This window comes from Lepus europaeus, chromosome 20 (assembly GCF_033115175.1).
Source record: "Lepus europaeus isolate LE1 chromosome 20, mLepTim1.pri, whole genome shotgun sequence".
NCBI lineage: Eukaryota > Metazoa > Chordata > Mammalia > Lagomorpha > Leporidae > Lepus > Lepus europaeus.
This window is the reverse complement of record NC_084846.1, coordinates 38,159,285-38,230,869: the sequence shown is the minus strand read 5'-3', so window position 1 is coordinate 38,230,869 and position 71,585 is coordinate 38,159,285. Positions and strand designations below refer to the sequence as shown.

At 43.4% G+C, this 71,585-nt stretch overlaps 1 protein-coding gene across 3 annotated transcripts; it reads left to right on the top strand.

The window, feature by feature from the left end:
* Positions 1-15,805: 15,805 nt before the first annotated feature.
* HERPUD2 (HERPUD family member 2) lies at positions 15,806-59,775 on the top strand. Of its 3 annotated transcripts, XM_062178463.1 has the most exons (8): positions 15,811-16,471; positions 31,736-31,813; positions 35,013-35,126; positions 39,700-39,854; positions 52,530-52,652; positions 57,285-57,608; positions 58,608-58,725; positions 59,417-59,775. In XM_062178463.1, the coding sequence occupies exons 1-8, from the start codon at positions 16,325-16,327 to the stop codon at positions 59,576-59,578; spliced, it is 1,221 nt and encodes a 406-aa protein (XP_062034447.1). In that variant the 5' UTR covers positions 15,811-16,324; the 3' UTR covers positions 59,579-59,775. The 3 variants fall into 3 exon arrangements, with proteins under 3 accessions (XP_062034448.1, XP_062034447.1, XP_062034449.1); XM_062178464.1 differs by lacking the exon at positions 31,736-31,813 and having other exon boundaries at positions 15,806-16,471; XM_062178465.1 differs by lacking the exon at positions 52,530-52,652 and having other exon boundaries at positions 15,812-16,471.
* Positions 59,776-71,585: the final 11,810 nt, after the last annotated feature.

The following is a 71,585-nucleotide window of genomic DNA, read 5'->3' as shown; positions in this document are numbered from 1 at the left end:
CTCCTGCAACCACTAAATAGGTGTTTATTTTAGAGAATGATCGTAAATGTAATCCATTGTAATCAATAGAAAAAACTGAATCAAGTTATGTTCAATGTTACATTGGAAGTGCTAAACTAGTACCTTTATTTCTAAACAGTATTTGAAAATGTAATTTAGTTTGGATTTCAGTTCACTGTGCCTGTGTTATTTAGTACACTAGTAGGTGTTTTTGGTCTACAATGACCATTAAGGGAAGCTCCACCCACCCAAGTATGAGTATAAAAATATTTTATCCCTGAACTATTATGCTATGAGCTGCAATTTGGGGTGACAGTGAGTAAAGAATGGTTATATTAAGTAAAGAATGACTTTCATAGACACAAAAGGAAAGCTATAGCGCAGCTGGTTAAAGCCCTGGCCTGAAGCGCCTGCATCCCATATGGGTGCCAGTTCTAGTCCTGACTGCTCCTCTTCTGATCCAACTCTCTGCTATGGCCTAGGAAAGCAGTAGAAGATGGCCCAAGTGTTTGGGCCCCTGCACCCACATGGGAGACTTGGAAGAAGCTCCTGGCTCCTGGCTTTGGATCTGCGCAGCTCTGGCCTTTGCAGCCAATTGGGGAGTGAACTAGCAGATGGAAGACCTCTCTCTCTATCTCTACCTTTCTCTGTAACTCTGTCTTTCAAATAAATAAAATAAATCTTAAAAAAAAAAAAAGAAAAGCTATAAGCATATAACAATTGTAGGAGATTCCAGTCATATGGGCAATAAAAATTAATATGATGGTAATTCAAGAAAGGTAGAATTAAAGGGTGTTCATTTTGGTGCAAAAATATTTGAAGTTCATGCATAGAGGAGTTTTCAAGAGGTTGATGGAAAAATGTATATTATGAAAAATCTATGTGTAGGTATCAAAACTTTTTTACACAAAATAGACATCTTTTAATTCCATTTTCCATGAACTTTTGGAAGCACCTTTGTAGGTTAAAATATGGAGTTTAGAAGAGAAGGAGTTAGCAAGAAAATGGCCTGAGACATGGCCAATCATAAAAAGAGAGAAGAGAGTATACCAGTGATAAGAATCTGGTCAGTGCTGACCTTCCTGTGGCTGTTTTTCTGTTTTTCTGCATAGATAACAAGCAAGTTTAGAATTAACCAGAGACACTGCTTCTAGCTGCTTGAGATTCCTAGCAGATGCCTGAAGAGAGATATCCCTGCCCTCACTGCTTCTGAACTTTGTTCCTGTGACAGTTCTGTGGTCTTTTTATTAAATCTTCACAATATGGCCCAGATTATCTCACTTTACTGTCTGTTTCCCACACAAGATAGACAGCATCAAATGTCTACATAAAAACTCTATAGACTATAGTTAGAAGTGGTGTTACTAGTAGAAATAACATTCAAGGGCTTTTTATTTTATTTTTTATCAGCAACTCTATTAGTAACTGAGTGACCTTGGACGAATTATGTAAGGTCACTATAGCTCCTTCCTTCTCTGTAAAACGAGTATTATTATTTAGTTAACAATTTGTTGTGAATATGCAAATGGAGGTTCAACAATGATATAAAAATTATTAAGGCATAATATCTAGCCCCAAAGAGCTCACGGTCCAGAGCAGAGGCAGACTTATCAAGAAGTAATTGTTGTATGGTAAATGCAAAGCAGATTTCACACAGAAGCACAGATAATCCATTCAATGATGGGGCAGGTTTGAAAGTGGTTTGAGAGATTCAAAGAGATCATCATATGAAAACACTAAGCACCCTGCACATTTGCAATAGGCATCCATTAAGGGTAAGTTGCTTTGTCTTTATTCTAGAAATATCTTAGTTACATATTCTGGCCAAACAACTGAGTATTTTTGCATTAGGCAATATCAAAGTTGTGAAACATATATCCCTTCAGGGAGATAAAATCCTGCATTCTTTAAGAATACTCAAGGGCTGCCTATTAGTCAGTGAAATGGAGAACTTTAAGTTTTCTAGTCAAGGCAAGTTTGCTTTTTCAGACTCAACCTAGTTTACAAACCCTAGGGAGTCATGAAGAGCCATACACAGGGAAAGAAACCAGAAAGGGAAAACATTGTGAACTTAACCAAGATTTTTCTCAAGAACTTTGACCTTTTCTCTTGACCAGTTATGTAATTATTTAAACACTGTCATGCATGTTTTTGGAAATTTTTTCAAGATAAGATAAAAAGTATAAAAATCTGTATTTTTGGAGTGCTAAATGCTTATAAAACAAATGAGTGAAATGGGTTGCTGGTGTTTAGTATTCAAAGAATTTGACCTAGATGTCATTCCCCCTTTCTTTATCCTTACCGGTCAAACTAATCAATCATTCTACCAATCTTGGATTTAGCCTCAAAATTTTAACACAATTAATTAGGAAGGCACTATCAACATAAAGAAATTGGGATAGAAACAAAAGTGAAATGAGGAGGGATGATGGAGAATGTGATGAAAAATGGTGAGATTGTCCTGAAGAATGGCACAGGCTAGAAGCAGGCATTAGTAGAAATGAGGTAGACTCTATGCCTGGAAGTATACAGTCCACCTTATTTCCTGTTGCATAGCTGGGTCTTTCCTTACTCAAAGTCTCAGGTGGGCCCAGGAAAAGCAGTGGGTGGAGTTCTTTTTCTTTTTTAAAGATTTATTTTTTTATTTGAAAGACACAGTTAGAGAGAGAGAGAGAGAGAGAGAAGAGAGGGAGAGAGAGAGAAGTCTTTTATCTGGTTTACTCCCCAAATGGCTGCAATGGCTGGAGCTGAGCCAGTCTGAAGCCAGGAGCCAGGAGCTTTTTCTGGGTCTCCCAAGTGGGTGCAGAGGCCCAAGCACTTGGGTCATTTTCCACTGCTTTCCCAGGCCATTAGTAGGGAGCTGGATAGGAAGTGGAACAGCTGGGACTTGAACCAGTGCCCATATGGGATGCTGGCACTGCAGGGGAGGCTTAACTTACTATGGCACAGCATCAGCCCTGGGGCAAGCTACTTTCACTAATGGAGCACTTAGAGTCAGTTGGGAGTTTCAAGATAGTCAGTCCCATCTTGGTCCAAGCAGATGTCATTCCAATGCCCATGATCCCATTGTTTCCTAATCAATGCCCTACCATTCACATGAACAATCTGATGGGACTGTGAATTCAACTATTACTATAATTCAGCAACCCTTAAAATAAAATTATGGCTGATTTTCGACAAATATCACCTCTATGTCTGCAAAAGCTAAAAGATTCTTTTGCCATTGGCATGGAAGCATTTTGGTCTTACACTGTGACTTGAGCTGAGAGTTGAAAGAATAAGTTTGTCATTTTCTGTAAGTATTCAAGTGCACTCATGAGAATCTTTCCCATACTTCTGATGTTATAATCATCTTAATTGACATAAGGGTCCAGTGTGGTAACCACTTGTGCAATCATTTGCTTCAGTAGGCATATCATCACAACTGAGTGTAGATAATGGTTTGATTGTAACACCCTGTGTGCCATGGACTTCTAGCATCTCATTTCTTACAGGGGAGGAGCATAGCCAAGGGGCATGACAGAACCAATTCTCAAATTCCATCTTTGCATGCTCATTTCCTGGGACCACTCCTGATATCAATTCTATATTAGTCTGGGTCCATTTAAGACACAAACCACAAAGTATTTAGAATCTAAAAAAATTAAATATAGAGAATTATTTTTAACAGGGTATTAGCGTAGTAAGGGGATGGCCAGTAAGGAACAGAGCGAATTCTAAATATGGGTATAACAGAGGGATCAGCAGTGCCCTTTGGGGGACTGTCACTGAAGTCCAATGACTGTGGCTCCTTAGATATCAGAGTTCTGGGGCCAGCATTGTGGTATAGTGGATTAAGCACCGCCCGCAATGCCAGCATCTCAAATGGGCACAGTTAGAGTCCCTCCTGTGCCACTTTTGATCCAGCTCCTTGCTAATGTGCCTGGGAAAGCAGAGGAGGATGGCCCAAGTGCTTGGGTCCGTGCATCCATGTGGGAGACCCAGAAGAAGCTCCTGGCTCCTGTTTTTATCCTGGCCATGCCCCAGCAGTTGTGGCCATTTGGGGAGTGAACCAGTAGATGGAAGATCTCCCCCTCCCCCCTCTTCCCCTCCTCTGCCCCTACCCCTGCCCCTCTCCCCCCCCCCCCCAACTCTGCCTTTCAAATAAATAAAACAGGTCTTTAAAAAACCCCATGGGAGGCCGGAGCCGCGGCTCACTAGGCTAATCCTCCGCCTTGCGGCGCCGGCACACCGGGTTCTAGTCCCAGTCGGGGCACCGATCCTGTCCCGGTTGCCCCTCTTCCAGGCCAGCTCTCTGCTGTGGCCAGGGAGTGCAGTGGAGGATGGCCCAAATGCTTGGGTCCTGCACCCCATGGGAGACCAGGAGAAGCACCTGGCTCCTGCCATCGGATCAGCGCGGTGCGCCGGCCGCAGCGCGCCAACCGCGGCGGCCATTGGAGGGTGAACCAACGGCAAAGGAAGACCTTTCTCTCTGTCTCTCTCTCTCACTGTCCACTCTGCCTGTCAAAATAAATAAATAAAAAAAAAAAAAAAAAAAAAACCCATGGGAGACCAGGAGAAGCACCTGGCTCCTGCCTTTGGATCAGCGTGGTGCGCCGGCTACAGCGTGCCGGCCACGGCGGCCATTGGAGAGTGAACCAACGGCAAAGGAAGACCTTTCTCTCTCTCTCTCTCTCACTGTCCACTCTGCCTGTCAAAAAAAAAAAAAAAAAAAAAAAAAAAAAAGAAAGTAGATATCAGAGTTCCCGGAGGGTACAAAGCCACTTAACTAGTATGAGGGAAAGCTGTTTTTATGGAGGTTCTTATACCCTTGGTATTCTACTGTAAAGTTACTTGAGTGAATCCCAGAGCAAGCTGTTCATAGGGGTTGCCTGCAAAGTTGCCTAAGGATTCCTGGATAAGCTGATCATGAGAGGTGCTTCACACTGTAGGCTATTGGTGGAACTGGGTGTTGTAGAGGCCACGTTGCTGCACCACTTTCCTTGAAAGAGCCTGCCTCTTTTTTACTGTATGATAGAGGCAGCTAGTCCCCACGTCCTCCAGTGTCCCTCTAGTGCCCTCTTCTGACAAAGCTTAATTTCACACCAGCTTGAAAAGGACAAATATTTACAGGATGTAATTCTTACTATCGCAAAGTAGGCAATGAGGATGAATTTGGAACCTCGAAGCAGTATCTTGATAATTGGATCAGTAGCCCATTTCCTTCTTTAAAAAAAAAAAAGAATTAGTTTATTTTGGACACAGGGGGAAAACACAAGTTCCCACCTGCTGGTTCACTCCCCAGATGTCATGATGGCCAATAGCTAGGCATGTACTCTGTATTTCCCACATGAGTAGCAAGAATCCAATTGCTTGAGCTCTCTGTTGCCTCCTAGGGTCTGCATCGGCAGGAAGTTAGAGTCAGGAACTGAAGCAGTTATCTAATGTAGGCACTCCCATGTACATGTGGGTGTGCTTTAACTCTAGGCCAAATGCTCACCCCAACTCATTTCCCTTAACTGGGAAAGCCTCACGATGAGGATAGGATTTCCCTGGGCTCTTTAAGAAGCTGATGAAAGTCATGAACTCTCTCTGCAAATAATTGCCCACATGTACACATGCATGCAGTCCTTACAGATAATTCTGGGGTACAGACCTCTAGGTGACTATCTCTGAATCCAAGTTAAGAACTCCCAAGTTAGGGCCTGGCATTGTGGCACAGTGGGTAAAGGCACCACCTATGATGCTGGCATCCCATATGGGTGCTGGTTCATGTCCTGGCTGCACCACTTCTGACCGAGCTCTCTGCTAATTCCTGGGAAAGTAGTAGAGGATGGCCCAAGTGTTTGGGCCCCTGCCACCAATATGGGAGGCCAGGATGAATCTTGTGGCTCTTGGTTTCGGCCTGACCTAGCTCTGGCCTCTACAGCCATCTGGGGAGTGAACCAGCAGATGGAAGATGTGACTTTCAAATAAATAAATAAATCTTAAAACAAAACGCAACCCTGGGGGCTGACACTGTGGTGTAGTGGGCTAAGCCTCTACCTGCAGCACCGGCATCCCATCTGGGTGCTGGTTTGTATCCCAGCTGCTCCTGTTCCAATCCAGTTCTCTGCTATGGCCTGAGAAAGCAGTGGAAGAAGGCCTAAGTGCTTGGGCCCCTGCACCCATATGGGAGACCTGGAGGAAGCTCCTGGTTCCTGGCTTCAGATTGGTCCAACTCTGGCCAATGCAGCCATTAGGGAAATGAACCGTAGATGGAAGATTTTCTGTCTGTCTCTACTTCTCTCTGCCTGTAGCTCTACCTCTCAAATAAATAAATAAATAATCTTAGGAAAAAAATAAAAAGAACCCCAGGTTAGATCAATGACTCTATCAGATTTGTTTCAACTTAGTGGCATATTCTTGACTTTCTTTAAATATAGGGTAGCAAAAATAATATCCCAGCTCTACTATATTTGCCTCTAAGCAGATTTTTATTTTATTTTATTTTTTTATTTTTTCGACAGGCAGAGTGGACAGTGAGAGAGAGAGACAGAGAAATAGGTTTTCCTTTTGCCATTGGTTCACCCTCCAATGGCCGCCATGGCCGGCATGCTGCTGCCGGTGCACCGCGCTGATCCAAAGCCAGGAGCCAGGTGCTTCTCCTGGTCTCCCATGCGGTGCAGGGCCCAAGCACTTGGGCCATCCTCCACTGCCTTCCCGGGCCACAGCAGAGAGCTGGCCTGGAAGAGGGGCAACTGGGACAGAATCCGGTGCCCCGACCGGGACTAGAACCCGCTGTGCTGGCGCCGCAGGCAGAGAATTAGCCTAGTGAGCCGCGGCGCTGGCCTCTAAGCAGCATTTTACAACTTACATTTATTTATGTTTATAAATATTTATTCTTAGAAGTACATTTACAAAAATTTGAGACATACAATCAATAGTGTTGTAAGTGGAAGGAAATTGATAAAAAATCTTTGGGAAGAAAGTGATGAAACGCCAACGGAAGGGCAAGCAATTGTGAAGCAACTGCAATACTGGTATTGTGAGTTGGAGTTGGAATATTGCATATTGATAGAAAGGGGTATCTATTATTTTTTTAAGTGCAGACTGTTCTGTTCCCTTGCATCTTTTTTTTAATACTTGTTTTTATTTATTTGAAAGACAGGGTTGCAGAGAGAGGTAGAGACACACACACACACACAGAGAGAGGGGTCTTCCATTCGGGGGGGGGAGAGAGAGAGAGAGAGATAGAGAGGTCTTCCATTCACTGGTTCACACCCAAATGGCCACAATGGCTGCAGCTGAGCCAATCCGAAGTCAGGAGCCAGGAGCTTCTTCCAGGTCTCCCACATGGGGGCAGGGACCCAAAGACTTGGCCCATCTTCTACTGCTTTCCCAGGCCATAGCAGAGAGCTGGATTGGAAGAGGGACAGCTGGGACTAGAACTGGTGTCCATATGGGATGCCAGTGTTTCAGGCCAGGGCATTTTTTTTTAAGGCAAAGGGTTTATTGGTGGGGAAACCTGACAGACCAGATGGAAGGGGCGAAGAAAGAAAAGAGAGTGTAAGAGAGAGAGATCAAGAAAGAGAGAGGGAGAGATCAAGAGACAGAGAGCGAGCGAGTGAGCGAGCCACGTGTTCAGGAACTTGTAAAACTTTGCCAGAGGGCAGGCAGAGAAGTAGGAGTAGCGAATCCCATTAGAATGGATGTGGAGCTGACACCTGTGGTTAGGCCATGGCGTCACCTAGCTTCCAGCCATGGCAGCCGGAGCTAGAGCCTAGGATGGTGTCTGGAGTATAGATTGTACCATAGATAAGACTGTGTCATTTTACTAACATTCCCCCTTTTTGTTTTTCATAAAGAGTTGTATGGGATTACATTAGCCCCAAAAGTCCAGGGTGGGTAGAAGAACAATGATCTGTCTTTAGAGGTACTTCCTGCTGACATGGGCTGATGAGGTACTCTCTGCTGTCATGGGGCGATTTCTCAAGCCGCTGTCTCCTGGTTGGGGAACCAAGTATATCCCTGTAGCAGCATTTGGTTGACTTCCTGGTTGGTGAAGACCTTGGTTCATTCCATTATCAACTCCTGTAAACACTTAGACACGGTAGAATAAAAGGGTGAGAATAGCAACCAATGATTCTAAGAGTGGCATTAACCAAGTAATTAGAAGATTTCATAGAGGAGAGGAAATGGTGGGGGGGGGGTGTCTCTGAACCCTTGTTAAGACTGATGGATGTAGTTTAAAGTTGATCCCAACCAAGACTGGGAGAAAGGACCACTTGTCTCTTGTAGGTAGAGGGGTTTGTCTGTAGAGAAAATTCTGAACACTCATACAACATTAAGTTGGGGAGAGGACCATCAGTACACACAGGTCGGGAGTAGAGCCATTGATATATGAGTAGAGGCTATAATTATAAAGGAATGAGGCCCAAGTGGGCTAGACAGGGTCTAGAACAAAGGACAGAGTCATTATTGGAGAACTTAAGAAAGCTACTGTCTAAACAGGAATAATTTTTCCAGTTGAGAGGTAAATAGAAACTGACAGAAAGGGCCTGATAATAATCAGGTGGGCTTTAAGGCCTTGCCAATTATGAGGCCCAGAATTATCTATCTCTTCACATGGGATGCATCATAAGGGGGGTGTGAACTTCCTTGAGGAAGGCACCCTGTTGCATTACCTAGCTGGCCTGGAAGGAGAGCTGGCCAGGCGAAGACAGGTGGCAACTCTAACAGGAACTTTCCAGTTCTTCCTGCAATGTTGTTGATTCTACTTGGCTGCCCCCTCAACAGCAGTGGTTATTTTGGAAGCTGAGCCGAGTGAAGGCAGGACAAGGCTTTAACCCACTGCTCCACAGCACCGGCCCCATCCTTTTTTTTTTTTTTTTAAAGATTTATTTATTTATTTGAAAGGCAGAGAGAGACAGAGAGAGAGACAGAGGGAGAGAGGTCTTCCATCCACTAGTTCACTCCCCCACACGGCCGCAACGGCCAGAGCTGAGCTGATCTGAAGCCAGGAGCTTCTTTTGGGTCTCCCACATGGGTGCAGCGTTCCAAGATTTGGGCAATCTTCTGCTGCTTTCCCAGGCCAGAGCTGGATCAGAAGTGGAGCAGCCGGGACTTGAACTGGCTCGCATATGGGATGCCGGCACTGTAGGCGGTGTCTTTACCTGCTACACCACAGCACCGGCCCTAAGGGGTGTCTGTTATGACCTGCTGTGCTTTGGTAAGATAGAGTATGATAACTGGCCTCCAATATGAGACCAGCAGTCCTTCCTTTATGGTATCAGTGCCCATATTTACTGTCCTCCCACATTGACTCAGGGTTGGTCTATGTGACCTACAGAGCACAATATAGGTGAATTATTTGCTTTCCAATAAAAGGCATTGTATTCTGTCCTAATCTCTTGGATCTCTGATTCTGGGAGAATCTGGATACCATGTTGTGAAGACTCAAAACACTCCAGCAGAAAGTCCCACATGGGGAAGAACTGAGACTTCCCAGCAATAATCAACTTGCCAGCCTTATGAGTCAGCCACTTGGAAGGCACAGGTCCTCCAGTCTCAATCACGTCTTCAGATGACTGAACACCAGTTGGAAACTTGACTGAATGTCATGAGAGACTCAAACCAGAAGCACCAACTAAAGTGTTCCTACTGATCACAGTTTTGGATACACATGTGTCCCTATGAAGAGCATTCTAGGGCAATCATAATATATCTGAATTACTGTGCTCCTTGTGATCAGCATAATTTATGAGGGACATTACAAATTAGTGTTGTCTAAAGGTGAGACCCTATTCTGAGAGATCTGGAAACTATTCCTAAGAATGGTTGAAGGATCTAGGGCTATCTGGTCTAGAAAAGTCATGGAGAATATTTCATAGTTGTCTATTTAAGGGCTGGTGTGTGGAATAAGGGAAATCATGTTTTGGATTTATCAAGAGGGGAAAAGTGGGCCTAATGACAAATTATGAGAAAGCAGATTTCAATTCACTTCTTTTTTTTTTTTTTGACAGGCAGAGTGGACAGTGAGAGAGAGAGAGAGAGACAGAGAGAAAGGTCTTCCTTTTTGCCGCTGGTTCACCCTCCAATGTCCGCTGCGGCTGGCGCGCTGCGGCCGGCGCACCGCACTGATCTGAAGCCAAGAGCCAGGTGCTTCTCCTGGTCTCCCATGCGGGTGCAGGGCCCAAGCACTTGGGGCATCTTCCAATGCACTTCCGGGCCACAGCAGAGAGCTGGCTTGGAAGAGGGGCAACCGGGACAGAATCCGGAGCCCAGACCTGGACTAGAACCCAGTGTGCCGGCGCCGCAGGCGCAGGCGGAGGATTAGTCTAGTGAGCCGCCTCGCCGGCTTCAATTCACTTCTAACAGCCATGGCTGCATAACAATAGATCATGCCACAGTGCAAACTATGGCACTCCCTTGTCCTGGAATGGTTTGAGGCTGGCTATTGCTCTTCAGAGGTGTGAATGATTCTAACAGTACTTGGAAGATTGACCTAAATGACCCACAAGTTGAAAGGCTTTTCCTCCTGAATGTGTCTTGTTACTTATAATTATGCTTAACAAAGTTCAGTGTAGTGGAAAGAGTGTGTATTATATTAGAATAAGAACTCAGTTTTTTTAACTTAATTTTTTTTTAAATAAGATACTTTTGATTTTACAAAGTCTTAATGGCCCTACTAAGTTGAGTTCAACAAATAAGAAGGACCATAGTCTAGCAGAAGAACAGTTAAGGGCTGCAGAAAATGAATCTGAGACTGCCATAAGTGAGAACAATCAGACAATGTTGGACACAAATTTCAAAGCTGTAAGTTGACAGGTGCCAGTTACACACACTAAGATTGATTTGAACAAGATCTTTAGCTACAAGATTAGCAAAGAGATGCAGAATAGATAGATGCACATTGCATGACCAGATCATTTTTAATGTCTTTAAGAAATTATTACAGAACTCTGGAACTTAATAGCTGCCTGACCTTGGGCAAGACACTTACTCTGCTGCGCTCCAGTGTGCTTACTACTTCTTAGGGCTGTTGAGAATTCATTAGATGACACATCACTCAAAATAACCACTTGGCATTTAATGCATGTGTGGTTTTTCTCCCATTTTCTATAAGATGACTTATAATCAAACATCTGGGACCAATTAAGATTTTTAAAGTGTAGTGTTGAAATGAACCAACATTTGTTGGTTTCCAGTGTAGGCTGTCTTTTTTTTTTTTTTTTTTTAAATACACTTGATTAGGACTTGATTGGATGCTTTGTGGCATGGCATCTTAAAAAACATAAGAAGGATGGTGAGGGTAGAAATGGAAGGAACTGGAAGCCAGATGGTCAAGATCATTTTTGAAATCTGAAACTGCAAGATCATCAGTTGACTGAAATCTTGCTTCTAAGAAAGCAATCAAAAACAAACAACAAGCTTCAAACTACACTACCCAGCATCACAAACATATTTTAGCTTCTGGGAAGGGGCTCCAAATTTCTAAGAAAAGTTCAGTCACAAGCGCTTTATTCAAATTTGTAAAAGAAACTGGAAACTCAAGAATAAATACGTGTTTTTATAGTTATCCTTTCTCTTACCTCGAAAAATTAAACATTCCTCAAATATTGGAAATCATTTTTTATTATTTACATATAATTTTCTCTTTTTTTGAAGATTTTATTTGAAAGGCAGAGTTAGAGGGAGAGGTGGCGACTCAGAGATCTCTCCACTGGTTCATTCCCTAAATGGATGCAACGGCCTGGGCTGGGCCAGGCTGAAGCCAGGCGCATAACCTGGGTGTCTCACATGGGTGTAAGGGCCCAAGAACTTGGGCCAGCTTCTGCTACTTTGCCAGGTGCATTAGCAAGGAACTGGATCAGAAGTAGAGCATCAGGGAATCGAACCGGCATCCATACTGGATTTCAGGCATTGTAGGCAAGGCGTTAACCCACTGTGTCATGATGCCGGCCCCACAAAAAATTTTCTTTAGATTTCTCTTTTACGTTCTTTTTACAAAAAGAGTTACCCCAGGGACAGCAATTTTCCTGAATCATTAAACTGGCTTATTCATATTGAGCTGATATTTATAAAGTAAGCTTATTATTAACAATCACAAGCCTTTTATTATCTATACCACTGTAAACTCTTAAAAATTCGCATCGGGGCTGGTGTTGCAGAATAGTGGATATGGGTGCTGGTTTGCATCCCAGTTGCCCCACTTCCAATTCAGCTCCCTGCTAATGGCCTGGGAAAAGCAGTGGAAGATGGCCCAAGTATTTGGTCCCCTGCCACCTACATGGGAGATCTGGATGAAGCTCCTGGCTCCTTGCTTCAGCCTGGCCCAACCCTGGTCATTGAAGCTATCATCTGGGGAGTGAACCAGAGGATGGAAGATCTCTCCCTCTCTCTGTACCTCTTTAAATATTAAAAGAAAAGAAAAAGAATTCTCATCAGTGGCTGTTTTTAGTAACAAATGGTGAGATGTGTAATTGTTCTTTCAGATTTACATAGGAGAATGCTCAGTAACTGATATCTTGTATCCCATAAATCATAACTAGTCTTCCTTCCCTAAATTCCAAGTCAAACCCTGTCAATATACAGAGGACTACTCTTGCAAAAATTGTTCTATATACATGGATACTTACATACTGCATTTATTATGATCAAGTTCAACAGCATCAAAAACATTTTTAGGTATCTACTTAATTCTAGTAAAGTTACAATTACTTTTGTTTGACACTATATCATATTTTTACCCATATATTTCAATTTATTGAATGTACATTACAACTTTTAGTGAACTTTTGATGGACGCTGCTTTAAATATTGACCCTACTTAATGTGTGAAATGCATAATCTTCATGTTAATAATTATTTGCTTACATTTCATTAATAATATACATTTTATAGTGCCAATTGAGATGGCCACATCAACTCTGAAGGATTACTGGGAGTCTGAATCACAAATGTTCAGGGACAAGAGTTATAGGACTGGGTAGCTGTTTGCTGAAACTGGTTCAAACAGGTACTTGACAAAAGCCAAGAATAAGGTAGAGGACCCAGGGCTTGTGTTGTGGCACCATGATGCCATCAAAGACTCAACCTCTCTAAGCTTTTCTGACTTGTCATCCTTGGCACGTAGGCTTTTGTCCTCTTTTGCTGCTTCATGAATGAACAATGGCTGTTGTACCTCCAGCATCTTATTTCTCCAAGCAGGAAGACAGGTATAGGGCAAGGATGAGCTCTGGTCTACAGAACTCATCCATTTAAAACCTTTTCTGGAAGGAAGACCCAGTAGTAACCTTCAAACACCACTTCATTGGTTAGAACTGTGCCAAATGGCTGCCCCTAGCTGCAAGGGAGTCTTATGGTCAGAATTAATGTAGGTCCCATTAGAATTGTCAGGCAGAGGGTTAGATATGAGTGATTGGTGGAATGGCTATTAGACCCTCCACCTTGGGTGGAACAAAGGACCCTGTTCTCTGTGTGAGGTCACACAAGACTGCCCACTTTGCAGTTTAAGTACCCTGATAAAACGGGAGCTCAACCAGAGTTTAGTTTATAGCCACATGTGCAGAGAACCCAAAGCTATCCAACTCCCAGATGTCAATCAAAAATGCCAATCATGATCATCATGGCCACACTGCCAGTCAACTTCCCTCATACTTGTGGGATAAAAGCCCCAAACCAGAAAGAAAGTGTGCCATGTTTCTTTGCAACTGGCCTGTTCCTCTCTTGGCATGTATTTTAATAAACTTTGTTTCATTATTCCTATTTTCATCTCTCCAGAAAGAATCAAGGCAGACAGACCACTGTTGGTGACAGGATGATTGGTAGACAAAGAGCAAAGGCTGCCACAGAAAACCTGCGTAACAGTGAACTGCGGTCATTTCACAACTAGAAATAAAAGGGACTTCACTTTTATTTCAAGCGAAGCAGCTGGGTGGCCCGGCGTTGTGGTGTAATGGGTTAAGCAACCGCCTGCAGCACCAGCATCCTATATGGGCACTGGTTTGAGACCTGCCTGCTCCACTTCCAATCCAGATCTCTGCCATGGCCTAGGAAAGCAGCAACAGATGGCCCAAGTCCTTGGATGCCTGCACCCATGTGTGAGACCTGGAGGAAGCTCTTGGCTTCGGCCTGGCCCAGTCCTGGCCTTTGTGGTCATCTGAGGAGTGAACCAGCAAACGGGATACCTCTTTCCCTGTAACTCTTTCAAATAAATAAAATATTAAAAAAAAAAAAGCAGTTGGGAGGGTACAGCTATGTTAGGTGTCCAATAATAAAGACAAGGTGGGCGGGAGGAGGGCATACAAGCTCCTGCTGCATTCTTTCTTGAAAGGAACAATTTTCTTTGGCCACCAATCTAGTGGCCACACTTAAGTCCTTATGAAGCTGAGAAACAAAGAGGCTGGCTCCTCAAAGTCCCTTGAATGATCTGCTGGTCCTGTAAGTGGAAGCCCAGGGTTATGAAAAAAACACATCTAAGAAACTTCAGCTTACTGTATTTTTTTTTTTTTTTTTGGACAGGCAGAGTGGACAGTGCGAGAGAGAGACAGAGAGAAAGGTCTTCCTTTACCGTTGGTTCACCCTCCAACGGCCGCCGCGGCCGCGATCTGAAGCCAGGAGCCAGGTGCTTCTCCTGGTATCCCATGCAGTGCAGGACCCAAGCACTTGGGCCATCCTCCATTGCACTCCTGGGCCATAGCAGAGAGCTGGCCTGGAAGAGGGGCAACCGGGACAGAACCCGGCGCCCCGACCGGGACTAGAACCCGGGGTGCCGGCGCCGCAGGTAGCCTAGTGAGCCGCGGCGCCGGCCAGCTTACTGTATTGACTCCCAAATCTCCTAAGAAAAATGGAGAGTACGTCAGCTTTGATTGGACAGTGGACTCAACCTTGCGGCCTGGTGTCTAAGCTACACAACGGAAAAATAATACTGCCATCGGTCTTCATTTCCCACACACACAGCAGGTGCTCAGGGAGGTGTCAACTTTCCTGAAGATTCCGAGGAAGAAGACGGAAATTGACACCCAAGAGGCTGACAAACGCCAAGACTGTACCACGTCTCCTATGCAGAGCCATGTGCTCCTCGGCATGCAGCCAGCTGGGCAGGATCGAGACCAGTCAGAGAAGCAGACGGGGCTCAGAAACGTTAGCCAGGGTCCCAACATCAGCTGACTTTGAACTGAAAGCCCTGCGCTCCTTACGTGGCCTCTCCCCCGCCAAGCTCCCGGCACCGTGCTTCGCAGATTCCAGTCTACACTCAAAAACATTTTGCGCCCAAGTTTGATTCCGCATCAAAAAGATCACGACCACTCGCAGGCACCTCTCTTGGGATGGAGAAACACGTCCCCAGGTTTTCAGGGTTGGCCAGCACCGGATATACTGGCGCCAGCTAAGCAGGTGCGTCGGCCTAGCCACCCGCCAGGCTGGGCAGGCTCCCCCAGTGTTGGACGAGGCTCGGGGTAACTCCGAGTTGAGCCCGGGACGGCCGGAGCTCGGCGGGCGGCGGCGCCCACGAGCCCGGGCGGACCGCGTGTGACGCACTTCCGCCTGCGCCTTCCTGCTTAAAGGGGACCCAGCCCCTTCCCACAACAACAACAAAACCAGCGCCCCCGCCGCCGGCGCCGCTGCTTCGCTCCCCGCCCTTGTGTCACCTGTCGCCACCTTGGCTGCGTCTGGTCCTGCCCTGCGCTGCGCAACACGGCCGGTGAGGTGGCCGCGCCCTTCGGCCAACTTCTCTGACTGCCGGCCGCGGCGCCTCGCGAGACCCGGGGCCGGTCCGTGGCCGCCTCCGGGGAGCAGCAGGAAGGGAGCGGCCGCCGCGGAGAAGGCCGGCCGGACTGTGCGGCCCGCGGCTGTGCCCGGGCCCGGAGGGCGGCGGTGGCGGGCCCCGCGGCCTCGTCTCAGGTACCCCTCCTCCGGCTGGCGGCCCTAAGCCTCTTACTCTATTTCCCGGCCCGTGCGGCGGTGCGGTCGCGTAGCGGCCTTGTTGCGTTTCAGTTTGGGGGTCGCGGCGAGGGCGGGGCAGTGACCCCGGCCTCGTGCCCTCACCCCTCGGGCACACCCTTGTCATCGCTTTCTCTGTCTCCGCCCCGCCCCCCTCCGCAGTCCGGAGCCAGGCGGAGCCCGGACTTGGCCGGGAGAGCTGCACGGACGGCCCGGCACCCAGACCTCGCCGCCGCGAGCGCCGCTGTCCATCCTGGGTACCGGCAATGGCCTTCGTATCGCCCGATGCACTTGTGACTGACCTGAACACGGAATATTAAGAACTCACTTCCGTCCCCATCCCAGCCGCGCCGGCGGTGACCACCTCGGCTCAGTTTGGGCTTACTGCAGCCCCACTTGTGTCGCCGTCCTTGGGGACGCCATGGACCCAAGTGGGATGGAGATTCCTGTGACCCTCATCATTAAAGCACCGAATCAGAAATACAGTGACCAGACTATTAGCTGCTTCTTGAACTGGACCGTGGGGAAACTAAAAACGCATCTATCTAACGTGTACCCTAGCAAACCAGTAAGTGCACAGCTGGGCGCAGCTGCTCTGACCAGCAGCTTTCGTGCCGTTTTTTTCCCCTTCTCCCTGCTCAGCTCCTCAGCTTTTGAGTAAGATGAGTCTCTTTTAATAGATTGCATTCTTGAATTCTGAGGTTGTGTGTGTCTCCTGACTGAAGCGTTATTAGTGTCTACCTAATGAGGCTCGGTTAATTAGTAAAGAATGCAGAACTATCAAGAGACATGAGAATTAGCAGACATGGGACAGGGATCATTTGGATGTAAAGTCGTTAACCAACCTGAGACTATGAATGTGAGGTACATTAAAAAATAAAGAAGGATTACAACCCTTTTTAGTGCCTTTATTGCTTACTAGACTAAAATTTTATTTTACTAACACTTGGGCCAGAAATTTGCACATTGTTGAAGAGAAATATTTTCTTGAAAATAGTGTGTGACCCCTATACAACTTATACTTTCAAGACTACTGTATTTGTTTCAAGGAGCAGAGTTTTGAGTGATAGATTCATTTCTTCTTTCACCTCGCCTCTCTTATTTCTTCCTCTGTATAGGACACTGGGAAATTAATTTGGAAGAGAACAATCCTTCCACCCTCCATCCCTCACCCCCACAGCTTGGTGCACCTTTTTATTCTGTTCATAGGGCCAAATGTAAATCACTGGGATAGTGTTTTCCATCCTGTGTTACATCGGAATATTGCAAAGATAATAAAATACAGACAGCTGTACAGCTCCATCTGTGCTTAGAGCCACATTTGAAAGGACATGGTTGGTAATTAAGAAATCTTGGAGTAGTATAGAAAATAAGGGAAATGTCATGTAGAGTATATGAAAGTGAAGTCTTTATGGTTTTAATTGTATAAATGTATTGAATAAATATAGTTCAATTGTTAAACTTTTTGTTTATATAACGAAGAGGCTTGGATTTTAGGTTGGGAAATGTTTGTTGTGTCAGGCAATTTTAAACATGGATCCCATGGAAGGCAACTTTGCTTTCTCAGCTTAACACTATGTGTTTAAGTTAAGGAAAAGACTTTATATTAAGATATGAGTTAGAACTATTTCAGTGCTGTAGTACTCTTTAGATTTTTATTAAACTTCTAGAATAACCACAGCAATAAGGTGGTTATTGGAAAAACAGTATACTTAGAAAAACAGCTCCTAGTTGGCATAAGCTGTGTTTGTCAGTACCTTGTGGTACAGATATTTTAGTAGGGAGGAAGAGCCCTGAGGTATGGAACAGACTAGTTGGAGCTCTTGTTTATTCAGACATTTTGTTTGAAATTTAAGATTTACAAAGGGAATAGCAACCTGTTGAAAATTTCCTGCTCAGCTCAGCAAAAATTTCCTATTGCATATATGAATAGTTTTACATATTTTTTGTAGTGGAAAATAGTTTTTCAGAATTGAAAGTCATGTACTTTTTTTTTTTAAAGGTTTATTTATTTGAACATGGATTTTTTAAAAATTTTTTTAAATTTTATTTTTATTTATTTCTTTTTTATTTTTGACAGAGCGGACAGAGAGAGAGACAGAGAGAAAGGTCTTCCTTTTGCCGTTGGTTCACCCTCCAATGGTCGCCATGGCCGGCGTGCTGCGGCCGGCGCACTGCGCTGATCCGAAGCCAGGAGCCAGGTGCTTCTCCTGGTCTCCCATGGGGTGCAGGGCCCAAGCACTTGGGCCATCCTCCACTGCCTTCCTGGGCCATAGCAGAGAGCTGGCCTGGAAGAGGGGCAACTGGGACAGAATCCGGTGCCCCAACCGGGACTAGAACCCGGTGTGCCGGCGCCGCAAGGCGGAGGATTAGCCTGTTAAGCCTCGGTGCCGGCCTTATTTATTTATTTGAAAGGCAAAGTTACAGAGAGGCAGAGGGAGGGAGGAGGGGAGAGAGAGAGACAGAGAGAGAGAGAGAGAGAGTGTGAGAGTCTTCCATCCTCTGGTTCACTCCCCAGATGGTCACAACGTCTGGAGCTGCACCAATCCAAAGCCAGGAGCCAGGAGCTTCTTCCAGGTCTCCTACGTGGGTTCAGGGGCCCAAGGACTTGGGCCATCTTCTACTGCTTTCCCAGGCCATAGCAGAGAGCTGGATTGGAAGTGGAGCAGCTGGAACTCGAACCGGCACCCATATGGGATGCCAGCACTGCAGGTGGCAGCTTTACCCACTATGCCACAGCTCCGGCCCCGAAAGTCATATACTTCTATAGTACTGTATAATACAGACAAAATACCATTTATAAATACATTCTTGGGCACATACATGCTCAAATGTCTACTTAGGTGGGATCTTTATATTCTGTAATCTGCAGTGTTAATGACCACTAGTTATCAGTTCCAAAAGTTTTTTTTTTCCCCAAAAAAGTATCTGAGAGGGGAGTGTGACACTTACTTGCCTTATCTCCCACCTCCCAGCCTGCTTTGGCAGGAGCTCTTCCCCTGCATCACTAATCACTCCTGGAGGACTGTCAGTGCTCCTGTGTGTTGGTGTGCTGCTTGTGGAGATCAGCTGTAAAACTACTCCCTCCCAACGTGCCTGTCTCTTGTAAGATACACTAGAGACACTTTTGGGGCTGTAACAAGTAATATGCACCCTATTAATGACCTAACTTTGTGACATACCTAACTTTGTTTCTCCTCCAGCAAGTCTTCTCCAAGTGATTGTAATGTGTAAAGTTCCTTTCTAGGTTATTCAGTAGGTAGAGCCTAGGGCAAGGGACCCAGGTGTGTATTGTCAGAGACTCTCAGTGAAGATTCTGCATACCTAGATTTAACAAGTTTACATGCTGACTTATTTATACATGAGAATTTAAATATTGCAGGTGTTGAGCAGATCACCTATTTCATGGTGCCACAAAACCATGGGTAGTCCTCAACGTAGGAACTGCAATGCTAAAAGTTACGTGGTGAGGTGCTTATTTAGAATTCTGAGCATTTTGTTATTAAGCCATATTGTAAAGGAAGTTTAGGTACTTATGACCACCACAGTGATTACTTAACATTGATTGGGTGTTTGCTTCAAGGATTATTTGGTGTTAAGTGGATCATTTCCTATGCCTCTCTCTTGCATATTTTCTTGGTGGAGGTGTGTGGACTGGGAAGCTCCAGTGCTTTGTAAGAGAATGAAACTTCCCCTGAGAAATTGAAAAGTTGATGGCTGTGGTTGACATCACTGGGACTGGGAACAGATGGGTCAGCCGTACGTGGAGGGCCTTGTTCCTGCGGTCAGTTATTTCTAGGAAAGTAAACTGGAGCTGTTAGAGGGGAATGAATGGAGATTTGAAGTCCTTTTAGGGTCCTTTACAAGGAAGGTTCCGTGTCTGTATACTGTTAATGGCACTCTGGCTACATTCTGCAGAAGCTTAAAATCTTGAGGTACTGTGAGCTTTATGGTTACCTATTGAGGTTTTTTTTTTTTTAAGATTTACTTTATTTGAAAAGCAAAGTTACAGAGGGAGAGACACAGAGGTCTTCCATCAGCTTGTTCACTCTCCAGTGGCAGCAATGACCAGCTTGGGCTGGTCCAGGTGGGAGCCAGGAGCTTGGAACATGATCCAGATCTCCCATATGGGGACCCAAAAAGTTGGGCCATATTCCACTGTTCTCCCAGGAATGTTAAGCAGGGAGCTGGACCCGAGATGGAGTAGCAGGGACTTGAACCGACTTAACCTGCTATGCCACAGCTCTGGCCTCTTTGCATGATTTGACTTAATCACAGATAATCTCAACATGGATATTTTAAATTCAACTCCTCCTCCCTCAGTAAACTCAGAACAAGTGTACTCCCTCCCCCAACAAAGTACACTTTCATGGGCTTCATTTATTTATTTAATTAGGATATAATTGACGTGACATTTGAATATTTATGCTGAGATGGAAAAGATTGAGGAAAGTCCTTTGCTCTTGTGAAATTCAAGTCTAGTGGGAGACACAGGCCTGAAAGTAAATAACTGTATCATATTACCAGTGTTAGGAGGGAGGTATGTGTGCTGTAGGAGCACAGGGCGGGAATGAGCAGCTCTGGTGTGGGAATTAAGGGAGTGTGTAGCTGTTTCAAGGAAAGGCCCGTGGGGACATTTAAGTTTTGTTAGAGTTGCTAACAGCTTTAATCAGACAAGAGGAGTCAGAATCTAATAGCTTATTATTTTTTTTATTATCCTTTCAGTGTTAATCTTGCACTGATGACTAAATGCTTTACATTACTTAGTAATTAGAAGTAAAAAATTATAGATCTTTATGGGCTATAAAGGGAAGGTATCTTCCAATTAGAAATTTAGGTTGTTGCCATATTTATGAAAATGATTACAAATCATGAAAAACCTCAGGTGTGGAGTAGAGCTCTTTTGGAGTTAATTAACCTCAAATTGTATTGGTAATTGGTTTAAGACTTGGTATATAAATTGCAAAGTACATCAGTTCATGTTGATACGATACTGCATATAGATGATTGTGAATCCTGTTCTTTTTTTAAAAAAATAGTTTTATTTTCATCTATTTGAAAGGCAAAGTGCCAGAGAGAGAGGGAGGGAGAGAGAGAGAGAGAGAGAGAGAGAGAATATCTTCTGGGTTCACTGGTTTACTCCCCAAATGTCTGTAGCAATCGGGTCTGCGCCAGGCTGAAGCCAGGAGCTGGGGACTCCTTTTGGGTGTCCCATGTAGGTGGCAGGGATCCAAGTACTTGAGCCATCATCTGCTGCCTCCATAGGATCACATTAGCAGGAAGCTGGTTCAGAAAGTGGAGTGGCCAGGAACTTGCACTGGCACTCAGAAATGGGGTGTGAGTCCGAAGCCATGGCTTAACCTGCTGTGCCACAACATCTGCCCCAAGAATTGCACTCTGATATGAAATTTGTCATCCCTTTGTGACTGGGGTTTCATAGCCTGAAGTAGGCTTTTAGTGTGAAATAATTATTCTGAAATTTAGGTGGTTGCTCCTAGGTGGTGAAAGATACCTGTCAAGAAGTCCACTTATATTTGAGTTTTGAACTTTGATAAGAATTTAGACTTGGATATTGGAGATGTGCATGAACTTAATGTTATCTATTAGAATGAACTATCCTAGGAAAAACCTTAAAAAATAATGAAACTCTGAGTCTAATAAGACACCTTTCTTATTTTCTCTTCTTAGTAACTAAGAAGGACCTGACTCAACTCTGAACTCAGTTTTGAAAGCAAACCTTACTGGGGCTTGCAGGCGTGGCTCCCGGTTTTCAGTCTTGGGGTCAAATGTCTCTCGATTGTATCTTTCAGTTCTGGTTAGGTTTTCTCTGTCTTTGCTATTCATATTTTGAACTAAGAAAGTCAGTCTGAGTATTTAGGTTTTCTAGCTGTCCTTATCATCAAGGCAGGTTGTGCCATGTTTTCCAGGTTCCCTTTACTCTGAGATTCTATTAGAATTAAAGAAGTAAGAATAGAACTGGTTATATAGATTCTGTTCTGAAACTATAACATTCTTTTTTTTTTAAAAGATTTATTTATTTACTTGAAAGTCAGAATTACAGAGAGGAGAGGCAGAGAGAGAGAGAGAGAGAGAGAGAGAGAGAGGTCTTCCATCTGCTGGTTCACTCCCCAACTGGCCGCGACTGCTAGAGCTACAGCGAACTGAAGCCAGGAGCCAGGAGCTTCCTCTGGGTCTCCCACGTGGGTGCAGGGGCCCAAGTTGGGCCATCTTGTACTGCCACAGCGCCAGCTCCTGAAACTATAACATTCTATAACCAAATTGCCTGCAATTCAGAAGGAAGTCTTACTTTTATCATCAATGGAAATAGTTTATAGTATATAGTTATACCATTCTCATTTTTGCAATTCATTATTATTTTAGGTCATTTTTGAAACTGGCTAGCTTTACAACACTGGAACTGTTGATTTAAAGGGGCTTTAGTTAATACACATAAATTATTTTTGTTCTATAAGATTATTGTCTTACAAAATTTTAATGAGTAAGTGTGAAGGACGTTTTATCTCACCTAGCAGTATAGTTCAAACATTTATTTATTTGAGAGACAAAGAGAAAGAGAGCTCCCATTCAGTGGTTCACTGCCCAAATGCACACAGCAGTTCAGCCTGGGCCAGGCCAAAGCTAGCAACCAGGAACTCACTCTAGGTTTTGAGTGGCAGGAACTCAACCACTAGAGCCATTAACTGCTGCCTTATAGGGTGCATATTATCAGAAAGCTAGAATTGGGAGTGGAATCAGGAGTTGAATCTCTTAGGGGATGTGGGCATCCAAAAGTGGTGGCTTCTTTTTTTGTTTGTTTTTTAAAAAAGATTTATTTATTTTATTCAAAAGACAGAGTTGTAGAGAGAGACAGAGAGAGAGAGAGAGAGAGGAGAAAGGAGAAAGGAGAAAGGTCTTCTATCTGGTAGCTCACTCTCCAAATGGCCACAATGGCTGTGGCTGGGCCAGGGCAAAGCCAGGAGCTTCATATTGGTCTCCCATGTAGGTATGGGGGTCCAGGGACTTGGGCCATCTTCTGCTCCTTTCCCAAGCATATTAGCAGAGAGCTGCACTGAAAGTAGAGATGCTGGTGGCGTTGTAGCCACTGGCTTAACCTGCTGTGCCATAATGCTGGCCCCCGAAGTGGCTTCTTCACAGCTAAGCCAAACACCTGAACCTAGGGTTCAAATTTCTGAAACCTTTTTGAACAAATGATACTATTAAACTGAATGTGAAGGTTAATGAAAAATAGACCAAATGTCTTGAATGACTTCTAAGATTTGTTTTATTATTTGTTTAATTAAATAAATTTATTAGGTATTTGATATCCTCCTTTTAGAAAAAAATAGTTCTGTGAAAGTCATGTTTCTGAAACTCATGTATCAATGCTTTCTTTTTTTTTTTTAAGATTTATTTATTTATTTGAAAGAGTTACACAGAGAGAGGAGAGGCAGAGAGAGAGAGAGGTCTTTGATCTCCCATTTGGCTGCAATGGCTGGAACTGCGCTGGACCGAAGCCAGAGGCCAGGAGCTTCCTCCAGGTCTCCCACGTGGGTGCAGGGGCCCAATGACTTGGGCCATCTTCTACTGCTTTCCCAGGCCATAGCAGAGAGCTGGATCAGAAGAGGAGCAGCTGAGACTAGAACCGGCACCCATATGGGATGCCAGCACTCCAGGCCAGGGCACCAGCCCTCTGAGCCACAGCACCAGCCCCTCATTTCCATTCTTAATGTAAGATAACTGATACGAAAAACTTCAGGTGACTTGTGTCATCCAGATCTGTGTAAAAGTTTTGGATCTATAACTTCATTTAATAAATGTTCATTTGTGTCTACTCTTGTCAAGCCCAGTGCTAGGCTCTGGTAACACAGTGATAAAAGGACAGACATGGACTTTTGTTCTTGGCACTCCACTTGGGGAAACAAATGTAAGATGATTATAGATTGTGGTTTTTGTTATCAGTGAAATAAACAGGGTGTGTGAAAGGGATTACTATAAGTTTATAAGTCAGGGAAGACTGACTGAGGACATCATTCTAAAGCTAAGATCCAAAAGATGATTTACCAACCAGCTATGCAAGAACTGGGAGAAAACACTTATTTATTTTGTTTTATTTGAGAGGCAGAGAGAAATCCTAAATACTGGTTTACTCCCCAAGTATCTGCATTGGCTGGGGATGGACCAGGCTAAAGCCTGGAATCAGAAACTCACTTGAGGTCTCTCACTTAGGTAGCAGGAATCCAGTTGCTTGAGCCGTCACTCTCTGCCTCACAGTGTGTGCATTAACAGGAAGTTACAACTGGGAGTGGAACTGGAACTTGAACACAGGCACTCTGATAATGGGATGGTAGCATCCCACGCCATGATTAACTGCTGTGCTGAACATCTGCCCTGGGAGAGAATACTGCCAAGTTGGGAAAGAGCTTGGGAATCTAAACAAACAGCAGGTTTGCTAGGGAATAGTGAAGAAAGAATAGGATCAGGAGATTGGTCAGAGGCAGAAGGCAGGTCTCGCCATTGGAAGGAATTGGAATTAATCCAGTGTAGTGGGAATCCATCAGGGAGTGACAGAGTTCATTTACATTTTTAAAAGATCACTGTAGTTGCTGAATCTTGAGTGGAAGCGAGAAAACCAGTTAGGAGGCAATCGTAGAATTCCTGGCAAGAGATGGTTGTTTAAATTAGGACAGTGGTAGTGAAGATGGAAAGAAGCAGGCTGATCTGAGAGGGACTTGAAGTGGAGATACTTTATGGTGGTTAGATAGGGGAGATAAGATGAGAGAAACAAAAATTGAGGATCATACATAGGTTTTTGGTTGAAGCAGCTGATGGCAGATTGTTATGGGATAGGTAAGAAGTAGGAGGAAAGATCTTGGCGGTTGGAAAGTGGGATTTTTTGACTTTGACTTGCCTGTTAAGATGTCTGAAGGTGCCGGGTGTCCTAACAGTTGGATATATGGATGTGAGTTTGAAGGTGGAGGGAGGCCTTGAATAGAAAGACAATTTGCAAACTCAGCTGATGAACCCTGGCTTTTAGAATTTTTTTAAAAGGATTTATTTATTTATTTGAAAGAGTTACACAGAGAAAGGCGAGGCAGAGAGAGAGAGAGAGAGAGAGAGAGAGAGAGAGAGAGAGAAAGAGAAAGAGGTAGGTAGATCTTCCATCGCTGGTTCACTCCTCAGTTGGCTGCAAAGGGCCAGAGCTGCGCTGCTCCAAAGCCAAGAGCCAGGAACTTCCTCCGGGTCTTCCCATGCAGTTTCAGGAGCCCAAGAACTTGGGCCACCTTCTTCTGCTTTCCCATGCATTGCAGAGAGATGGATCTCATAGTTTTTCTAAATCTTGATCGTTCTACTAGAGATGGTAATGGTTCACCTGTCATGTCTCTCCTTCTCCTTTTTTTTTTTTTTTTTTTTTTGACAGGCAGAGTGGATAGTGAGAGAGAGAGAGACAGAGAGAAAGGTCTTCCTTTACCCTTGGTTCACCCTCCAATGCTGCGGCCGGTGCATGGTGCTGATCCGAAGGCAGGAGCCACATGCTTCAACTGGTCTCCCATGGGGTGCAGGGCCCAAGCACTTGGGCCATCCTCCACTGCACTCCCGGGCCATAGGAGAGAGCTGGCCTGGAAGAAGGGCAACCGAGATGAGATAGAATCCAGCACCCCGACTGGGACTAGAACCCGGTGTGCCGGCGCCGCAAGGCGGAGGATTAGCCTGTTAAGCCACGGCGCCGGCCTCTCCTCCTTTCAAATGTCAGAACCTTTTGCTGGGTGCTGTTGAGTCTCTCCCTCATGCTGTTGAAGGAATTGCTTAACCATTACCCAACCTCCCTGTTCAGTAGATTTAGGCTTTAAGAAGGATTTGGGGATCAGGCACTTTCTTTCTGGGTAACTAGTGCTACTTCTTTAATCAGCAATATTTTACATTACATAGGATATGTGCTAGCTTCTGTATTTAATAATTACTTGTATATATTTCTTGAACTGAGAGGGATAGTTTTGGACCAGGAGTTCTTAGATTCGTTAATTTACAATTTTTATGTTGATACAAAAATGATCATTATTGGTGACTTGCATGATCACTTGTTAACCAATTATGAGATTGGTGGCCGAGTTTTTAACTAAGTGATCTTCCTAAATATGTTTATCTTGTATTGCAGATTTTCCAAGCCTGGGCATCTGAAGTCTGAAATTTCTGCTTGATTGACAATGACTTACTGTTTCTGTGAAATTTTTTTTTTTTTATTATTTTTGACAGGCAGAGTGGACAGTGAGAGAGAGACAGAGAGAAAGGTCTTCCTTTTGCCGTTGGTTCACCCTCCAATGGCCACAGCGGTAGCGCGCTGCGGCCGGCGCACCGCGCTGTTCTGATGGCAGGAGCCAGGTGCTTCTCCTGGTCTCCCATGGGGTGCAGAGCCCAAACACTTGGGCTATCCTCCACTGCACTCCCTGGCCACAGCAGAGAGCTGGCCTGGAAGAGGGGCAACCGGGACAGGATCGGTGCCCCGACCGGGACTAGAACCTGGTGTGCCGGCGCCGCAAGGCGGAGGATTAGCCTGTTGAGCCACGGCGCCGGCCGTGAAAAATTTATTTTAAACTTACCTATTAATGAATTGTGGGAGTAAACTTTTAAAGTTGGATTGTCACTACATTTAATTTATATATATTTATCAATAATCCCATATGCTGAATTTTCTTTTTTTTAATTTTTAAATTTTTTTTTTATTTTTGACAGGCAGAGTGGACAGTGAGAGAGAGAGACAGAGAGAAAGGTCTTCCTTTGCCGTTGATTCACCCTCCAATGGCTGCCGCGGCGCGCGGCGGCCAGTGCACCGTGCTGATCCGAAGGCAGGAGCCAGATGCTTCTCCTGGTCTCCTATGGGGTGCAGGGCCCAAGCACTTGGGCCATCCTCCACTGCACTCCCAGGCCATAGCAGAGAGCTGGCCTGGAAGAGGGGCAGCCGGGACAGAATCTGGCGCCCCGACTGGGACTAGAACCCGGTGTTCCGGCGCCACAAGGTGGAGGATTAGCCTGTTGAGCCACGGCGCCGGCCCCATATGCTGAATTTTCTGACATTTTAGCTTCGTGTCTTGTTTGGTTATGTTACATTATCTAATTCCATCACTATTACAATTTAATAGGAAAATAGAGATTATTCTTGTAAAAAGCAGATAATATATAGATATAGATATCTTACGTTTAGAAGTAGTTGGTAGATTCTGTATCCCTTCACTCAAAAATTGAAGTTAGATAACTTTATCATATCAAAAAATATTTTTCTCTCTGTGTAGAGAAGGTAAAGTCGGTTAAAGGATTGCCTTGTGTTATTTATATATTTTAAACTGAGACTTGAGTTGTTCTCATATGGATTGGGCTTTCTTTTTAGCCATTAAAAAGTGATAGCCATTGGAGCTTTAACCAAAACCTGTTTCAGTAGTCTCTTAATCATTTTACTATGAACATGCACGGTCTCCTGTTAGAACTTTTCAATACCTTCGTGTAATCTCACTAGATTCTCATGAAACTGTAGAATGTGGGTGGATCAGGCTTAATGTGCATTGTTCACTCGGCCTTTTGTTTTATTCTGAGGTTTACAAAGAGTATTTCAAAAAGTTTGTGGAGGGGCCAGTGCCGTGGCTCACTTGGTTAATCCTCCGCCTGCGGTGCCGGCATCCCATATGGGTGCCAGGTTCTAGTCCCAGTTGCTCCTCTTCCAGTCCAGCTCTCTGCTGTGGCCCAGGAGGGCAGTGAGGATGGCCCAGGTGCTTGAGCCCCTGCACCTGCATGGGAGACTGGGAGGAAGCACCTGGCTCCTGGCTTTGGATCTGCGTAGTTCCGGCCTTAGCGACCATTTGAGGGGTGAACCAATGGAAGGAAGACCTTTCTCTCTGTCTCTCTCTCTCACTGTCTGTAACTCTGTAAAAAAAAAAAGTTTGTGGAAAAATGGTTTTAAAAAACACAGGTTCATGGTGTAGTTGTTAAGAAGCCACTTAGGATGAAAGCATCATATATGAGAGTGCCTGGATTTGAGTCCTGTCTCTGCTCCTGATTCTAGCTTCCTGCTAATGGGCACCCTTGGAGGCAGCAGGTGATGGCTTCAGAGGTTGGATCCTTGCCACCCATGTGGGAGACCTGTAATGGTTTGGCATGGCCTAGTCCTGGCTGTTGTGGGCATTTGAGGAGTGAAGCAGCAATAAGAGCTTGCTCTGTCTCTCTGCTTTTCAAATGAATAAAATAAATAAAAAATTAAAAAATATTTTGGTGCAAAAATATTAGAAATGAATACATAGTTTTTTCATAATGCACATTTCCATGAACTTTTGGAGATCCCTCAATCCATAGGATTTCAAAAAATTTTTGTACCAAAACAAAACTTCCAATTCCTTTTTCTACTAACTTTTTGAAGTACCCTAGTGTGAGCATTTCCATTGTTGTAGAAATTCAACCTTGTAAAGTAGGTATTATTATTGCCCTCATTTTATAGATGAGAAAACTGGAACATAGAATGGTGGTGGTGAGATGTTATGCAAGTTTCTTAACATCTCTTCCCCAGTGTCTACCATTTGCTTCTCATTTCTTATTATCTACCAGAGGTCATTACTGTTGAAATTCTATTTTTCTTTCTATGAGATTATTCCTACTGACCTATATATGTAATTTCTCTATTCTTAAAAACACAAAACAATGAAACAAAGTCAGACCATTTTCTGATCCTGCTTCCCTTGTGGCTAATGTCCTGCTTCTTTATTTTTTTAATGCAAAACTTCTCATAAGTTGCATTATATTACCATTTGTATATATACTTTCCTTTTCCTCTTTGTCTTTTTAAGAGATTTATTTATATATCTGAAAGGCAAAGTAAAAGAGAGAGAAGGGGACAAGAGACAGAAACAGAGAGAGAGAGAGAGAGAGGGAGTGACAGAGAGAGACCTTCCATCTGCTGATTCACTTCCCAAAATGGCCAGAACAGCTAGGTCTGGGCCAAGCAGAAACCAGGAACCAGAAACTCCGTCCTTGCCTCCCACATGTGTGGTTAATACAAGAGTGTAAGTACAATGTGGTGCTTTTATGTGGGAAAAGTAAAATAGTGTGTATTTAGATTTGTTATATTGTTAAAAAGAAATGATAGCGAAGCAATAAGAAGTAACCAAATTGGAGGAGACGGGGACAAAAAATAACCAAATTGGAGGAGACGGGGACAAAAAGTAAATATTTTTAAATGTACCTCGTTCTATATTTCTTTCTTTATTGGCTTATATATGATATATAATTAAAAAACACAAAATTAGATAGGAAAACAATCCCAGATGGGACACAAGAATTTAATAATGTTAGGATGGTGACTTGGCTACGAGAATTTTTTTCAAGGAACTTTGAAATACCGTATTGTATATCCCTTGTGACATGTATCCTAAGAACAGAAAAAAACCACAAGGAGTCTTTTTTTTTTTTTAATTAATTTATTTATTTGAGAGAATTACAGGGAGGGAAAGACAGAGATTTTCCTTTTGCTGGTTCACTTCCTAAATAGCTGCAACAGCCTGGACTGGGCCAGGCCAAAGCCAGGAGCCAGGAGCTTCATCTGGGTTCTCCATGTGGCTGGCAGGGACCCTAGTATTTGGGCCATCTCCTCCCTGCTTTCCCAGGTCATTAGCAGGGGGCTGGATTAGAAGTGGACGTGAATGCCCATAGGGGATGTGGCATTGCAGATGGAAGCTTTACCCACTATGTCACAATGCCAGGCCCCACAAGAAATCTTAAATGTCATTCATTCAGTATTGTTAGTAATGATCTCAATATTGTAATTTTGAGATTACAGAGTGGGGTAAAACAAATCAGTAATGTTTGCTAATGGCATATGTTTGCTAATGTCATTAGCAAGCAAGATTTTCAAGGTGAGAGGATAAATAATCATAAAATTAAAAACTTTTCATTTAAATGGGAAATGTCAGTATGAACTCAGGACTTAAGTTTCTCTTTCTATAAAATACCTATTTTCTAGGTCTGTTTAGTGAAGAATTTTAGAAATAATGACAAGAGACAGTAAAGTACTATCTCTCAGATGTAACCTTTAGCTACCATTTCACATTAAAAAGAATCAAGCCTTCTGAAGCAATGGTTGATTCCAGGTTTGGGGCAGGAAATGTGGAAGATGAATCTGGCGCATTTTGTGCCTGTAAACAGGAAGATACTTGAGTAGAAAAATGTTATGTCAAAAAAGACACAGAAGCCAACTTGAAAGGACTCTAACTGGTCAAGTATAGTGCAATTTGAGGCTAAAAACAAAACAAAATGATGACAGTCAGTTGAAAACCAACATTCCGTAAACTCATAGTAATAAAAAACACAAACAAAACTCGGTCATTTCTGGAAGTTGCTTTGACATTCACCCTGAAAACCGATAAAGGACAGAATTGGGATCTTTACCACCTTTCTTATACAGCCTGGGTAACCAAATATTGAGATAAAGTTCTTGTAGAGAAACCACTAATAACTACAAAAGGAATTATAGAATTAGAAAACAATTTTCCACCTCTAGTAAAATAATGGATCTGGGTAGTTGAATAAGAAATTAATAAGATTGCCAGGAACTTTGTAAGAGATGGCTATGCTGACAACACCTGAACCCACTGATTGATCTTGGCCTTATTAAATGTATGTTAACCAGTCCCCACCTGCTGTTGCTGATGTGATGCAACAAAAGTACCACGGTTGTACTCTTGTCAAACAATACAAATGAAAAAGAACTACATGTCTTCAATGTGTTAGATCTAACTACATTATATAGATACTGTGGGAATATGCTACACAGTACTATGAGGGGAAGATACAGCCAGCCAAAACAGACTGGGAAGTTCTGTAGGCCAAACAGCAGGAGTTTTTCAACAAATAAAAAGCACAGGGAAAAGTAAAATGGTTAAGAGACATAACCCAATCTTGTTTTTTTTACATATGACACTATTGTAGTAGCCATGTTGAATATATAGCTTGCTTAAAATTATTATAGTTGTGACTTCAGTTTGGCATATTTAAACAATTACTGATTTAGTTAATATTTAATGATTTTGATGTAATTCAAGGACCATTTGCTTGCTTCTTAGTTATTAAATAGGCTTTATGAGTACTATATAAATATGCTTTAATTTTAAATAATGCTAGCATTGTGAATACTTAGCAGACTTATTGTAAATACAAAACATGACAGAGATAACCAGGATATATTTTGTATTCTGGGTTGCATATTGAGATGGCACTTAACTTTACATGCACTTGCATTGGTTTTTCTTTATTCTTTTGTCTTTGAAAAAATGTGCAGAGGTGTTCATGAGAATGGCAGGAGTAATAAAAATTAGTAGTTTCCTTCTGAAATTGTAATTAAATCTAAATGGCTCTTGAATTAAAACCAATAAATTGTCCTGTAAAATGTTAGCAAAGAATGTATGTATACATTATACATGTTAGGTTAAAGTACTGACAAAATAATGCAAAATAACTAGTGATATTCTATCTTTGATTTAATAGAAGACCAACTACTTTCTAATTTCTGTAGTTTTACATTGCATTATGGGTGACAAGATAAACTTCCAATTAATTTTTTTCTCCTCAAGTTTTTAATGCAGTAATTGTGTGTATTTTATTATAGTTACACTAGTCTGCCATTTGCTGAGCTCTTACATGTCTTCAATGGAATTTAGAAAAACAAAAGTTCTTAAATTGTGTTAGTTTTCTGTGTATGCCTAAAGGGAGTTTTACTTTACCCGTGTTTGGGCATGTTATTCCCAACCTTCAATTTGTATAATTAGAAAAGTTGAATTCTTTTCTTTGTCCCATTTCTTAGTTAACGAAGGATCAGAGATTGGTGTATTCGGGCAGACTGCTTCCCGATCATCTGCAGCTGAAAGACATTCTCAGAAAAGTAAGCTTTTCTACCGCTCTTTGATACCAGATGCATTCAGAGTATGAGAGGAGATATGTTCTGAAGTTTTATACAGCTCGTTTAGTTTTTTAGATACTTAAAACCCAACACATATGGTAGCATAACAGTAAAGAAATGTAGATTCTGATTAGTTTAGGTAACAGTTTTTGTATATCCGTCTGACAGCTAAGTCTGGAGTAGGGTTATATATTTGTGGTCAGGTATTTGTAAGAAAACACCATTGGCCTATTAGTGCAGAAGTAGAGTGTTCAGTGGTGCTGAAGGATTTTCACTGATAACAGTCTTTACTCCAAATCGCTTTATCCAAACTATATAATGTTTTAATATAATTTACTTGGACTGGAAATTTAAATTCAGGACAGGAAGTAGAATGCAGTCCAACTGGTCTACCAGTTAGCAAATTTTGAATGCTGTTGCTCAGAGCTAAAATACATTTCAATGTAGTTTTTCTTTTTTTTTGACAATCAGCTGGCCTGCTAATTATTTTAATGGTGGCTTTTAGCTAATATTCATTTATAGAATTTACACTTTTAGAGCTTTTTGAAATGCTGCTTTTTGTTTGTGAATATAGCAGAATTGAAAAAGCTTTTCTGTTTTGCCTTAGATCTTTGACTTAATTCTTAAGATTATTCTGGGTATTCCTGATTTGACTTGGAAGATCTCTGTCCATTCATGTATGTTATGACCCCTTGAAGGAAACTTAAAAAAATTATCCCCAAATATTTCTTTTGTTTAGATAGTTGACATTTTAGCTTTGCCAGTGTGACTTCTTGTTGTCATTTCATTTACATTATGTTTCAGATAGCTGAAGTGAGTTTATACTTACCCCTCAAAAATTTGCATCAATTTTTCTATTTTTTTCAGTGCTCTTTTACGTCCTTAGCAAAATTGAACCGAAGGTACAGAGATTTCTTATATATGAGAGGAATACATTCATGGAAAATGAAATTAAAAAATAAGTTTATTTTGGTTTAAAAAATTTCTGAAATCCATGGATAGTTTTTTTTTTCCTTTTTTTAAATATATTATTTATTTTACTTGAAAGTCAGAGTTACACAGAGAAGGAGAGGCAGAGAGCGAGAGCGAGATCGAGAGCGAGAGAGATGTCTTCCATCGAGAGTTCACTCCCCAAATGGCCACAGTGGTCAGAGTCGTGCTGATCTGAAGCCAGGAGCCAGGAGCTTCTTCCAGGTCTCCCATGCAGGTGCAGGAGCCCAAGGACTTGGGCCATCTTCCACTGCTTTCCCAGGCCATATTAGAGAGCTGGGTTGGAAATGGAGCAGCGGGTCTCGAACGGGCGCCCATATGGGATGCTGGCATTGCAGACGGTGGCCTTACCTGCTACACCACAGCACCAGCCCTGATAGTTTTTTCATAATAAGCATTTTTCATGAGGACATCACATATTTATGGATTTCAGAAGTTTTTTGTACCCAGATTAACTTCTTTTAATTCAATTTTCCATGAACTTTTTGAAGTACCTTCATAGGTTCCTTGCCTCAATACATGCTCCGTTATCAGCATCAGGCACAGCACTTGTTGCAGTCAGAGACCTTGCATTGATACATCATTATCACTCAAATCCTCAGCTAACGTTGAGGTCTCTTTTGGTGTTGTATATGTATGGGTTTGGACAAATATATAATGGCATCTCTTCACCATTATGATATCATACAGAATAGCCCCAAAACCACTGTGTTCTGTTTTATTTTTTTTTTTTCTGTTACCAATTTTTCAGCTAATCTTTGAAATACAGATATATTTGTTATTTTAACCTAGGGTTGCTTGAATCTACACAAGTACTTTTATAAAGATTTTTGTGGCTAGAAATGGTTTCAGATCAGATGACTAAAATAAAAACTTCTGTAGTGAAATAAGTGCTGTACTCCTTAGGTAGAACATTTGGGTGGTGTATTTACATTTTGAATAGATCTCTGATTTTATTTTGTTATTGTTGAAGTTGATATACTCCTTTGCTTTTTTCAGTTCAATGCTGTCATTAGCTGTACTGTGTAGTTATAAAATGTTTTACTGAAATATTCCCCAAAGTTGAATTAATACTGTGAGTTGTGATTAATATGACCTTTGGAAACTAGATTTCTCAGGATAAACATCTTACGCTTGGATGCCTTTTAACAGTCTGTATTCAAAAGCTCAGGGGACAGTGTAAGTCAGGTGAGCCTTCAGCGTGTGCTCGGCTAAGTAAGCATATCTCATGTGACGCTGCCTCTGAAAAGCCTTTCTTAGCATTCTAACCTCCGTTAACTTTTTTTTTCCTCTAAACTTCTAAAGCTATTGCTTCTGCTGTATACACAAGACTGTTCTATACATTTCTTTAACTGTGCTCTAAAGCAGTAGTCTGATCTCTTAACAATATTGTGAACCTCTAGGAAAGGGCTTCTTCCCTTCCTTTGATTCCTCTCAGAATTCTAGGTTTACAGTAGGCAGGGGATAAATCTTCAGTTTCTAGTAGCATTATGCCCCTTTTTTCACCACCATATTTCTTCCTTTTTTATCCTGTCCCCCTTTCTTTTCATTCTGTTTTTTCTTTTTTATCTTTCAGAATTGCTGACTTCATTCTCTGTTCTTTATTTTCCATTTCCTTTCTCTTTCTTATTTACTAGTTGTTTGTCTAAGTATAAATATACTTATGATCTCACTAAGCTAAAATGCCAACCCTCATCATTATTTAGCTTTTGTTACAATTGTAGATTTGTGGAAACACATGGAGTGTTTACAAAATGTCGTTCAAATATATGCTTTATTATCCAGGTGTAAACGTTAGAGATAAATCAGTTTTTGACTTAAAATTTATAGAAAAAATCCCCCTGTGTATCACCTTATTAAAATTAAGGCAAATGAGTTTATGACAGAGTTGTTATTTGAATTTCTCTTATAGTTGACAATTCTCCAGTAACGAAAATAGTTTTACTACTCAAAGTTTGTGAGTGAAAGCTTCAGGGTGACCCTTAGAGTTCTGATCATTTTCCAACCATGGGAAAAACAGTGAATTCAAAAGTGCCTCAAATATTATTGCAAAGTTAACTTCAGATACTAACACTTTGTTACTAATAAAATAGGTAGGCTAAAAAGGAACTTGAGTATTTAAGTTTAACTGCTGACTTTGAACTGTGTGTTTCCAATACTACCCTTTAAATGTAATCTTCTTTAATTTTAGCAAGATGAGTATCATATGGTTCATCTAGTATGTACTTCTCGGACTCCTCCCAGTTCTCCAAAATCCAGCAACAATAGAGAAAGTCGTGAAGCATTGGCATCCAGCAGCAGTTCTGTGAGTTGTTTTGGGAGGAGTAAATGTTGAAGATTTCTGATTATCCTTTTTTGCGTCCAAAACCTAAATGAAAAACATAACAATTGGAGCTTGTGAGTTTTGAGATTGTGTTTTAAATAACTAGAGTTAGGCATTTAACATTTGTTTTTAGAGCTCAAAATACAAGGTGTTATCCCTTTCAGGCTGTTTGCTGTGACTTACAGTTTGCTGTATGATAGGTCAGTGATAGATAAAGTATTCAGGAGCTTAGTAGCTAGAACACTGAATTTTAAATGTGTGAATTCTAAATGTGATTCAAGAGGGGACTTCAAAAATTTCATGGAAAAGTGGAATTAAAAGATAAGTTTTGGTGCAAAATTTTTTGAAATTCATGCATATAAAAGGTCTTCAAAAAGCTCATTAACAGTGAGCATTATGAAAACAGTGTGTGTGGCTTTCAAAATTTTGTGCACTAATAAAACCTTATCTTTTAATTTCATGTTCCATGAGGCCTTTAAGTTCATGGAAATATAATATAAACTCTGAGGCCACTGATGTTTCAGAACTATTTGCTATATTTAATATACTGTATTTTCTTCAAAATGGAACTAAGTTGTTTAAATTCTAAGTATCCTAAAACTTCTTTAAGTAGATAACTTAGTCAAGGATTTTGTATTTTTTCTCCCTTTTATTATCATTTTAATTCTATATACTTATGATGTTCAGTGTGATAATTTAATGGTTGTGTACAATATATGAAGGTCAAGGATTTTATTTTTATTTTTGAAGATTTATTTTATGCCAACATTGTGGCATAGGGGGTGAAGCTGCTGCCTGCAACACAGGTATCCCTTATGGGTGCTGGTTTGTGTCCCAGCTGCTCCACTTCTGATCCAGTTCCCTGCTAATGGCCTGGAAAGCAGCACAAGATGACTTAAGTACTTGAGCCCCTGTCACCCACATGGGAGACCCGATTGAAGTTCCTGACTTTGGCCTTGCTTAGCCCTGGTCTTGTGGTGAATCAGGGGAGTGAATCAGCAAATGGAAATTCTCTCTTTCTCTCTTTCCCTCTCTTTGTAACTCTTTTTTCCCTCCCTTCCTTCCTTTTTTAAGATTTATTTATTTATTTAAAAGGCAGAGATACAGAGAGAGAAAGAGAAAGAGAGATCTTCCATCTGCTGGTTCACTTCTGGAACGGCTGCAATGCCAGACCGCAGCCAGGAGCCAGGAGCTTCTTCCTGGTCTCCCACATGGGTACAGGGTCCCATGCACTTGGGCCGTCTTCCACTGCTTTCCCAGTTGCATCAGTAGGGAGCCAGATTGGAAGTGGAGCAGCTGGGACTTGAACTGGTATCCATATAGGATGCTGGCACTGCAGGCCAGATTAACCTTCTATGCCACAGTACCAGCCCCATAACTCTGCCCTTCAAAGAAACAAAATAGATTTTTTTACCTCTCATTTAAAAAAATATTTGTTTACTTGTTTGAAAGAGTTACAGAGAGAGAGAGAGAGAGAGAAAGAGACAGAAATATTCCATCTGCTGGTTCACTTCCCAAATGACCTCAACAGCTGAGGTTGGTTCAGGCTGAATCCAGGAGCCTGGAATTCCACCTGGGTCTCCCATGTGGATGCAGGGGTCCAATTATTTGGCCCATCTGCTGCTGCTTTCCCAGGCACATTAGCAGGGACCTGGATTGGAGGTGGAGTATCTGAAACTCAAACTGGTACCCATAAGGGATACTGGCATTGCAGGTGGCAAGCTTAATCTGCTGCACCACAATGCTGGACCCAGCTTTTAATTTTTAAATGATTGGATTTAGGCATGTATTCTAGGTGCATGGGGAATAATTACTAAATGTATTCATCTCTCAGATATGGGAAGTCATCTTATTTTTCTATTTGCCTAAATTTGTTTTGGCAATTTTTTGTAACAGTTGAACATTCAACTTAAATATTCTCTACACATTTTAAGGACTATATCCTCCATCTTCTTATGATAAATTACTTTTGATTTCCCATTAAATCTTTTTGACTTCTTTGGGGGTGGGAGGGGTGAGATGTGTGGAAGCTAGTGTTAAAGTTCTTGGACAGGCAGGAAACGTTCCTTCTTGAGGAATCCAGCCTACACATCAGTAAAGGGATGAGTGACAGGGTGATAGCTAGTTGAAAGATTTGCTGATAGACGCTAGTTAACTGCTTCTTTAAGAAACTGGATCCTATAGTTACTGTATTTAGTATGGTTCAATGGTAAGTATTTTCTAGTATGTGCCCTGGGAATTTAACATACATTAAACTGAAGTATTCTTTGCCAAATCACCCAAGGGTCTTTATGTATTTCTTACCTTGGCATGATAATGGACAAACTGGCATTGACACAGAGTTTTGTAGGTAGGCTTTGAACACCTTTGTGTTGCTATAGTTTTTGTGGGGAAAGAATTCTCAAACTCACTTGACTGGTCCAATGGTTCCTCAGCCATGATTTTTCTGTCATTAGTATGTATATTTTTATTTTTTTTTTCAGAGTGTGTTAGGAAAATCTAAAAAGTGTTATAAGAAAGTTAAATAGAATTTCCCTTAATTTTTCATAACTCAAAAATTTCAGAGGGATTTGAAAATGTCTTTATAATCATGTAAGAATTAGCTAACAAGGTCAGAAACTATTAGTTCTAGAGAAATTGGGCTATGCTGCCAGATGGCTAGGCTTTTCTGCTATTAATTGTGTTAATGAACGCACATTATGATGGCCTATTTAATGAGAAGTCCTGCTGAAACAGAAGCCTTTCAGAGTTTATGGCCCTAAGAATCATACTCTAGTAAGATATTTGGTGTCTGTTTTGTGTGAAGTAGCATCTTAAAGGAAGCTCTCATTGGTTTTGCGAAAGACTGGTATGCTTGGGACTTTTCAGATGGCAGAACTTGGGAAGGTAGACATGCCAAAAGGCATCTTGTCAATAGGAAGAAGGTACAGGTAAAAATACAAATTTTTTTTTTTTTTTTTTTTGACAGGCAGAGTGGACAGTGAGAGAGAGAGACAGAGAGAAAGGTCTTCCTTTTGCCGTTGGTTCACCCTCCAATGGCCGCCGCGGTAGCGCGCTGCGGCCGGCGCACCGCGCTATTCCGATGGCAGGAGCCAGGTGCTTATCCTGGTCTCCCATGGGGTGCAGAGCCCAAACACTTGGGCTATCCTCCACTGCACTCCCTGGCCACAGCAGAGAGCTGGCCTGGAAGAGGGGCAACCGGGACAGGATCGGTGCCCCGACCGGGACTAGAACCCGGTGTGCCGGCGCCGCAAGGCGGAGGATTAGCCTTGTTGAGCCACGGCGCCGGCCAAAATACAAATTTTTTAAACTTTGATCCCAATTATTTTTTTAAAGATTTATTTATTATTTATTTGAAAGGCAGAATTACAGAGAGGCAGAGAGAGAGAGAGAGAGAGAGACAGGTCTTCCATCCGCTGGTTCACTCCCCAAATGGCCACAATGGCTGGAGCTGCGACAATCTGAAGCCAGGAGCCAGGAGCTTTTTCAGGATCTCAACATGGGTGCAGGGACTCAAGGACTTGAGCCATCTTCTACTGCTTTCTCAGACCATAGCAGAGAGCCAGATTGGAAGTAGAGCAGCTGAGACTCAAACTGGTGCCCATATGGGATGCCAGCGCTGCAGGTGGTTCCTTTATCTGTTATGCCACAGTAAAATGTTATGCCAGCCCAATAAAATATAATTTGAACACACTTGGATGTAATATCATACCCATCCCTAGATTTTAAAGTTAGATAACTGTAATTTATATAGCATCTAATTGTGTCTTAAATTTACATAAAGATTTGACAAATTGTTTTCAGACAGCACCAAATCAGAATGGTCTTCAGGTACCTACATTTAAGGTTATTAAATCTGTGAGTTACTGATAGCATTTGAGCATGAGAATTTGAAAATTCTGATTAGTATCTTGATCATTTTGTTGGAAAGCAGTATGTGTTGGTGGTATCTATAAACCAATAGGATTTTAGAGTAGAAAGAAATCTTGAAAATCCAGATCAATCTCATTTTCTGTTAGGAAGCAGAAAGTCTGAGAGGTTAAGTGAACCTTTGAAGTTATACTCCATGTTAATGTCATAGATAAAACCAGGTTCCAGATCTATTGATTCCTGGCCCGTTCCCCATTATTTTAAACCAGTGTATTACCAGTAGCGTGTTGTACAGTACCTGCCACAAAGTAATGTCTAAATGATTAAGTAATCAGTGCCATTTATTGAGCACTTTATCTGTGAAAGACTGTTAAAGGAGCTTTGCATGCATTAATTTAATCCTCATAATTTATTTTGCTGCTGTTGTATATTATTACTCTACTATTCAGCCTTTCCTACTCAAGAAGTGGAATATTATTGTTTAAATAGTTTTGACTTTCTGAATTCTTTAGTCTTATCAAACCTAAAATATCTGTTATTCTGGACACAAATTCAAATTCATAAATTTCTGAAGTTGAGTTATTCTGTAGAGAAATTTCATAAATAAATTTCTGGTAGTATGTCTATAATCTTGTAATTGTGATATGTTAGATCTCTGAGAAAATAATGACATTTTTGTCGGTAGAGTTCAGATCATTCAGGATCGACAACTCCATCATCCAGTCAAGAAACCTTGTCTTTAGCTGCTGGTTCTTCCTCAGAAGGGTTGAGGCAGCGAACCCTTCCACAAGCACAAACCGACCCAGCCCAGAGTCATCAGTTTCCATATGTAATACAAGGGTAAGTGAGATTGTGGTCGCTGGGGATCACAATCGGGGCCCCCTCAAAATCAGTTACTTTTGATTTTCCCTGTGGCCCCTTTGCAGTAATTAAAGTGCATTTGAATTTTATTTATATAATTGATTTTATATTTTGAGAACTAGAGGGTTAAGTTGAGCAATGCTGTTGAAATTTGGTCACACATTAAATAATTCAGGGCAGTAGTTTCAGTTCTTAACAGTCCTACTCATCAGCTGGGGATGTTGCTAAGATACAGGTTCTGATTCAGTTACTGAAAGGGTCTGAGATTCTGCATTTCTAACGAGCTTCTAGGTAATGTTGATGCTTCTTAGGCTTAGACTCTGCTTTAAACAGTGAGGACCTGGGCAACTAATTGTTCTTAAAACCCAGTTTCACTCTAGGTCTTCTGTTAGTGTTCCAGGCAGTGGGTGGGTGAATGATGATATACTTGGTGAAAGAGTGGGCTGAGCCATTTTTTAAAAAAAAATTCCACAGTTGGTTCTGGTCAGCTAGACAAAGTAACAGCTGAGGTAGACTTTGACCATGATGTGTTTCAAGTATGTACTAACCATTGTGTGTTACACCAGAATCTTTGTTGTTTGAGAGTGCTATAGAGGAATTTTCTCAAGAAGCTTATTGTGGCTTCCTTGTGTTTAGAAAATTGGCAGGCCTCGTGGGCTAGGCTGCTGTGCAAGAAATGCATGCAGCCAGCTGCACAGGAAAGACACATGTGCAGACAGCTCAGAGAGTAAGGTCCTAGGGAGTTTGGTTTAGACTTGTTTGTGTCTGAAAGCAAGGTACCCATCAGGTTACTATGTTATTTTTCCAGTAATGGAAACTTGTGAGTCCATGTAGTGATAGTCATTCTGTGTTATGTATCATGCCTTGGTTCTGCTAGTGTATGGCCTTGGTCTGCATCAGTGGTGGGGGTGCTGAAAATGGGGAAATGGCTGGGACCCTAGGGTGGTGCTGTAGGTGATGTAACTAGGGAGTAGTTATTGATTGCTATGCTAGATAGGGATATTATAATCATTTAGGTGCTTTTTACTTAGGACTTATAATTAGTTCAGTTCCTAATATGTGAATACAAAAATAAAGCTGGCTATATAGCAAAATAGAAGAAAAATCATTTATCTCATTTCTTGAATGTAAAGCCTTTTCTCTCAAAATAAGTATTTAGATGAAGTTGATTGTAGACTTTTATAAAGTACCTATGACATTATTTTTGTTTTAAGAAAATGATTCCTATAAACCAAAACTTATTTATTTGTAAAAAAAACAGTGCTCTCAGGGTTTACGTATGGAGTGGTAACCTTAAAGAACTGTGTTTATGGTAGTGATGGTATTTCCTTCTTTCCTTTCTTCTTCTTGTCCCCCCCCCCCCTTTTTTTTTTTTTTTTTTTGCAGAGTAAGGCAGTTCAGTTTATCTCAAATTTTTATATTTTATTTATTTAATTTTGTGGTAGTGGTAGAGGGTGGGAGGGAGTATCATACGTAAGTCTGGAGGAATATATAATAATAATGTGTTTGTTAATGGTGATTATAATGTATGATAAAAATTTTAAGTTTTTCCTCATAGTAGACATATTTTATGATAAAATAATGTCTAATAGCGTTGCAAAATGGTGGGGCCATGAAGAAGTGACTAGGTTATTAAGAGGACTTAATGCATTTCACAGAGGAGTGGGTTAATTCTCGAGAGAGCAGTTGCTACCGAGTGGCTCCAGTCTCCTTTGTCCCTCTTTTCTGTGTCTGCCTGCTCTGCCTGCCCTGTCCTCTGCCTTTTGCCCATGTTAGGACACAGCATGAGACCCTTGCCAAATGTGGCCATCTGATCGTGGACTTACAGCCTACAGAACTGTGAACTAAATAAACTTCTTTGCTTTATAAATTATCCAGTCAGATAGTCTGTTACAGAAAATGTTACTAAGCAAGCTAGGATCACTGCTGGTTGCATTCAAAGACCAATCTGGGGTTTTGAGAAGAGAAAGGCTTTATTTGTTTGGCTTTATTTGTTTGTTTATTTGTTTGGCTGTCTAGTGTAGGAGGTAGGTGGTAGGGCTTAAATCTGCTTCCCCAGTTGGGGGCCTAGGGAAAATTTTTATGGGTTAGGAAAAGCTGGTATGTGGAAATGCAAATTCCTACTAGAGGGGTTTGGAATAAGGCCATTTATAATAAAGTATAGTAAGATGGGCTCCATCTACAGGTTCCCTTGTGCAGTGGACCCCTGAAAGGACCCCAGTGTTTTCGAGGTTCTGCTTGTACGCCAGTCTGTCTGATTCTGAAGGTTACCCTTTTCCTTCTGCATGCGCTGGTTATATGACTTGTAGTTTGTTCCCTGTGTGCCTGCACAGTTAAATCCTAGGCAGCTCAGTTAAGAAAACAGGAACTGAGACTTGTTAAAGCATAAGGTGGAGAAGTTTCAGGAGGGAAATATAACAAGAGGAAACCCTGTGAAGGGGACAGTCCCTTGTGACAAATGGACTAAGAAGTTGGTCCTGAGGAATGGGCTGTGTTATAGTAGTACCTGGAAATGCGGAAGTGGCTTTTGACCTGGATAATGAGTAAAAGCTGGAAGAATTTTGAAGTAAATGCTGAGAAGATCCCAGAATGCCATAAATGGAACCGTAAAGGGTGTTTCTGTGAGAATTTAGAAGACAAGATTAGGAAAGTCTGGACTTCTTGGAGATTACTTAAGTGGTCACATTGGAATGTTGATAGAAATAGGGAAAGTGAGGCCATTCTGATGAGATTCCCTGTTGATAGTGAGGAACAGGACTTTGGGAACTGGAGCAAAGATCCTTCTTGTTATCAAGCAGCCAAGAATGTGGAGGTACTGCCTCCATGCCCCAGGGCTGTGAAGAAGGCCCAGGTTGAGAGTGGCCAGCCAGGCTATCTGCCAGAAGAAACACCAAAGCACTGAAGCTTTCAGGTTGCTGCATGGGTGCAGAGGGGTGACCTAAAGGCAGAACTTTAAATTAAAAGGGAAGTAGAGCATAAAAATTTGGAAATTTTCACATGAATTGGCATGGAAAGAGTGAAAAAGTCTGTAGGAGTGCTGCCAAGCCACTGTTTGCTAAAGAGATTAGCATGGATAGAAGAGAGCCTGGTGCTATTCATCAGAACAAAGACAAATACAGAGGCATGGAAGGCATTTCGGAGACCGATCAGACTGTTCCCACATCACAGACTTAGCATATCAGGGCCTCCAGGGCAGAAAAGACTTGTTGCTCCCCGTATCCTGGTACAGTACTCCTCAGCCACTCCAGCTGTGGCTAAAGCAGCCCAGATGTGGCTTGGGTCACCACTCTAAAGGCACAGCACTAAGCCTTGGTGGTGTCCATATGGTGCTCATTCTGCAGGCCTACCACAGGGACAGAGCCATTGCAGAGATTTCCCACCAGGGCAATGCCTGGCGGAGCTGTGGGAGTGGGGCTGCCACCCTTGAGATCCCAGAATGTAGAACTAATAACAGCCTGTGAGTATCAGTGTGCAACTGCAACTAACGGGCTGAAACCTTGACTTGACTAAGGCCAGCTGAGCCATAGGTAAGAGTCTATCCCATGTCGTGGGGGGCCCAGCCCCTGCAGTGTTTTCGGGAAGTGGCACATGGAGTAAAAGACTTCCAGGTGTCTTGAGATTTAATGTCTTCCCTGTTGGGTTCTGGACTTGCTTACGCCTTTCTTTTTGCCTGTCTCTCCCTTTTGGTATGGGAATGTCTATCTTGTTCCTGTTCCACCATTACATTTTGGAAGAAGATAACTTATTTTGATTTCACAGATGAGATTTTTGGATTTTTGAATTGATTGCAGGAACGAGTTAAGCTTTTTGGGACTATTGATATAGAATGATTATATTTTGCATTGTAAGAAGCTTGGGTTTTATGGGGCCAGGGACACAGTGACACAGTGCTCTGGAGAAATTTGGTCCCAAATATAACAGGGTTGAGAAATAGTGGGACCTTTAAGAGATGACTAGGTTGTTAAGAGGAATTAATGTCTTTCTCTTGGGAGTAGGTTAATTCTGAAGAGAGTGATGTGTTATAAAGTTGATATGGCCTCCTTTGTCCTTCTTTTCCTCATGTACTTGCTTCCATTTGTGTATTTCCACCATGGTTTGAGACAGCCTGATACTCTCTGAAGCAGCCCAATTAATCTTGGACTTCCAACCTGCAGAATCATGAGCTAAATAAACTTCTTTTCTTTGTAAATTGCTATGTTTTCTTACTGTAGCAGAAACTGGACCAAAACACAAAGTTATAAGACTGTAGGTCTTCAGAATAGGACCATATATATCTTGATAAAAGATTAATAATTCCAGGGCAATCATTGGGTACAGTGGTTCACCTGCCACTTTGGATGCGCACATCCATATTGAAGTACCTGGTTTGAGCCCTGGTTCTGCCCCTGTTCCCAGCTTCTTCTCATGCATATGCTGGTGATAATTCAGGTAGTTCACCATCCATGGGGGAGACCTGGATTGTGTTCCCGGCCCAACCCCATCCACTGAGGGATTTGAGGAGTCAGTCAGCAAATGGGACATCTGTCTCTGTTTCTGTCTCTGTGTGTTTCAAGTAAATGAAGTAAATAAAAAATTTTATAAGGTTAATTGTTTCTCTGAACTAGACTGTTGAGGAAATCAATAGACATGAACAACAAGGTCTTCAACACTAAGCAGTATATATATTTTTTTCTTCTAAGCAGTATATTAAAGAGATTGGAATAGTCTGAAATTGTGTTTACTTTGCCACAAGTGAGTATTAAAATGTCGAATAAAAACACCTTTCAAAGAGATATTTGAGTGTCACTTAGGAAATCTATTGTTAGATGAGTAATAATTGATTTTAATTCAGGAAGACAGTGTAGCCTAGTGGCTGCAGATTCTGGAGCCAGCTTGCCTGGCTTTGAATCTGGCTCTGTTTGCTTGTGAACTTGGGGAAGTCTGATCCCTAACGTGCTGCAGTTTACTCATTATCTAGGGGACAATAGTATTTGTCTTACAGGATTTCCATGTGAATTAAAGAGCTAATGTGTATAAAGTGGTTACTACAGCAACTGGCACGTAGTAATATGTTAGCAATTACTTATAGATTCATTCATATTTAGTCATTCAGCCAACTAATCTGTGGGCATCTGTGTGTCCGGTACACGGAAGCCTTCAAACGAATGACTGTCAGTGGTGTGCGCTGGAATGCAAGTCTGTATGTTTAGAGAGAGCGTTCTGTGATTTACAAAGCAGTTGATGGGAAAGTTTAATAAATAGGTTATTTAAATGGTGAATGTAATTTTACTTAATCTCATACTTGTTATTCTTTTGTGAATGAAGACTTCATTATTTATCTTTAAGGAAATTTTATTTAACATAGTTTTGAGCTTTAACTGCTCAAAAACAGTAATTTAGTGACCTTGAAGAATTCACCATCAAGATAAAAGCTCTGCTGACTTTTTCAAATTTTAGGTGAGTTTATTTTTAACTGGTCTGCATATGCTTTCCCGCATGCAGGTTTGTGTGCTCAGTCTAATGAGCTTGTCAAAATGCTAGGTTCTAATCTCTGCTCCCTGAGGATTTTTTTTTTTAAGATTTATTTATTTACTTGAAAGTCAGAGTTACACAGAGAGAGAAGGAGTGGCAGAGAGAGAGAGAGAGAGAGAGAGAGAGAGAAAGAGAGAGAGAGAGGTCTTCCGTCCGCTGGTTCGCTCCTCAGTTGGCCACAACTGGCTGGAGCTGCGTCAATCTAAAGCCAGGAGCCAGGAGCTTCTTCCGGGTCTCCAGCGTGGATGCAGGGGCCCAAGGACTTGGGCCATCTTCTACTGCTTTCCCAAGCCATAGCAGAGAGCTGGATCAGAAATGAAGCAGCCAGGTCTCAAACCAGCACCGATATGGGATGGCGGCACTGCAGGCAGTGGCTTTACCTGCTGCGCCACAGTGCTGGCCCCCTCCCTGAGGTTTTTGAACCGCTAGTTTTGGGGTGGTGCTCAGGTATCTGCCAACCTAACAATACCTGAGGAACTTTGAGAAATCCTAATGCAAGTGATCATTTGCCTACCTAGCTCTTGAGGAAACATGGGAGGAACAGAGCAGACATGTGCATCGTCACATTGGTTGTCCGTTTACATAGCCACATTTATAAATCCTGATTGACTATTTTTGGACTCAATCTGTTTTGCTGTCACATTTATTTACTTTAAATCCAAAAATTGCTTACTGGCTTTATAGAATACTTAGTTCTATATATTTAGTTTTTCTCTCTTAAATAGCAACAGTCTTAATTTATAATAAAATTCAAAACCTACTCAATGTACCCTTTTATATTGTCTGATTTTTATTTTTAATTAAAAAGTTTTTAAAAGATATGTTTATTTGAAGGTTAGAGTTAGAGAGAGAGGGAGAGACGGGAAGAAAGAGGTCTTCTATCTGCTAGGTCTCTTCCCAAATGGCTGCAGTGACCAGGACTGGGCCAGGCTGAAGCCAGGAGCTTCGTCTGGGTCTCCCATGTTGGTGCACAGGCTCAAGCACTGGAGTTATCTTCCACTGCTTCTCTAGGCACATTAGCAGGGAGCTGGATCAGAATTGGAGCAGCTGCGCCCCTGTGGATTGTTGGAGTCACAGGCAGCTGCCTAACCCCCTGCACCACAGCTCTGGCCCCTGTCTGATTTTTATTTAAAAAGTTTTTTTTTTTTCTAAAGATTTATTTATTTATTTGAAAGAGTTACAGAGAGAAAGGAAGAGACAGAAAGAGATCTTCCATCCACTGGTTCACTCCCTAAATGGCCGCAATGGACAGGACTGGGCCAGGCTGAAGCCAAGAGCCAGAACCTTCTTTTGGGTCTCCCATGTGGCTGCATGGGCCCAAACACTTGAGCCACGTTCTTTTGCTTCCCCGGGCACATTCGCATAAGCTGGATCATAAGTGGAGCAGCCGGGAATCAAACCAGTGCCCATACTGGATATCAGTGTCCCGGGCAGCAGCTTTACCCTCCATGCCACAACGCCAGCTCTTCCCTACCCCCATCTGATTTTTAAATTAAAAATTGCTTGCTGTATAGTAATTGGAAAACTCAGTGGCTTATAACAACACAATTATTTTTTTCTTGCTCACAGGTCTGTTAGTCACCTGGGACAGCTCTGATTCAGGTTGTAGCTTGAGTTCAGGTCTGTTGCGTGTTTCTCCTTCTTTGTGGATCAGTAATTCCCTAGGACATGTTCTTCTCGAGGCAAATGACAGGAATGCAAGAGGGCACGCTAACCACTGAGCACATTTAAAGCTCTTGGACATGACACACTGACTAATACTGCAGTGACCACAGCAAGGCACATGGCTACTTTGAACAGCATTGAGGTGAGGAAATACTGCAGAGTTACAACTACTGCTGTGCTGGTAAATGCGTAACAGCTAGATGGACAAAACAGAAGCACAGAACCAACACAAAACACGGTAGATTTAGAACATTTGCGGATTCCTGTGGTGTAAATACTCCTACTATGCACAATTACAAGATATCACAAGTTGGCTCACAGAATTTCTAAATATTAGCCATCAGCTCTAATGTTGGCTTTCCCATGGTGTGGCAGGAGGTGCATGTGTAATCCTGTTACAGGAGTGTAACTAGGCAGTTTTCTACCATAGAATTTTGGGTTAATTTTTTTCACACTAAATACAATCAACTAATGTTGATATAAATATGCTTACGTATCAGTGGTCTATTTTTAGGAAGGAAATTGTAGGGAGGGGAGTTTCTGAGCCAAAGTGTTCTTGATTTTCTGAGGCTCCTACACTCTATTGTAAAATTGCAGTAAAGTTGTTCCACTTTACTCTCAGCAACAGTTGTTAGATAGCCCGATTCCTCATGCTGTTATACATGTCCACTTACCTGTGTGATAAATTGGAATGTCCTTGATTTAAATTGAGACATGATAAACATGTTTTGTGAATTGTTTGTTTGTGGATACCTTTAAAAATTCACCGTGAAGATTCCTTATCTGAAGGGATATTTATACTTAGTTGAGCATTAGCCCAAAGTAAGTGTTATATTGAGTACTTACACATGTCTTCATTACATTTTTTTAAAGATTTATTTATTTATTTGAAAATCAGAGTTACACAGAGACAGAAGATGCACAGAGAGAGGAGAGGCGCGGAGAGAGAGAGAGAGAGAGAGAGAGAGAGGGAGGGAGGGAGAGGGAGAGAGAGGGGGAGAGAGAGAGAGAGGTCTTCCATCTGATGGTTCACTCCCCAGTTGGCTGCAACAGCTGGAGCTGCGCCGATCCGAAGCCAGGAGTCAGGAACTTCTTCCCGGTCTCCCACACTGGTGCAGGGGCCCAAGGACTTGGTCCATCTTCTACTGCTTTCTCAGACCATAGTAGAGAGCAGGATAGGAAGTAGAGCAGCTGGGTCTCAAACTGGCGCCTGTGTGGGATGCCTGCTAGGGCGTTAACCTGCTGCGCTACAGCTTCAGCCCCTTCATGACATTTTACATCAATTCTTTGCTCTAGGTCCTATTTTCTCTTATTTAATGGTTGAAAGGAATGAGGCTTAAAGGTTTTGTCCCTACCTGAGTTCGCAGAAGTAGTCAGTAGCAGATCCAGACATCAAATTCCTATCTGATTTGGAAGTCTGTATTCTTAACAGCCTTCCTCACATGACTCCCTGTTTTCTGTATCATTTGTTTTAGTGTCTGTTCCTAGGTTTTCACTTGTATTTTGACTTTGTTTATAATGATGGTTTCCCCTCTTCCCCTATTAAAAACATTTCTGTAGTCAGAGCTCCTTGGAGATTTTAAGCTTTGGTGACCACATAACTGATCTGTTCATGTGGATACCCTGTGACTTCACTGAGCAAATGCTTGCTGTAGAATTTGCTGTGTGCTGGCCACACAAGACGGAAAAGTGGCTTCTGTTCTTGCTGTCCCTTGAAGTAGGTTGCATTGGCAAATGAATCACCATCTGCTCCTGTGCTTTCGTGAGCCTGGAGGAGAGTGACGGACTCTGCCTGGAGGATGGGGAGGGCTTCTGAGGTGGTAACGTTGGAGCTGTCTTTAAGGGAGGTTCAGCCAAGGTGGAGAGGCTGGAGAAGGCAGGTACTGGGAACTTGGGGATCCCATGGTGTGGCTCTGAATCAGGTGGAGTGAGGGAGCGGAACTAAGGTTAACTTAGCAGATTGCTATGAAAGAATCTGTTCCTGATAATTAGTTTCCAGTTCTTTTTATCTCCTGACTTCTGTAATTCTTGACCTTTGAAAACATGTTAATATCTTCTGCTATATCCTTCACATATATAATTGTGAGTGAAATTTTGTCTAGATCTTGATTTTTGTTATAATTGCAGTTGTATTCTACCAATCCCATGTATTCCAGGGAATTTGCCACATTCTATTTTTTTCTTTCTATGTTTAGTTTGTATCTTACAATACATACAGGTATAGTTTATCCCCAAAGAACAAACAAGCCATTGGGACTTCTGCCAGCAGCTGGGAGTTCCTTCCACACATAAATTTCAGCAGTTTCCTGGTGTGGATTTTCCGAGGCCAGAGAAAGGGCTGGGTTCTGCTCTGGCTAGTTTCTGTGTGTGAAGAATGTTAAGAAACTCATATAGCACATTCCAAATAGTTGTATTTTCCCCATGTTCCCGCTCTTTTGTCTTTTTGTAAGCAAGCTCCAAACACACACATACACAAAACCCAAAACACTTATTTGAGTTATAAAAGCAACATATACGTGTTAAAAGAAAAAATAAAGAAAGAAAGGAGGAAATTACCTGCCCAGTGATCAAAGGACAATGGTTTGTTAACATTTGGTAAATCCTTCTAGCAGCCTTTTCTTGGCAAGTGATTTTCTGTAATACGGTTGTAGTTAGTTTTTTTTAGAGTTTTGTGGTTTCTTGGGTAAGTTTATTTGAGAGAGGGAGAGGGAGGGGGGGGAGAGAGAGAGAGAGAGAGGAAGAAAGAGAGAGAGAGAGGGAGAGGCACATAGACAGATGGACAGTGCTTCCATTTGCTGGTTCACTATTGCAGTACCTTCAGCAGCTAGAAGTGAGTTAGGCTAAAGTACAGAGCCAGGAACTCAATCCAGGTCTTCCATGTTGGTGGCAGGGAATCAGTTACTTGAGCCATCACTGTACCTCCCAGAGTTTGCATTATCAGGAAGCAAGTGAGGAGGTGGAACTGGAAATTGAACCCAGATATTCTAATATGGGATGCAGGCATCCTAACCACTGTCTTTAGGTATCCCAACCAGTGCTGGGCCAAACACTTACCTGCCCCATATAGTTGCAGTTTTCACCATGTTGTTAACCTCACATGTTTTTGTCTAATGTTGAAGAATTTTAAAACGGAATTCCTGAGTTATTAAGTAGTTGCCTGAATCAGCACTTTCTTCTCAGTGGTTTCATGATGTTCATATGAAGTTGTTCAACACATATTTATTGTGCTAAATGCTAGAGTTAGCGTTACTCTCTGTTCTTGGGAACACACAGTCTGTTCTGAGAGGCCAGTAAACAGGCCAATTTTTTAAAACTTGTTTTCTAAGAGGTAGTACAGTGTGCACAAAACCATTTTAAAAGTAAACAAAAAAGTATTGAAGATTTTCATTCTGTGTCTTCTAACTCCCAGTTGCCCTCCTCAGAGGCAGCCTTTATTTGCTTTTTCCTCTGTATTACTTCAGAGGTAAAATAAGCTTGTGCAAGTAGTACATGATTTCGATAAACATTAGCCTACATCTTGTTTTTCACCAAATGCATTAATGATTGCCCCAGTTTGATGCACATGAGCTGGTCTGTTCCTTCTTAATTACCTAGTATTTCATTATATAAATTACTATAATTTAATGAACCAGTCCCTGTTTATCTATGTTTAGGTTAAACAAAATTTTTATTCACTGCCTTTAAAAAAATATGAAGACTTTATTCTTTTTAAATAGTCACAAAGCAAAGAATTTATGAGTTTGTGGGACATGTATATTACGGAAGAACTATGAATGGATTTCAAAATTTTTTGCATCAAAATTACCTCATCTTTTAATTGTCTTTCCACAGTTTTTAAACACTTATTTATTGAGAGGCAGATGGATAGAGAGAAAAAGAGAGAACTCCTATCCACTGATTCACTCCTAAAGTGTCTGCCATGGCTGGTACTGGGCTGGGGCCAAAGCGCAGGGTGAGGAATGCTGTCCAGATCTCCCACACGGGTGGCAAGAACCAAACTACTTTAATTATCACGGTCGCCTCCCAGGTTTTGCATTAGCAGGAATTTGGAGCTAGGAACTGGAGCTGGGAATCAAACCCAGGTACTCTGCATAAGACATAGATGTCTTAACTGCAAGGCCAAATACATTCTTGCCCATAAGTTTTTTGAAACACTGTCATATTATAATAAATCCCAAGGTACCTAACAGACAGCATCAACAACTATTAACAGACTGATGTTTTTCAACTCTTCGCTTACTTCTCCCTTTTTTCTCCCTTGGGACGAAGTTTAAAGCAAAACCTAGTCATATCATTTCATCTGTATTTACTGCATATAATGGATATGACAGATGAACTTGAAAAATCTTAATCACAATATCATTTGAAAACTCACCAAATTTAAATTCTTTATTGTAATCTAACACCAGTTCATTTTGTGTTCAGTTTTCTGTTTCACACATCTTTGTATAGTTATTTTGGTTGAATCACTATTCGGAGATCAGCATATTGCATTTGTTTGATGTTCCCAAAGGCCCTTATCATCTAATTCTCTTCTTTCCCCTTTTGTTATTTCACACCGTTTGTTGTCATTCTGTGTTATTTTCTCGTGGTGACCTAGATTGGGCTATGTCCTCATGGTTATCATTCATCATTTTCTTCTATCCCAATATTGCATGTGAACTGGTAGCTCTTTCTGGGGCTTGATAAATTTAAATGTTTCAGCTTTTTCTTTTTTTAAGATTTATTTATTTATTTGAAAGACAGAGTTACAGAGAGGTAGAGGCAGAGAGAGAGAGGTCTTCCATCTGCTGGTTCACTCCTGAAATGGCTGCAATGGTTGGAGCTGGGCCGATCTGAAGCCAAGCAGCCAGGAGCTTCTTCCAGGTCTTTCATGGGGGTGCAGGGGCCCAAGCACTGGGACCATCTTCTACTCCTTTCTCAGGCCACAGCAGAGAGTTAGATTGGAACTGGAGCAACCGGAACTTGAACCAGCACCCATAAGGGATGCTGGCACTGCAGGCAGCGGCCTTACTGGCTATGCCACAGCGTCAGTCCCACAGCTGCTATATTTTTAATAATATTTTATTACTAATGTAGAATATCATTTGACTCATTCCCTGTTCCTCAAAATATTTTGTTACAAAGTTTATTTTAGGGCTTTGGTTCTTAAGGAGGGTGTATCTCAAATGAAAGTTATTTGTGGTTTTTGGTGCTGAAATGAGAAGATGACAAATTTCAGGTTTGTTACACATTTTGTGGCCTTGCTTTGTTTTCTCATAAAAATTGGGCTGAGGTGTAAGTTATATACTTGGGCCCTGGGTTAACTTATCGGTCATATTGTCTCATTGCAAGAATGTTGATAATCAGTATTTTTCTTTCCAGGATGATTTAAATACATTTTTGTTAGTGGCTGCTTAATTTGTAGTTCAGAAATAGAAAATTGCAGAACTGGTTTTAACTCCAAGAGGATTAAAAGGCTTCATTTCTCTTCTGCAGAAATGTGGACAACCAGTCTGCCGAGCCGGCCGTTCCGCCTGGGCTCCCGGCCTACCCTGCTCTCAGCCCGCTGCAGATGCTGTGGTGGCAGCAGATGTACGCCCACCACTATTACATGCAGTAGTAAGTTAACCTGGTCCATGACTGTGTTACTCACTGTGTTCTTCACTATTACATGCAGTAGTAAGTTAACCTGGGCCATGACTGTGTTACTCACTGTGTTCTTGGCTTGATTGTTTTTTATCTTGGTTCGGATTTCATTTGCTAATGAATTTAATTGGTTATTGCAAATTATTATGAGACAGAATTCACAGACATCTCCTTGAAATTATTTGGCTAAAGGGAAAAAGGGTTCACCTCTGGTTCACATCGATTATACGTGCTTCTGGCTCCTTCCTCTTTTTCTTCATTACATTTAGCAGTGTTTGGATGCTTTCTGTGCTGTTACATTTTATACATATACAAGGGGAAAAACTTAGGAGCATTTCACTGCAAGGCAGCAAATCTACCTGGAGAGATCGAAAGAAAATCAGATGGAGGCCGGCGCCGCGGCTCACTAGGCTAATCCTCCGCCTTGCGGCGCCGGCACACCAGGTTCTAGTCCCGGTCAGGGCACCGATCCTGTCCCGGTTGCCCCTCTTCCAGGCCAGCTCTCTGCTGTGGCCAGGGAGTGCAGTGGAGGGTGGCCCAAGTCCTTGGGCCCTGCACCCCATGGGAGACCAGGATAAGCACCTGGCTCCTGTCATCGGATCGGCGCGGTGCGCCGGCCGCAGCGCGCCTACCACGGCGGCCATTGGAGGGTGAACCAACGGCAAAAAGGAAGACCTTTCTCTCTGTCTCTCTCTCACTGTCCACTCTGCCTGTCAAAAAAAAAAAATTAAAAAATTAAGAAAATCAGATGGAAAAGGGAATGGAAAGAATCACATCAAAGTGAGCTTATCTGTAGAGCTGGTATGTGTACTGCACTCTCACTATCCTTTTGAAAAAAAAAAGGCTTATTTATTTATTTGAAAGGAAGAGTTACAACTTAATGCTATTGGTTGAACTCTTTAATTAACACACAATTATTCTTAAGTGTTTAAATTTTAACTGAAAAGTGATTCCTGTTAAATATAAGAGTGGGAATAAGAGAGGGAGGAGATGTACAACTTGGGACATGCTCAATTGGACTTGTCCCAAATGGTAGAGTTAGAAACATGCCAGGGAATTCCAATTCAATCCCATCAAGGTGGCATGTACCAATGCCATCTCACTAGTCCAAGTGATCAATTTCTGTTCACAATTGATCATACTGAGAGTCAAAGGGATCACATAAACAAGACTAGTGTCTATGAATACTAACTGATAGAATTAAAAAGGAGAGAACTAGCCAACATGGAAGCGGGATACACAGCAGACTCATAGAATGGCAGATGTTCTAAACAGTACTCTGGCCTCAGAATCAGCCTTTAAGATATTCGGATCTGGCTGAAGAGCCCATGAGAGTATTTCAGGCATGGAAAGCCAAGACACTCTGGCAAAACAAACAAACAAGCAAACAAACCTAAATGAAAAATCTCTGCAAGTGAGATCTCAGTGGAAAGAATGGGCCATCAAAGAAGGAGATACCTTTCTCTGAATGGAGGAGAGAACTTCCACTTTGGCTACGACCTTGTCTAAATAAGATGGGAGTCGGCGTTCCATAGCCTTGGCAACTCATGACAAGAGCCTAGGATGATTGCTGACGCCATAAACAAGAGTGTCAATTTGTTAAGTCAACAACAGGAGTCACTGTGCACTTACTCCTCATGTAGGATCTCTGTCCTTAATGTGTTGTTCAATGTGAATTAATGCTACAACTAGTACTCAAATAGTACTTTACACGTTGTGTTTCTGTGTGGGTGCAAACTGTTGAAATCTTTACTTAATATATGCTAAATATATCTTCTGTCTATAAAGAATGGAATGGGAGAGAGAGCGGGAGATGGGAGGGTTGCGGGTGGGAGGGGAGTTATGGGGAGAGGGGAAGCCACTGTAATCCATAAGCTGTACTTTGGAAATTTATATTTGTTAAATAAAAGTTAAAAAAAACTGTAAAAAAAAAAATAAAAGAAAGGAGAGTTACAGAGAGAAGGAAAGAGTGAGAGAGAGAGAGAGATTGATTGAGATCTTCCATCTGCTGGTTCCCTTTCCAAATGGCCACAACAGCCAGTGATGGAGCAGGTCGAAGCCAGGAGTCAGAAGCTTCATCTTCAGCGTGGTCTCCCACGTGTGTGGCAGGGGCCCAGGCACCTGGGCTATCCTCTGCTATTTTCCAGGTGCATTAGCAGGGAGCTGGATTGGAATTGGAGCAGCCAGGACATGAACTGAGGCCCAGGTGGGATGCTGGCATCACAGGCCGTAGCCACAATGCCGGTCTCTCTCTCGGTACTTTGTAAGTCTTGGTTCTGGTTGGCATGGAACAGTCTTAGCACTGAGTACATTTCTTGGCCGCCATTCTTCTGTGCTTCCTATGCATTCATTTGATGTTGACCAGCTCCTCTTTAATGTTCTCTCCATGTTTCTGTGATTCCGTTATCTTTCTGGTCATTCTTTTTTTGTCCCCCTGATAACCCATTTTCCCCTTGCGGCCATAGCTGGTGGGGAAGACAGGATTCTGTCCTGGTGAAGTCTTCTTAGATTTCTTCCTTCCGTGGCCTTAGGTGTTAGCTCCTCGTGGTGACTCCTTATTCTTCTCCTGCTTCGTGAGGCGTTTCTGCTTGCTTGTTGGAAATCTCCATAGGGAAGCTACCTAGATAGCAAATCCACTGTGTCTGGACTTGACTGCTTTCTCTGTAAGCACATTTCCTTCTGACTGCTCCTTTGGTGCCTTCATCATCATCCAAGCTCTCAACGTTAACCGTCTGTGATTCTGGCTTTTGTATCCCTGAACCCAGTGACCTTGGAAGATGAGCTCATGGAGTTTCTCTCTTTCCCCACGTCCTACTTCCAGTATTTTGCCCAGATATTTTCTCAAAAGCTCCTTCTCCTTTTAGGCTCTTTACTGTGTTTCCTCATTCTACTGCCAGCTTAACATCCTTAACACGTAATTGAATTGGTCATTCCCATTTCCCAGAGGATCTGCTGGCTCTCTGGCCTACAGCGTGGAGTCTGTGTCCTTGTCCTTCCTCCAGACCTTTTCCCAGAAAGCTAACCTGTTTTATGAACCTCGTGTCCTGATGCTGTCTTTCCTAAGCCCTTGGCTCCAGGCAGGCTGTTTCTACCTTATCTGTTGCTATGGGAATGGTTGCATTTGAGTGACTACTTTGTGCCCAGTACTTGCTCTATTCTTTCCAGCCTTTGTCTCATTTGTAAGCCTCGAGAGAACTGTGTAAGGTAAGTGGAGCTTCCTGCAGCTTGCTACTAAATCATGTCATCTCATGTCCATCACTCAACATCTGAGTCTTACCTTCTCAGATAAAATAGCTCACCTGGGTGTCACAGTATCCATAAGGCAGATAATGTTTTGAAAAAATTAAAAAGTCCCAGACAGATATAAGATTATTAACATACCTGTTTACATATTAAGTCTTTTGTAGCCTAGGAAATAGTTACTTCATTTCCTTTTGCCATCATGATTGTTAAAATGTTTTCAGTAAAAAGTTGATCAACATCACATGATAGATAGAATAGTAAAATAAATCTCAGTGTGCTTACCACCCAGGTTCAGCATTTATCACTTCTTGTCAGTCTTTTTCTACAACTTTCCCCTTTTTGTTAAATAATTTAAAAGCAGATCCTAGATAAATTATCATTTTACTAGGAACTTGTTACAGGAAAATTCATTTTGACTTTTATGCAAATTATAAGCAAACTTCAGAAATGTAAGAATACAATTCTTCCTAAATTAATAAGGACCAGTGGGCCCCCATTGGAGTTTCCATAAAGTAGATTGACATGGAGGGCTTCTTCCCTGAGATGTATTTAGTACCTAAAATACTAACTCTGGGGCAGGCGTTTGGGGCAGTGGTTAAGATGCCACTTGGGACACTCACATCACTTGTTACTAGGTAGGAGTCTAGGTTCTGCTTCCAATTCCAGCTTCCTGCTACTGTCCACCCTGGGATGCAGCAAGTAGTGGCTCAAGTAGTTGGGTCCCTGCCACCCATGTGAGAGACCTGAATTGAGTTCTTGGCTCCTGGCTTTGGCCTGGCCCAGCCCCAGCTGTTGCAGGCATTTGGGGAGTAAACCAGCCCATGGAAGATCTCTCTCTCTGTCTCTGTCTCCCTGCCTTTCACATAAATTGGAGTTAAATTTTAAAAAGAATAACTGAGCAATTAATAAAATGCTAGCATAAGTCATTTCTCATTGATAGTAAGGTAATCATTAATAATACACAATTTTAGGCAAATCTTTCAAAACACGGATCTGAGGGCGAGATGGTTGGCGTAGAGTATTCATTCCAAGTAGATAAGAGGGGCCGTTAGTGAAAAGGTCTGGACTCACTTTCTTAGTGTAAGGTAGGTTCGTGGGAGGTAGACAAGAGTGCTCATTGCCTTTGTTTCTTCTGCCTCTTCCATGCTGTCTTAGATTCCCAGGATAAGAGAACATCCTCTCCAGAGCTATACCTACCATCAGTCTTGGCGCCACTTTCCCACTGGAATTTGCGTTTACCTAAGACTTGTGGTGTAGGAGTGTGATAGTCCATATGAGGTTTATGAAAAATGACTCCCTAGGAAGTTTGAAAAAAATGTAGCATGGTATTTTCTTTTTAATATTTATTTGGTGATATTTCAGTCAAGCTGCAGTTTCAGCTCAGGCCACATCAGATGCCAACCCTGCCCAGCCTGCTGCTCCACAGCCTCTAAATTTGGCACATGTTGCTGGAGAAGATCCCCCACCAGCTCCAAATCTAGTGGCCCAAGAAAATCGACCTGTGAATGAGAACGTTCAGATGAATGCACAGGGAGGCCCGGTGCTCAATGAAGAAGACTTCAACCGAGACTGGCTAGACTGGATGTACACACTCTCACGCGCCGCGATTCTCCTTAGCATTGTGTACTTCTACTCTTCCTTTAGCCGCTTTATCATGGTCATGGGAGCCATGCTACTGGTTTACTTGTGAGTGATGTTCAATTTTTGTGATTTTTTTACCTTTTTTTTTTTTTAAGAATTTATTTGTTTATTTGAGAAGCTGAGTTACAGAGAGAGAGAGAGAGAGAGAGAGAGAGAGAGACAGACAGAAAAAGAGATCTTCCATCAGCTGGCTCACTCCCCAGATGGCCGCAATGGCCAGAGATAGCCGAAGCCACGAGCTTCTTTCAGGTCCTCCATGTGGTTGCAGGGGCCCAAACATTTAGGCCATCTTCCGCTGCTTTCCCATTGCCATTAACAGGGAGCTGGATTGGAAGAGGAGCAGCTGAGACTTGAACTGGTGCCCCTATGGGATGCTGGTGCTGCAGGCAGAGGCTTACCCTAGTGTGCCACAGCGCCGGCCCTAATTTCTCTACTTTCTAAGTAGAACAGGGTCTGGATCAGGGAGTCTGTCGTTAATGCCAAGTGAGGGAATATGAACACTGGGTTTCAGCGTTTCCCGGGCTTCTGCTCCCAGAGTGGGGCAGGCTGGGTTTTGTAGGGATGTTTTGTGAGAATTGTTTAGATTTTGTTTTCTGCATTTTATAAATATTGCTAGTTCAGTGAGACATGGAAGAAGTATTTGATGTTCTTGCACATAATGCTGTTGTTCATCATAGTTATCAAGAGTTAAGTCCTAGGTGTAGGTCAAGTTTTTTTCATAAGTAACAAATTTTTCACTTGCTCCTTTTTCTCCTCAGGGATAAAAAATATATATAATTGTAGTTCATTTAGAAAAATACCAAAAAAGATTTTTCTGATATGTAACAGAACCAGTGAAACCATGATAGACTTTTAGATTTGAATTGGTTCTTGTTTTGCTGTCACTCCTTTGAGAAAGGCAGTACCTGGCCTGCAGTGAGCGATTTGGTCTTGTCCTAATTTCAGTTATAGATACCTTCCCGTTATCGGACCCTGATGTTTGAATAGTGTTAGAAATAAAAACAACTGTGGCTTATTTTCTTTTCTCTTTATTTTCCTGAATAGACACCAAGCTGGATGGTTTCCTTTTAGGCAGGAAGGAGGTCAACAACAGGCTCCCAACAATAACGTTGAAGTCAACAACGATGGGCAAAATGCACACAACCTGGAACTTGAGGAGATGGTATGTTAGCGCTGAGGTTAGGGACACGGCGTTAATGGTATGTTAGCGCTGAGGTTAGGGACTGGGCATTAATATCAATTGGCGATGGGAAGTTAATATTGAGGCTTTTGTGTAGTTTAAATGTATATATTTTCCCAACATTCTATAGGACAAACATGATAACAAAAAAATCATAGATGTTCCATAAGTGTTTGTGGAGTGGCTTATGCAGAAAAGCTAACAGATATATTGTGGTGGTTTCATGTGGAAGAACTTAGAGTATAATACTGAATCAAAAATTTTGAAATCCATACATAGTTTCTGGATAATAGACATTTTCCACAAACTTTTTGAAGACCCTTGTACATGTAGATTTTTAATTTTTTGTGCCAAACTAATCTTATATTGTAATTCTGTCTCCCCTGAATGCCTTGAAGTACTCTTCTTGTCTTAGAGTCAAGCGGGGAGAACAGCCTAGACGGGACATGAAGAGCATGGCAAGAATTTACTGTATCTTGTTGGCGTTCGTCCTGTCGGACTTGAACGTGGGGGAACTTAATTTGCCAGCTTTGGACTCAGACATTTCCAACGACCACATTTGCACCACTCCCTTACTACACACTGGCAGACCTTATGTGTAGCGAGAAGAGCTTACTCTTTCCTTCCCAGCTGTCGGATCACTGAGGAGTGTGCTGCTGGTTTCCTTTGGCAGGAGCGTCTCATGGACGACGGGCTGGAAGACGAGAGCGGGGAAGACGCAGGCGAAGACGCCAGTGCAGTTCCGAGGCCTGGGCTAATGGCTGCCGCGTGGTCGTTCATCACCACTTTCTTCACTTCGCTGATCCCGGAGGGGCCTCCCCAGGTTGCCAACTAGACCCGAAAGACTGTGCCAGCTGCAAACGAGGGTCTGACGTGAGGAAAGTGGGCTAAATAACAGTGCAATTTCAAAAAAATTTATAACTTTCTTTTGAATATCATGTACAGAGGTTTTTTTTTCCCTTTAAGCTTCTCATGCATATGAATATTTTAAGCACAAATGGACTACTAAATGTCTGATTTTTTTTTTTTAAAGATCCTAACAACATAGAGTAACAGTATTGGCCTTACAGGTCTGTTCATTTAAATTATGCATAGTGTACCCAAGACACACAGACCTGTCTGTGTGTCTCTCATTTCTTTAAAGAGCTGCTTCACATGTAAATGTCCAAAGCTAGTAACCCAGCCCTTCAATGTGTAATTTGAATAAATATATCTATTTTCTGTGAATTATCCTGAAAGTTTTAAACAGAATGACCTCATAGTTTTTAATAAAGATTATTATTTACCAAAAATGTGCTAGTAGAATCTTGCCCAGACATAAAGCAATAAATGTCTCAATATTCTTAATTTTGAAATTTGAATAAATGGTGGACACTTTCTATTTTGAGGGCAATGTATCCCATCAATTGGAATTAGTACATTTAAAAAAAAAAAGGCAGCTCTTCAGTGGAATTAACAGTGATACAAAGTGTTTGATACAGGCAGTAGTACTTTTATAAAACAAGATGTGCTGGAAATTGCTCCCTGTAATTTTTTTAAATAAAAAAGCAATGATGAATTACGGTAAATGGTCCTATTGGATATTTGTTCAGACTCTGCAATAACACACTCCCACGTGTAAACACTGGTGTCACTCTTGGCAGTTGTTTGGAAGGCTTGCTGCAGTCTTCAGGGTTTTCTGCCTCCTTCCATTCCAGATGGATGTTCTTGTTCTCGGGTAGTCTGAAGCCTTACAGGCTTATCTAAAGTCCTGTACGTGCCATTTGGTATTTCACAAGGAGGAGCGAGTTTCCCACAGGATAGCTAACTAAAATCAAACAAACATGGAGGGGAGGATTCAGTCGAGCAGGAAATGCATTATAAAATTATCAGTGTGGTATTGGTACAGGGATATACAGGTGGATAGCAGAACAGAGTAGAGATTGAGAAAATAGTCATGTGTTGTCTTCTCAGTTACTTACAATGATAAAGGTGACATTTTAAGGGATTACTGACCAACTCTTTGAAATGTAGTATTAGGTTTCTATTTGTAGAGGGCATTCGAGATACTGTGTTTGACTGTGTACAATTGTGGTATGGGAATTCTAACAGAAAATGTAGATGCATGCTTATATAATCTAGGGTTAGAAAACACCTTCATGGCAGAATCACTAAAAGATTGCTGTATATGAAGTTACTTCAGAAAGTTTTTGGAAAAATGGAATTAATAAGTTTCTTTTTGGTACCCCCCCAAAATGTGAAATCCATGCAAAGTTTTCTCAAGTATGTGTTTTTCATGAACTTTTCAAAGACCCCTCATATGCAAGAATTTCACAGTACTTTTGCATCAAAAAGAAGCTTATCTTCTAATTCTGTTTATCACTAATTTTGGAAGTATCCATAGTTATATAATATATATAAAATTTAAAGGCAAACAATTAGAAAAAAATAGCAAAGGCAATTAAGTCTTAAATTGAGTCCAGCAAAAAAAAAAAAAAAAGGGTCCAGTTAATAAAATAAGACAGCACTCCAACACGAATGGGCAGTGAACACACACACAGAGTTGGTACGTAGAAGTTAAACTGTCGAGTTGGTGCTCAGTGTTGGTGAGGCTGTAGGGCGTATCAGACACGAGCAGCCTGCAGCCATCCCATCAGGTATCACGAGTTCAGAGGAGCGCAGTCTTGTTCTCGGAGTGAAGATCAGACTGGTCGATGTGGCTTACAAAGTCCCGGAAGCCTGGGCCCTTGCCTCCTCTGTCAGTCTGAGCTCCGTAATGCCTGCACTTTTGCTAGGTCTTGAGTTCCAGCACTGTCTCGTTCTCATCCCAGGGCTTTTTCGGTTGCTGATCTTTTTCCTCCTAACACCACAGTTCCTTCCTTTGTTGACATCAGATCTCGGCATGATCGCCAGTTCCTTAGGAAGACTTTTCTCTGGAAAGTACAATTTACTTTGCATTTAGTGCTGTTGCAGTTTGTTTATTTCCTTATTTCTCTCACAATGTGTAAGGGCTCTGAGGCTTGAGAGCAGCATATTTATGCTCGTTGTTCCCGCCCCAGTTCCAGAAGACTGCCTGCTGTTTACCTGCCTACTGAGTGAACGCATAACCTTTTCAACCAGCAAAGGTTTGAAAAGATATCATACGTAGATGAGATTTAGCTTTCAGGATCTTCGTTGCTAACTGCAATCAGAAAAAACCAGGACTGGGCAGATGCTCGACAGAGGACGCCGTGGCTTGTCTCCGGGCTGATGCAGTTACCGTGCCCAGAGTGCGGGTCTGCGTTTTTAGCCTGGGAGCTAACTAAGCGGTCATGCTGGCGGAAATACTCCAGTGGCCAGGTCCTGAGGCAGGGGCAGGGTCGGGAGAATGCAGAGACAATGATGTGATTGCTCAGTCTCTCCTGTTAGGAGTCGGGGAGAGGAGAATTGGAGCTGTGGAGTCCATCAAGGGGAGCAACGTTTGGGGGACACGCCTCTGCAGGAGAGGAGCAGGCCTTCCTCGCTGCAGGCAGGGCCTGAAGAGGAAGCCGCTAGTCACAGATCCCCTTGGGAAGGGTGTGGCCGTGGGTTGTAAGGGCACTGGGATGTGCCACCCACTCTCATTTTCCCTACTTTGTTAACTCCCTCACGTGAGCCTCATTTCCAGTACGTCTTTGTACAAAACTACAGCTCAGGGTCATCTGCGCTTTGGACCATTCAGCGAGGGGCTGTGTCCACACAGGGACCAGATGGTTCCAAGATGGTGGCACTAGCTTAGCGATGGTTTCCAGATGGCAAAAAACAGCACAGAAGCACAGACAGTGGTCTCCAGGCCACATGGGCACCCAGCAACAGCCAGGAGATGTTTCTGGACTGGCACCTCCTGGGACTTCCTGTTACTTACGCATCACCGTAGAGACCTGGCTTTCTAGAGTGAGGATGTTAGCTTATGTTAGCTGGGCAAAAGCAGAGTGATCCCAAGGACTGGAAGAACAGGACACATTTGCACCCTGGTTTGGTGGGACGGTTTGATGCCACCCATCTGTAAGTGATCTCTCTGGGTTTTTTGGCTCTTTGCGTCAACACTGTTGAAATGTTTGCAGCGTTAGCTGCACACTGCCAGTGGCAGATTTTGCCTCACTGTTAAGACTGTGATGTGTTGATTGATAATGTCAGCTTCCTGTAGTTGTGGGGCAGGTCAGGCCCCGGGGCTTCCGTTTCTGGAATGGTTTTCTGGATCAGCAAAACCGTGCCAGGCTCTGGCACGTGGTGCTCTCTGTCACACGTGCTGCTGGCGTCACACGCAAGCCACAGCCCAGGCGAGCGGGAGAAACCCGCAGCGTGGTTTTATAGTTTGCATGGTGATAAGCTTTTGTAGGTTTCTTTCTTTCTTTTTTTTTTTTTAGTTTTTGACAGGCAGAGTGGACAGTGAGAGAGAGAGACAGAGAGAAAGGTCTTCCTTTTGCCGTTGGTTCACCCTCCAATGGCCACCGCGGCTGGCGTGCTGTGGCCGGCGCACCGCGCTGATCCAATGGCAGGAGCCAGGTGTTTATCCTGGTCTCCCATGGGGTGCAGGGCCCAAGGACTTGGGCCATCCTCCACTGCACTCCCTGGCCACAGCAGAGAGCTGGCCTGGAAGAGGGGCAACTGGGATAGAATCCGGTGCCCCAACCGGGACTAGAACCCGGTGTGCCGGCGCCGCAAGGCGGAGGATTAGCCTAGTGAGCCCCGGCGCCAGCTGATTTTGTAGGTTTCAAACTCTGAACAGCAAAGTCATTTCACAACAAAGAGAAGTCTCTGGTAACGCTTCTCGAACACAGGTGCAGAGAAGCAGGGCAAGGCTTGCAGTACACGGTAGTATGGGGTCTGTGAAAAACAAAAAAAGGTTTTTCTTATCAAAGAGCACAGAATAATTGCTCAGGGTTCCTGTTTCAGAGCCCCTGTGACCTTTCTACCGAGCAGGACCCTGAGGAAGGGGAAAGCCTTCCCTGGGCACCGGGAGGCCCAGGCCCAGCAAACGCTCTGCCCTTCCCAGAGCAAGCCCCACTGGCTGACCTGCCCGCTCCCATTAAATTTGGGAGTGCAGTGCAGGGCCATTTTCGCACATCTTGCTAATAAAGCATATTTTCTTGTTCCTACTGCTGAATCCTGATTCTTCCTCCAGTTGATCTGCTTTCCAAAGTGAGCATACTGGTGTCGGCACAGAGTACTCCCCATGGTGCTGGAAGCTCTTCCACCGTGAGCTGGAGGGGCCGAGGGAGAAGCTAAGACCTGCACGGGCTCTCGAGCAGCCACCCCCACTCCGGCTCATGGCTCACAGCTGCGCTGTTCCGTCCCTTCCATAGGGATAACTGAAGATGAGTAGCAGCCTTTCAAAATTAACGTGTGAACATTGGCTCTATTCCTGCTACACCTGTGTTTTAAAGTAAATCCTTAAAAACAACTCAAGGTAGATACTCCTGTTATGTCCATTCGCCAGATGACAAAAAGAGTTCACCTAACGTCACACAGCTAGAAATTCCAACAATAGAGATTTGAACCCAAATCTGTTCTACTCCAGACTTGGAACTCTTCGATAAAATCAGCTAATTATACAGTAAGGTGTGTGGAGAGCTCAGCCTTGAGCAAACCGTGATTTGCTTGTTTTGCACCAATCCTTGTGCAGAGAAAACTGGAAAAGCTGTGATGTGCGTATCAAGGCGTAAGGAGGCTGTGGAGAAAGCGGGGGCCGATACTGCGGAGGTGAGCCCTGCCTTTGGGATCAGTTTCCCCTCAAGGCACTTGCTCACTCTAGGGCAGTGGCTGAGAAGCTGAGAATTTCTGGAAGACTCATTGGGAAGGTGAAGTTCAGGATGCAAGTAGAAGGGGCCCTGGTCAATGCCCGAGGCTTTCCACGGGGACCCCAGAGGGCTGCTCTGTGAGCCGGGGTCGATGGCTAAGCCTTTTCCACAGTTGATGAAAACACGCGTGTGAGAAAGGTTACTGTGCCCCCAGCAGGGTGAGCTGCAAAGAAGGCTATCCTTGGGTGCTTTGCAGTAACACCACTGGAGAACACGAGCCTGTGTTAGCCCGAGGAAACCCTAAACGATTTCAAAAGAGCGACAGAAAATCTGATAGATTTGTCATCAAAAGTTGTGGCAGAAGGCAGTGCAATGATATTTTCAAAGAACTTAAAAAAATAAACACCCAGTTAAAAAAGACTATATGCAGCCAGCGCATCCTTGAAAAGACATTTGCAGGCAAGTGAAAGAATTTGCCACTGTGACAAGGTTTCCAAGGGAAGCACCAAGGCGGTTTCTCCAGCGGAGGGGAGAGGGCTGTGGATCAGCGTGGAGGTGCAGGAAGGGATGGGAAGCAGTGGGACAGGTAACTACAGGTAGAAGCCTCGGTGGACACTGACACAAAACGCTGGTGTCCTGCTGTGCGGTTCTTCAGTTTATAAAGAATTGAAATACACGACCACAAAGGCAGGTAAGTCTGGCGGGACGTAAGTGGAGTGGGAGTATCCTGAGGTCCTTGACTTGTCTGGAAATAGTGAAGACGCTAATTTATATGGGAAATGAATAAACCAGGGGCATCTGTTTCCGTGGCACTTCTGAAAGAACAAAAGAATGTCAACTTCCAAGACAGTTGGATCCTAGCAAATAATAAAATAAGGCAAGAAAAGAGAGAAAGGCGCACAGAAGAGAGGAAATGAACAGAAAACAAGCAGAAGGCAGTTTCAGCCCGGATGCTTCAGTATCTACATCGGGCAAACATGACTGCCAATGCTGTCAGCCTGGAAAAAGAACAAAATCTGATCCTCCGAGGTTCCAAAACAGTGCACCTTAAATATAAGGGTACAGAGAGCTTGGAGATGGAAAAGATGGCGAGGCGTTAAAGGAAGCTGGTATGTTGAGCAGCCAGAGTGGCCGTGCAGGGAAGGCGCTCCACCAGGGGACGGGGGTGCTCATGATCAAGGCTGGGTTAGCAGGCAAATGTAGCTTGTGGAGGTCAGGGGGTGTGCCGGGTGCTGCCTCACCTTGGGGAGGGCCCACGAAGCTGACTCAGACTTGGAGCTGATCAAAGACAGCAGACTCTGAGTGGGAGACGTTGGGGTGGTGTGTGCTATTCAAAAGGATAAGAAATGTACCATTTTTCTTTTCTAGCAAATCAATGCTTGTTCTGAGCCTCCCCTCACTCGACCCCTGCTACTTTGGCATGGGCTGACTAGGAAAGACTATGAATGACACCCTACATGCAGCACATGCATGCTGTTCTAAGCACGTTGCAGGTGTTCACTTATTTCATTCTCACAATAATCTTGGCTGGTACATGGTCGTTGTTACCAGTTCAGCTTTACACATGGAAAAACAGCAATCGTTAGAGCTGGTGTTCAACACGGGGAGATCCTGATTCAAAGCCACGAAGTGGCTCCCGGCATTCCAGCTCGTCTGACTTTTGGGATACACACGAGCATAACTCTCAGGATGGGGCCTTCGATTTTGATGGCTCCAGGTTTGCCTGGAGATCTAGGAGGCTAGGGAGGAAGCTGAGAGGGAAGAAAGGTTTATCGGGTCCTGCTATAAACTTAGTGCCCCTATAGTACGTTCTGACGTACCTGTAATATAGATATTATTTTTGCCTTTAATGTGGGTGTTTTTAGCTCCCTATTAAATAGGAAAATAAGGTTCAGGGGCATCCAGAGACTGAGCAAGCAGAACGGGCATTCGTCTTACTTCTTCCTGGTGAACCACACTGGATTGCTACATCGGGAAATTTAGTGAGCTTATTAAATCTTGACATGTTGCTTTCTCAAAGTCATCAGCCGCTGCCCCATATTCGTTACACTCTAATAGCAGTGACTGGAGCGGCAGGGATGGGATGGCTGCACTTCACGGATTTGGGCACTAGATGGCGCCATCACACCACATATCTCGAAGGCTGCGCAACGCGTAGGTTACTCCAGTACCTGGGGGCGCTGGAGGGGGCCATGCTACCTTAGTGTGAGAGAGTGTGGAGGACTAAACTGTGTCCCTGGAGCTGAGGTTTGGGGAGGCTGGAGGCAGCGCCCTCTAGTGGCTCCAGGACGTGCAGGATGGGCAGGCCGGGTTTGCTCGGAAGGCTGTAGATTGGGTTTCTGGTTGCTGCCAGCCCTGGCCAGCCTCTGCGAATGCCCTGGGGCACCCAGGCAGCTGGCAGAGGGGCCCCGTGGTGGGTGCTCAGGAGCCTGTAGATGTGCAAACTCAGTTTGTCTGTAATCCCAGTGGGAGTGCAGTCCTGCAACCCCCCCCCCCCCCGCCATTTCCCCGGCCTCCACAGGAGATTTTAGGGGCTTGCTGGGGGACACGGGGTGTCTGGCATGAGAGCCCGCGTCCAGGCTCCGGCCCTGACATCTGCACCTTACCCAAGAGCTGCCTTTGATAATACGAACCAGCACATGAAAGACCTCTCTGCCTCTCAAATAGAATGAAAATGAAAATTTTACAATTTCGGGGAGATCATCCATCAATGGGTTTCCGAGACCGACTTGCACTTGCACAGGGTCAGGGTCGTGAAAGACAGGATTGAGGACCTGCTCCCTCCACGAGGGCGAGGGGCGTGGCGTGGGACCCCACGGCGGAGCGAGGCTCTGAGGCCGGACTCGCCGCCCTGGAGGGAGACAATGCGGCCCTGACCCTGGACCCCGCACCGCAGGGAGGCGCTGCAGCCCTGACCACTGACCCCGCATCGGAGGGCGGCGCTGCGGCCGGCCCCGGCGGATCCGGGTTGGAGGTACTGCTTCAAATCTGGTTTCCTCGCATCCCGTCATGGTCCTGCAGCTAAGATGTTAACATCTGAGGAAGCTGGGTGAAGGTGTGCGCCAATTTCTTCATAGGATTTTTGCAACTTTTTGGTCAAGTTTGACGTTATCCCCCATTTACGGGTGAGTAAGAACAGAAATTATAACAATGCTATATCCGCATTGTTCTGGAGTGTGGTAAACATCGGGAGGTGGGGAAGGAGGTCCACCCCGTGTGCAGGGACTCACGGCTGAGACTGTGGACGCCGCCCCGGGAAGGGCCTTCCGTGTCCACAGCCGGCGCCCAGTGCTCGGGCAGCCCACTATTACGAATATTAAAAGATTTATTCGAGAGGTGCAGAGAGAGAGAGAGGCAGAGGAGTTCCTACCTCCTGGTGCATCCCCAGATGCCTGCAATGGCCGGGGCTGGGCCAGGCGGAAGCTGAGGACTCGCGCCAGGCACCCCACGTGGTGGCAGGCACTCGGCCACCTGCACCCCGACCTGCTGCCACCCCAGGTGCACGTTGGCAGACAGCTGGACTCAGAGATGGGGCCGGGAATGAGGCCCGGGCGCCCGCACACCACACGGGGCACGTCCCAGCCGCTAGGCCCCACGCCCGCCCTGACTCGGCCAGTTGCTCTCCAGGCAAGGGCCAGGGGAAGCTGTGACAGCCAGCACGGCGGGACAGACCAGCGGCGAGCCGCCCGGGGGCACAGTGTTTGCTGAGGGAGACAGCAGCTCAGGCCGCTCCGGGGGAGTCCTTCCGTCCCCAGGCTTTGTCACAGGGTTAGCGCCACTGTCTGCCTCGCAAATATTTTAGATAGTTTTCTTTGACTTTTTAAGCTTTTGTTAAAATACGTTTTAAATTTTAGAACAGTTCTACAGTTACAGAGAAATTGCCATGAGGGGTACGGACTGGGCTCACATAATCCACTCCGGGCTCTCTCCTTGTTACCGGCCGACCTAGGTAGGCACGCTTGTTGCCGTGAGCGGATCGATGCTGATCCGTCACGATTCGCTAAAGCTGTACATTACTCGGATGTTCTGCGTCTTCCCTTCCCTTTTCTGGCCCAGAATCCCCTTGAAGATCACCATTTTTTAAAAAAAATATATTTATTTTATTTATTTGAAAGGCAGAGTTACATAGAGAGAGGGAGAGACAGAGAGAGGTCTTCCATCTACTGGTTCACAATGGCTAAGCTGGGCCAGGCCAAAGCCACGAGCCTCTTCTGGGTCTCCCACATGCGTGCAGGGGCCCAAGCACTTGGGCCATGTTCCACTGCTTTTCCAGGCCACAAGCTGGACGGGAAGTGGGGCAGCCAGGAGCCAGGAGCCAGGAGCTTCTTCCGGGTCTCCCATGCGGGTGCAGGGGCCCAAGCACTTGGGCCATCTTCTGCTGCTTTCCCAGGCCATAAGCAGAGAGCTGGATTGGAAGAGGAGTAGCTGCGACATGAACTGGCGCCCATATGGGATGCCGGCGCCGCAGGTGGAGGCTTTACCTGCTGCGCTGCAGCGCTGGCCCCAGCTTATCACTCTTGACGTTGGCCTTTACCACCTGGCTGAAGTCGGGCTCGCCAATGTTCCTCAGACCGAGCTCCTGGAGTGTGTGCAGCACGCGCTTAAGAGGAGGGGTCTCTGTCTCTGCCTTTCGAATAAGTAAATCTTTCTCTTTTAAAAAGATTAATTTATTTATTAGAGGGAGAGACAGAAAGATCTTCCATTTGCTGGTTTACTTCCCAAACTGCTGTAATAGCCGGAGCTGGCCGGGAGCCGGGAACTTCTTCCAGGTCTCCCACTCAGGTGCAGGGCCCAAGCTTCTAGGGTACAAATACTAGTCTGTTTGTAAAGCGATTGATGGGTGCATGCTTGTGAATCTTACTGTTATTCTTTAAATTACAGATGTTTTACATCTTTTCTGTATGTTCTATACATTTCACAATGAACATTTAAAGCATCTCTGTTGAGTATATTATGATCACCTAAAATTGAATATTGGTTCACATTCTTCCCCTTATTCCAGTCATCAGGATATGTGGGAGCATAAACTGGAAGAGCATTTTGGGAGAGCTATTTCACGATGTATCTCAAGGATCTACATACGATCCTTTCTTTCAAAAATATATAAATGTATATAAATATATATAAACTATTTGAAAGGCAGAGAGACAGAGACAGGCAGAGGTCTTACATCTGCTGGTTCACTCTCCAAATGCCTGCAAATGCCTGTAAGTGGGTCAGGTGGAAGCCAGGAGTTAGGACCTCAGTCTGGGTCTCCCCAGTGGGTTTTGTGAACCCAGGTACTTTACTTGAGCCATTACCTGCTGCCTCCCAGTGAGTGCACTAGCAGAGTTGGAACTCAAACCCAGGCACTCTGGTATGGGGTGCTGGCATCAAGCAGGGTCTTAACAGCTGTGCAAAATGCCTGCCTGTGAAACACTATTCGTTGATCCAGTAATTCTACTTCTAATAGTGGAACTTAAGGAAATAATCTTAAATATTGGAAAAGTTTTATGTGGAAATATGCTCATTGTAGCATTAGTAGCAGTAGTGAAAAGGGGAAAGGATCGAGCATGGTTTGATACGATGGGGAGCGTCTCCACTCACTCGGAGCCCACAGTACAGGAAATCGTGAGTATATCCGTGATGAGTATATCCGTGTAAAAAGTTGACACCTGCCGAGTGCATCCTATGCCTAACTGTTCTTTAGCCTATGACTTTAAAAAACAAGAACAATTTTGACACAATCCATGTATCTTATGTTTAGGAGCAGCAATTCAGTCGAGCATTTGAAGTTACACACAAGATCCTTTTCTTCTAGATTTTTTTCCAATGAAGTGGTTTAATTCCAGGTGATCAGAATTTGGAGAGCAAAGACCAATGAGCAGGCTCCGAAGGGTTCTCAGCTGGGTTTACTTTAAAGTCACAGCTGAGGAGGGCTGAGTGAAAACAGCTAAGGAGACAGTGAGCTACAGCACAGTGGGTTTCTTTTTCCCGTGTTTTACAGAAGTTTATTTGTAAATGTACAACAGGCTCCAAGATAATGCTTAACTCTAAACACTTCATTCTGACTACGGGTGGCAACAGATGCTTGGGCCGGGAATCGAGATGCCTAGCTAGGAATGCAGTCAAGGGCGTCATCACTTCAGGCACAAGGGACAGCTGACTTTTGGCCTGATTCCTTAATTCCACCCATGCCCAGGGGGCCCTTCCCTGCCTTTGCTTTTAGCTCCTCCTTTTGTCTTTGCTTGAAAGCCTTCCTCAACCATCTCCTTGGCCTGCTTGTTGGGCTGTTTCAGTGGCTTCTTCTCTACACCTTCCTGGCTGGACACGGCACCTTCCGCCCCTTCCTCAGACCCTGCCACCGGAAATGGAGCTGCCTGTCCCACCCCTTGCTCTTACATCACCTAGATTAGTTTTTTAAAATTTGAATGTAGACTTAGTAAGTCTGATGCCATTCAGCAATGCACCTGGAACAACTCAGCCTGTTTGTGTGCGAGGCTGGAGCAGGGAAAGTGGAAAGGCAGGGCTGATCAGGGGACAAGAGCGAGGCTCATCACATGCAGTGGCCGGAAGTGGCTGGAACTGTAGTGGACAGCAGGGCCCAGCTATTTGCCCCAAGAGCAGGAAATTGTGCCTGTGACCTTGCGTCTCATCCTCCGGAAAGAAATCACCAGGTGCTGTGTTGTGCTGGTCCTTCCGTGCCTGGACTTGCTGGTCACCCGGATGTTCCCAGGAAGACGGAAGAGTGCTGGATAAAGAAGTCAGTTTCCAAGGAGGGAGCGAGGCACAGCTTCTCCAGATCCTTCTCCCTCCCCCTGAAAGACCCTCCCTTCCCGTGGGACGCTCAAGCCTTCACTCTCCGCTGCTTCCTGTGTTCACGGCAGGAGGACCCTCCACCAGGTCTCCAAGGTCTGCAGTCACCTGACAACTCTTGCTGTCCGGAAAGTTGTCTGGGTGGTGGAATCTCAGATCACAGATCAGACAAGAAAGCCACACAGGAAAGATACAAGAAAGACGTAAAAATGCCCATAATGAACTCACGTATCTTGAGGAAGCCTCTAATCTAATGAGAATGGATTTTGTTGAGAAGATTATACATGAGCAATTAATTATTCATGGCAG

Excerpts from the sequence above, each read along its gene's own strand:
- HERPUD2 (XM_062178463.1), top strand. The coding sequence starts at position 16,325 with ATGGACCCAAGTGGGATGGAGATTCCTGTGACCCTCATCATTAAAGCA. Across the intron at positions 16,472-31,735 it reads ACGTGTACCCTAGCAAACCA|TTAACGAAGGATCAGAGATT; the intron begins GTAAGTGCACAG and ends CCCATTTCTTAG. Across the intron at positions 35,127-39,699 it reads TGGCATCCAGCAGCAGTTCT|AGTTCAGATCATTCAGGATC; the intron begins GTGAGTTGTTTT and ends TTTTGTCGGTAG.